The sequence below is a fragment of the Chiloscyllium plagiosum genome, unplaced genomic scaffold (assembly GCF_037043375.1).
Source record: "Chiloscyllium plagiosum isolate Xiang-an unplaced genomic scaffold, Cpla_swu_hap1 HiC_scaffold_19, whole genome shotgun sequence".
Taxonomy (NCBI): domain Eukaryota; kingdom Metazoa; phylum Chordata; class Chondrichthyes; order Orectolobiformes; family Hemiscylliidae; genus Chiloscyllium; species Chiloscyllium plagiosum.
In genome coordinates this window covers 8,761,723-8,833,811 of record NW_028270157.1, presented here as the reverse complement: position 1 = coordinate 8,833,811, position 72,089 = coordinate 8,761,723, and the positions used below count along the sequence as shown (strand labels likewise).

The 72,089-nt window shown below is 44.4% G+C and overlaps 1 long non-coding RNA gene across 1 annotated transcript; it reads left to right on the top strand.

The window, feature by feature from the left end:
- Window positions 1-15,538: 15,538 nt before the first annotated feature.
- LOC148146712 (uncharacterized) lies at window positions 15,539-42,863 on the top strand. Its single transcript, XR_015760508.1, has 3 exons — window positions 15,539-15,874; window positions 17,481-17,814; window positions 42,139-42,863. It is a non-coding gene; the product is annotated as an uncharacterized LOC148146712 (long non-coding RNA).
- The last annotated feature ends 29,226 nt before the right edge of the window (window positions 42,864-72,089 follow it).

Here is a 72,089-nt window from a genome sequence, read left to right as displayed (position 1 = left end):
GTTTGTTCCCACAACACGGGCAAAAGCCCTTCAACAGGAACTCATCAGGTTCCTGATGAAGGGCTTTTGCCCAAAACATCGATTTTCCTGCTGCCTGACCTGCTGCGCTTTTCCAGCACCACTCTAATCTTGACTCTGATCTCCAGCATCTGCAGTCCTCACTTTTGCCTTAAGAATATGGTGGTGAATTGCCTTCAGGAACCATTACAGCCCATATCCAAGTTAATTTTCACATCAGATTTCCATTGCTAGCACAAATTTTCAGTTCAGGAATATTTAATCTCAGTAAAATTCAAACCTTTAGTTTCAAAGTGCAAAAATCTTAAATTTGACGATATTTAAGCCACAATTGTGTATTTTTGCTGGTGCTCCTGTGAGCATCAGTAAAACACACAAATGGAAATAGGCACTCACTCACTTCCTGCTGAAGAATGCAAACTTACACCCCCCTTGATTGCTCACTTCTTTTTACATATGGGCTAAGTTTCCAAGTGGACTATTCTTCAATGAATTCTAAATGCCCCATAGCTCAGCAAACAGAACACAGGGTGCTGCTTTAAGGGCAGTCAGTTTGCTCCTTTGATTGTTGGCATCTGACATTCCAATCACCTTATCCCATGGACTTCCCAGGACTTCATGCATTAGAAGCAACAATAGTGACTCCAATTTCAATTTATTTTTCATTTGAAAGCAAAGTGTGCCTCTTTTCCTGGGAGTTCAATGTATAAAACACTTTCAGGAGCGAAAGTAGGCCACTCAGCCCATCGAGCCTGCTTTGAAATTCAACCAGATCATGGCTGATCTTAATCTCAACTCTCTGTTCCTGTGTCTCTCAGTTAATCTTTCATCCTCGTGAATATCACAAATCTATCTACTTCTGCCTTAAAAATATTTACAGATTCTGCAACCACTCCTTTTTGAGGAAGGGAATTCCTAAGACTCACAACCCTCTGGCAGAAAACAGCATTGAATAATCTTAAAAGATCTGATTCTTTAAAGAAAACAGCCAGATTTTCATAGAGCCAGGAAGACAACCTTTATTTATCAAGTATAGCTATTTTACTGTTATGATAAAGTTTTATATACAATACAACCATTTGGAAATTTTCAGTTTAGCAGGAAACATTTTTGGTTTTACTTCTGTGAAGGTAACATTTTCTTAAGAGGTCAGAAAGTCATTTTTGAACAGTGTGGTGAGAATGTGATAGCTTCCAGCCACTAAAAAACCTCACAGCACTTCAATGAAGACCACAGACAACTTGCAGAAGTCATACAATCCACTTGCTCATCAATCTAATTTCCTACAAATTCTGAAGTAATGATTCAAGGATCGCTTTTAAAAATAGAACCATCGAAAATAGGATCAGGAGAAGGCCATTCAGCCCATCGAGCCTCCTCTGCTATTCAATAGGATCACAACTGATCATCCAACTCATTACCCAGTTCCTGCTTCACCACCCTAACCTTTGATCCCTTTAGCCCTGAGAACTATAACTAACTCCTTGTTGTGGTTCTGTTCGCCGAGCTGGAGACTTTTACTGCAAACGTTTCGTCCCCTGTCTAGGTGACCTCCTCAGTGCTTGGGAGCCTCCTGTGAAGCGCTTCTGTGGTGTTTCCTTCGGCATTTATAGTGGCCTGTCCCTGCCGCTTCCGGTTGTCAGTTTCAGCTGTCCGCTGTAGTGGCCTGTATATTGGGTCCAGGTCGATGTGTTTGTTGATGGAGTTTATGGATGAGTGCCATGCTTCTAGGAATTCCCTGGCTGTTCTTTGTTTGGCTTGCCCTATAATGGTAGTGTTGTCCCAGTCGAATTCATGTTGCTTGTCGTCTGCGTGTGTGGCTACTAAGGATAGCTGGTCGTGTCATTTCGTGGATAGTTGATGTTCATGGATGCAGATCATTAACTGTCTTCCTGTTTGTTCTATATAGTGTTTTGTGCAGTCCTTGCATGGGATTTTGTACACTACGTTAGTTTTGCTCATGCTGGGTATCGGGTCCTTCGTTCTGGTGAGTTGTTGTCTGAGAGTGGCTGTTGGTTTGTGTGCTGTTATAAGTCCTACTGGTCGCAGTAGTCTGGCTGTCAGTTCTGAAATGCTCCTGATGTATGGTAGTCTGGCTAGTCCTTTGGGTTGCGGCATGTCCTCGTTCCGTTGAGCATTTCAGAACTGACAGCCAGCGGACAGCTGAAACTGACAACCAGAAGCGGCAGGGATAGGCCACTATAAATGCCGAAGGAAACACCACAGAAGCGCTTCACAGGAGGCTCCCAAGCACTGAGGAGGTCACCTAGACAGGGGACGAAACGTTTGCAACAAAAATTCCCAGGTCGGCGAACAGAACCACAAAACAAGCACCCGGGCTACAAATCTTCTCACAAACTTTGAACTAACTCCTTCTTATATACATTCAATGTGTTGGCCTCTACCATTTGCTGTGGTAGAAAATTCCACAGATTCACTACTCTCTGAGTGAAGAAGAAATTCTCCTCATCTCAGTCCGAAATGAGTATTCCACATCCTTAGACTGGTGATCCCTGGTACTGGACTTCCTGTTCATCGGGAACATCCTTCCTATGTTTATTTGGTTTTGGTTACAAACTCTAGTATAACCTGGGGTGCTATGTTTGAAAGATAATACTTCACAATTTTGCACATTCTCCCCGTGTCTGCGTGGGTTTCCTCCAGGTGCTCCGGTTTTTTCTCCCACAATCCAAAGATGTGCAGGTTAGGTGAATTGGCCATGCTAAATTGCATGTAGTGTTAGGTGCATTAGTCAGGGGTGAATGTAGGGGAATGGATCTGCGTGGGTTGCTCTTCAGAGGGTCGGTGTGGACTTGTTGGGCCGAAGGGCCTGTTTCCACACTGTAGGGAATCTAATCTAATAAACCACAGGGGAGTGTTACAGGTGAAGAGTTGGCCTTGTGGTATTATTGCTAGGCTATTAATCCAGAGACCCCACTGATGTCATGGGGGATTGTGTTCACATCCCACCCATGGCAGATAATGAAGCTTGGATGCATGCACAATCATGGGTGCTGGGGAATAAACAAGCACTAAGTGTAAGGAAAAAAAAACAGGAATGTCAGAATTCCTGTTCACTCTGAAAAACGAAAAAAAATGAAGCTTGGATTCAAGTTTTTTTTAAATCTGGCATTAAGAGTCTAATAACAATCATGAAACCATTGTTGGGGAAAAAAACTCCCATCTGGTTCACCAGTGCCCTTGCGATAGGGAGTCTGCTGGTCTACATGTGACTCCAGGCCCACTGTAATGTAGTCGATTCTTAACTACCCTCTGGACAATTAGGATGGGCTATAAAGGCTAGCTTAGCAAGTGGCATGCATATCCTGTGAATGAATTTTTAAGAAAAGAGTTTTTTTCACATCCTTAAGGAGAAAAACATTACATTCTTACAGATATCAGTCATGTGCTGGACCTGTTTCTTTCTGTAGAGATTGTTTGTCCTTGGCAGATGCAAAGATGGTGCAGGAGACCCAAACATTGAGGAGAACAGTGAGAGAGGGAGCAGACCCTCGGTACACAGCTCACCCACTTAGTCTTTGCCATGGGACACAGGGCTTTTGCCCGAAACATCGATTTTCCTGCTCCTTGGATGTTGCTTGCCCTGGTGTGCTTTTCCAGCACCACTCTAATCTTGACAGTGAGCCACACCATCCAACTATAAGGCTAGTATTGCTTTGCAGAGCCCTGCTATGTCTTTGTGGACATCCAGGGGCCTGCAAGCCTCAGCTTGAGAAACATTGCGTTAAATGACCGAATGCTGGATGCTTGAAATGAGAAAGTCAATGTGGGCATGGATTTGGGAAAGGTTATGCAAGATTTAGATTGGGATTCAGAAGCAAGATTGTGCCTTCAAATGCTAGACGGATAGCACAATCCAGGCGAAAGTCTGGACTGCAAATGCTGCAGATTAGAGTCGAGTGTGTTCCTGGAAAAGCACAGCAGGTCAGGCAGCATCCAAGGAGCAGGAAAATTGATGTTTTGAGCGAAAGCCCTTCATCAGGTATAGGGCTTTTGCCCGAAACATCGATTTTCCTGCTCCTCGGTTGCTGCCTGACCTGCTGTGCTTTTCCAGCACCACTTTAATCTTGACAGATAGTGCAATCCATATTAGATCTAAACTTGGCTTCAGGTAAAACCTGAAACTGGGAGTAGGGTAATGCCAGCATTTGCATTGCTAGGATGCTGTTGTCACATGAAAATAAAATAACATTTCGTGACTCATGCAAAATAAAGATACGATGTAGAGGTCTGTGAATATGCACAGAGAGATCCATTCATGGAAGCTAATCTTTGCTGAGCATTGAGCTATAGGGAGAGGCTGAACAGCTGGGGCTGTTTTCCCTGAAGCGCCGGAGGCTGAGGGGTGACCTTATAGAGGTTTACAAAATTATGCGGGGCATGGATAGGGTAAAGAGGCAAAATCTTTTCCCTGGGGTAGGGAGTCCAGAACTAGAGGGCATAGGTTTAAGGTGAGAGGGGAAAGATATAAAAGAGACCTAAGGGGCAACTTTTTCACTCAGAGGGTGGTACGTGCATGGAATGAGCTGCCAGAGGATGTGGTGGAGGCTGGTACAATTACAGCACTTGAAAGGCATTTAGATGGGTATATGAATAGGAAGGGTTTGGAGGAATTTGGGCCGGGTGCTGGCAGGAGGGACTAGATTGGGTTGGGATATCTGGTCGGCATTGACGGGTTGGACCGAAGGGTCTGTTTCCATGCTGTACATCTCTATGACTCTATTAATCCATAAGCACCACATTCTCTCTTAAACAGTCACCATTTTTCTTCCTATTCCTTATCCAGTTTCTATCTATTTTCTTTTAATCTATCATTTCCCACATTTGCACTTGTGAAGTACCAAATAAATAGCAAATTGCTTTTCCTTCCTGAAAGACCTGTTGTTATTGTATTACAAATTCTCAATTTCCTGTACCTACTGCATTTTTGTTTGTTGTGCACAGGTCAATTGGAAAGTGCTTTTATTCTAAATACATTCCTCAATCTGTTGGGTTTGAGTGCTTGCATTTCTATTATCTTGGATAGGAATCTTCACTTAATGTACAACCATCTGTTACGGAAGAAAGCAAACAATTTGAAGCTGGTTTGCCAGGGTTTGCCTAACAATGTTAGTTGACATTAGAATTATTGGAGAAGCAAGAGACTGCAGTTTTGGAAATAAGAACAGAAAATGCTGCCAATACGCAGCTGTTCTGACAATCTGCCAGGAGATAGAAACAAAGTTATATTTCAAATTGATGGCCTTTTTGTCAGAACTGGGAAAAGTTGTAAGTGTATTTAACAAGTGAAAGGAAGAGCGAGAGATAGAGAGAGTTGGAAACGTAACAAAATGAAATGTGCAAAATCGGGTGGAAGGATTGATGGTGAAAGGTCAAAGAGAGTGATTGAGGTGTCAGTAGGAGAAAGAAACGATATAGCTGGAGGAGATGTGGATAGGAAAAGTATGAGAAACTGCTGCCTGCAAAACAAAACACGAAAAGAAGACTGAAAATTAAACCAGCAAAGAGAAAGGAAATACAAGATTTTTTCTTTATTCATTGTAAGGTTGAGGGTGTCACTGAATTTAATGTGGAAAAGTGTGAGGTAGTTCACTTCACAAGAAGTAACAGGAATACAGAGTACTGGGCTAATGGTAAAATTCTTGGCAGTGTAGATGAACAGAGAGATCTCAGTGTCCAGGTGCAGAAATCCCTGAAAGTTGCCACCCAGGTTGATAGAGTTGTTAAGAAAGCATATGGTGTATTGGCATTTATTGGTAGGGGGATTGAGTTTTACAGCCATGAGGTCATGCCTCAGCTGTACAAGACACTGGTAAGGCCGCACCTGGAGTATTGCATGCAGTTCTGGTCACCGCATTATAGGAAGGATGTGGAAGTTTTGGAAAGTGTTCCGACAAGATTTACTGGAATGTTGTCTGGTATGGAGGGAAGGTCTTACGAGGAAGGGCTGAAGGAACTGAGGCTGCTTTCGTTGGAGAGAGGAAGGTGAAGCAGTGGCTTAATTGAGACATATAAGATAATCAGAGGGTTAGATAGAGTGGACAGTGAGAGCCTTTTTCCTCAGATGGTGATGGCTAGCACGAGGGGGCATAGTTTCAAATTGAGGGGTGATAGATATAGGACAGATGTCAGGGGTAGTTTCTTTATTTGGAGAGTAGGAGGGGCATAGAATGCCCTGCCTGCAACAGTAGTAGACTCATCAATATTAAGGGCATTTAAATGGGCATTGGACATACAAATGAATAATAACGGAACAGTGTAGGCTAGATAGGCATCAGGTTAATTTCACAGGCCGAAGGGCCTGTGCTGCGCTGTAACGGTCTATGTTCTATGTTCTATGACAGGTGACCTGTAGCTCCAGCTATGCCTGAGGATGGACTGGAGTCTGTTCTGCAGTGCAGTCACTAATTCAGTGCTTAGTATCCAGCTGAAGAGGAGACACAGGATGAGCAGTGAATATGACAGACTAAAGAGGGAGAGGCAACCTACTTGGAAGGAGGGTGTGTGGCCTATGAAGGGATGAGGTAGAAGGGCAGGAACTGTATCTGCTGTGTTCACATGAATAGGTGTCATGGGGTGGAGACAGGGTTTTAGGCATGACAGGTTTCAGAGAGAGAACACTTCCTTCAGAATACTGAAAGAGGAGGGGGATGTGGTTGGTGATAATACACAGAACTGGGTGGAAATGACAGTGCATGACTCATTGAAAATCAAGGCTGGAGGGTTGTAAGGTGAGGTGCAGAGTGTGGTTCTAGGACAGGACATAGAACATTACAGCACAGTGCAGGCCCTTCGGCCCTCAATGTTGTGCCGACCTGTGAAACCAATCTGAAGCCCATCTAATCTACACTATTCCATTATCATCCATATGTTTATTCCATGACCATTTAAATGCCCTTAATGTTGACAAGTCCACTACTGGATTAGTGGTGCTGAAGAGCACAGCAGTTCAGACAGCATCCAAGGAGCAGCGAAATCGACATTTCGGGCAAAAGCCCTTCATCAGGAATAAAGGCAGTGAGCCTGAAGCGTGGAGAGATAAACTAGAGGAGGGTGGGGGGTGGGGAGAAAGTAGCATAGAGTACAATGGGTGAGTGGGGGAGGGGATGAAGGTGATAGGTCAGGGAGGAGAGGGTGGAGTGGATAGGTGGAAAAGGAGATAGGCAGGTCGGACAAGTCCGGACAAATCCGGACAAGTCATGAGGACAGTGCTGAGCTGGAAGTTTAGAACTAGGGTGAGATGGGGGAAGGGGAAATGAGGAAACTGTTGAAGTCCACATTGATGCCCTGGGGTTGAAGTGTTCCGAGGGGGAAGATGAGGCGTTCTTCCTCCAGGCGTCTGGTGGTGAGGGAGCGGCAGTGAAGGAGGCCCAGGACCTCCATGTCCTCGGCAGAGTGGGAGGGGGAGTTGAAATGTTGGGCCATGGGGCGGTGTGGTTGATTGGTGCGGGTGTCCCGGTGATGTTCCCTAAAGCGAAGTCCACTACTGTTGCAGGCAGGACATTCCATGCCCCCTACTAATCTCTGAGTAAAGAAACTACCTCTGACATCTGTTCCATGTCTATCATGCCTCAATTTAAAGCTATGTCCCCTCGTGCTAGTCACCACAATCTGAGGAAAAAGGCTCTCACTGTGCACCCTATCTAATCCTCTGATCACCTTGTATACCTCTATTAAGTCAACTCTTAACCTTCTTCTCTCTAAGGGATAGGGATAAAATAAGAAGTGTGAAAACTTGAAAGGACCAGGTTGAGGGCTGAGTCAGTCAGGAGGTTGAGAGAATCCCATGAGATTGAGATTTAAGGAAGACATAAGAAATGGAAGAATGCATCATCTGGTCAGATATGGAGAGGGAGAAGCTGGAATAGGTATCTGGGATCAATCAAAGTTGAGTGTGTGGAAGTGTATCAAATCTAGCAATGGGAGCCCTGACTTGTAACGGATATTGGTTCAGAACCTAGTCTCAAAATCAGAACAGCGAAGTCAAGGAAGGGAAGGGAAATGTTGGACATGTGCATTCATATCAAAATGCGGGAAGGATGGAAAGTGAAAGCAAAGTTGATGAAATTTTCCAGTTCAGGGTAAGAAGTGGAGGTGGTACTGATATAGTCAGATAGTCATAGAGACATAAAGCACTGAAATAAACCCTTTGGTCCAACCAATCCATGCCGAACATAATCCCAAACTAAACTAGTCCCACTTGAATGCTGCTGGCCCATAATCCTCCAAACCTTTCCTATTCATGTGTCCATCCAAATGTAATTGTACCTGCACCAAGCACTTCCTCAGGAAATTCATTCCACACTCAAACCACCATCTCTCATGTTTTCTTTAAATCTCTCTCCTTAAAAATGTGCCCCCTAATCTTGAAATCCCTCATCATAGTGAAATGACAACCACCATTCACTATATACACCATTCATTATTTTATAAATTTCTATCATGTCACCTCTCAAGCTTCTACACTTCAATAATAAAGGGCCCAGCCTTTATAACTCAAACCTTCCATACTCAGCAACATCCTGGTAAATCTCTTTTGGACCCTCTCCAGCTTGATAATATCCTTCATATAACTGGGTGACCAGAACTGGACACAGTGCTCCAGAAGAGGCCAATATAATGTCCCAACTCCTGTACTCAAAGGACTGAGCAATGAAGGCAAGTGTGCCAAATGCCTTTTTAACCACCCTGTCTATGTGTGTCACAAACTTCATCTTGGACATAGTTGGCATGACCACTGGAAATTGGACCATGAAAATTAGAACGCTTTCTTTCCTCTGTAGAATCATATCTTTTATTTAGCAAAAAGTGGATGGAAGAATTTTAAAGTCTAAAAACTGAAGGTAAATGTAGCCAAAGGCATGAGGAACAGAGACAGACTCAGCCGTAAAACCAGACCCAAGCTATTAGGGGGTGAGGTCAGGAAAATCTTCCTTGCAGAACGGATAGTGGGATTGTCTGCTCTGAGGAGCTGTTACCATTACATCCATTCAATATTTCGAAAGAAAATTTGAATGGATTTTTCTTTAGGTCAGAGTATTGGGAAATAAGGAACCAAAAGTGAGTTAATGTATAGAACTGTCTTGATCTAATTGTATCCCAGAGCAGTGTCAAGTAGATGAACCCTGGTTCTATTATTGAAATGGAGGAGGAACAAAGTCTGAATTAATTGTGGGGAAAATTGAGTGCATCTTTGATTCTGTTAGATGAGACAAAATGGAGAGGAATGGAGTGGTCACCTTTGCTGCTTTATTCTTGCTAATGTTCTCATTCCCAGGCAATTGTGCATCGTGACTGTTACTTGCCACCAACCCAAGTTGGAATGTTCTTTTCCTACATATGAACATGTACTGCTTCAGTATCTCAATAATCAGCAAGCATCCCCATTTTTAACCTCATGATGGAAGAAAGGTCATTGATGAGGACATTGAAGATGGTTGGGACATTGCCCTGAGGAACACCTGCAGTGTTGTTATTGGACTGAGGTTATTGACCTGAAAATGTGTTGCTGGAAAAGCGCAGCAGGTCAGGCAGCATCCAAGGAACAGGAGGATCGACGTTTCGGGCATAAGCCCTTCTTCGGGAACTTATGCCCGAAACGTCAATTCTCCTGTTCCTTGGATGCTGCTTGACCTGCTGCACTTTTCCAGCAACACATTTTCAGCTCTGATCTCTAGCATCTGCAGTCCTCACTTTCTCCTTGAGGTTATTGACCTCCAGTAACCACAACTGTTGTTAAGTTTTACAACGCTGAGCTTTTAAAGCTGAACTCGGCTGTGATTTCCATCCACTTTTCAGCACCAGCATTGTACAGACGTTTCAATAATTTCCCTCAATGTTTAACAAAGAACAGAAGCTGTTGGAAAAGCTCAGCAGGTCTGGCAGCATCTGTGGAGAGAAATCAGAGTTAACATTTCAGGTCAGGTCACCCGAACTGAAACGTTAACTCTGATTTCTCTCCATAGATGTTGCCAGACCTGCTGAGCTTTTCCAGCAATTCCTGTTTGTGTTTCTGATTTACAACATCCTCAGTTCTTGCAGTTTTTATTCCCTTAATGTTTATCCTTGTGCAGCCCCATTCATTTGGAAAGAAGCTCAGTTTGTTTCTTTTATTATTTGAAGACCTTGAGAAAATGGATCTGAGGCAAGATAGCAGATAGTCATTTTTTAATCATCTTTGCATCTCACATTAAACTTGCAATAATGATTTGTGTTGTGTTGTTTTCTGGTTAGTACTATTAACCCAATAGAACTGCAAGAAAATAAATGTTGGCTGACTGATAACACTTTGTCTCTTGCCTACTTTTAGGGGTGTTGATATAGTTAAAGATTTAAAACTTCTCTGAGGATTTCCAACACTGAAGGCAAAGGCGCTGGGTTCTGCCTTTCCTGCTAAAGTCTCCAGCTTGTCATGTTGTAATTGTGTGAACAATAAGCGTATGTGATGTGGAAAATTCTTTCTAACTGCTTTGAAACAATTTGATAAGTGTTCAATGACAAGTTAATTTGAATAGAAAAAGAAAACTGGCATAATTTGCACATACCATGAGTTCAGGTTTCCCCAAAGTATTTGTAAGCCAATGCAATTATTTAGCACACAGAGTGCTGGATAAACTCAGCAGGTCTGGCATCATCAATGGAGAGAAAAACAAAGTTAACATTTCAAGTCTGTATGACTCTTCATCAGAACTTAGTACCCAAACCTGAATTCTCGAGAAAAGTCACTGGACTCAAAACATTAATTCTGTTTCTCTCACCACAGATGCTGCCAGACCTGCTGAGTTTTGCCAGCACTTTCTGTGTTCATTTCAGATTTCCAGCATCCGTGGTATCTTGCGCTATTGAATTTTGAATTGTTGCTGTTGCTGTTTTGTAGGTATTCAGTTCACACACAACACCCTCACAAATGGCAGTGAAACGAATGAGACTCTGGGAATTCTTTCAAGATGCCAATGAGTTCACGGATGAACCCGAACAGCCATCACAGGGATCTGCAGAGGAGTGACCAAAGAAGGAGTCAACTTGGACCCCACTGGAGGGCCGCTGCGCTGAGCTTGACGTGGATGCCCAAACCATCAGGAAATATATAAATGCCAGATTCATCAGCTGTACCCACAATGTAGAGCAGAACATCACCCGATCACAACGCAACGCCATCCATGCTCTCAAAACTAATCACAACGTTGTCATCAAACCAGCAGATAAAGGAGGAGCCATCGTCATTCACAGTAGAACAGATTGCTGCAAGGAAGTGTACCGACAACTGAACAACCAGTAACCCTACAGGCAACTACCGGCCGATCCAATCAAACAGCACACCCGTGAATAAACACATTGATCAGGACTTTGGACCCAGTTCTTCAGAGTTCCCTATACGCACTCATCCCACATCTCGTGTAGGCAACTTCTACTGCCTTCCAATACACAAAGCTAATACACCATCGTATCAGGCAATGGGACCCTGTGTGAGAACCTCTCTGGCTGTGTCAAAGGCATCTTGAAACCCATTGTACAGGGAACCCCCAGCTTCTGTCGCGACACTACAGATTTCTTGTAGAAACTCAGCACCCATAGACCAGTCAAACCGATTCCTCATCACAATGGACGTTTCAGCACACCATACTAGCATCCCCCACAATTATGGCATCGCGGCAACAGCCTCAGTACTCAACACTAACAACTGCCAATCTCCAAACACCATCCTACAACTCATCCGCTTTATCTTTGATCACAATGTCTTCACCAATGACAAGCAGTTCTTCATCCAGACACATGGAACAGCCATGGGGACCAAATTTGCACCCCAATATGTCAACATTTTCATGCACAGGTTTGAACAAGACTTCCTCTCTATGCAGGATCTCCAACCAACATTATACACCAAGTACATTGACGACATTTTCTTCCTCTGGACCCATGGCGATGAGTCACTGATAAACTCAACAGTGATATCAACAAGCTTCATCCCACCATCAAACTCACCATGGACTACTCTCGACTATCTGTCTCATTCTTGGACACATGCATCTCCATCAAGGATGGGGACCTCAGAACCACGCTCTACCGCAAACCCACAGATAACCTCATGATGCTACTCCAGCTTCCACCTGAAACATATTAAAACAGCCATCCCCTATGGACAAGCCCTACGCATACACCGGATCTGCTCAGATGAGGAGGAACGTGACAGGCACTTGGAAGTACTCAAGGATGCCCTTTAAGAACGGGGTAAGATGCTCAACTCATCGACTGCCAGTTCCGATGTGTCACAGCGAGGAATTGTAATGACCTCCTCAGGAGACAGACACGTGCTGCAACCGACAGGGCACCCTTCGTTCTTCAGTACTTCTCAGGAGCCGAAAAATGATGTCATGTTCTTCGTGGCCTGCAATACATTATCAATGAGGATGAGCACCTCGCCAAGACCTTCCTCACACCTCCACTGCTCACCTTTAAACAACCATCAAACCTCAAACAGATCATTGTTCGTAGCAAGCTGCCCGGCTTTCAGACCAACTCCATACAACCTTGTCATGGTAGACACGACAAGACGCATCAGAGTGTGGACACGGATACCACCATTACACGTGGGGACACCTCCCACCATGTACGTGGCAGGTACTCATGTGACTCGGCCAACGCTGTCTATCTCATTCACTGCAGGCAAGGATGCCCTGAGGCATGGTACATTGGCGAGACCAAACAGAGATTATGGCAACAGATGAATGGACACTGCGGAACAATCAACAGACAGGAGTGTTCCCTCCCAGTTGGAGAACTCTTCAGCAATTTGAACTTGGACCTTTGGGTGACCGTCCTCCAAGGCAGACTTCAGGACAGACAACAACAAAAAGTTACCGAGCAGACGCTGATAGCCAAGTTTGGTACCCATACGCATATATGTTTGTGAGGTGAATTTGTATTTGCAAAATTATATTTTTCTCTGCTCAAAAACTGCATGAATCCATGTAAGATTCTGTAAATCCGTTTTTTAGATTAGAATCAGTCTGACCATTGTGGCACAGACAGCCTCAAAGGGAGTTAACACCTTCAATACCTTATCTGGGCCAACATGATACCAAGTGTTAAAGTGCACTTGAGAATATAACTTCTAAACAAAGTTTTGCGATTTACATATGGAAGAATTGAAACCAACATGGTCATTCTAAAAGATGAAAGACTTAACAAACAATCCGAGTCTTTTTCAATATATAATTTCAGTTACATCACACTGTAAACTTTTGCTATAAATTCTGTGTCTTACAATCTTAATCTCTATAACCATCTGATGAAGGAGCAGCGCTTCCAAATACACCTGTAGGACTATAACCTGGTGTTGTGTGATTTTTAACTTTGTACACCCCAGTCCAACACCGGCTTCTCCAAATGGTGTAATAATGAACAGCTATTCTGTTTCAGTGATATCGTTTGAGGAATAAATGTTGGCCAGCATACAGACAGCATCCTGTCTTCTCTTTTCAGTTGTGCTCAATGTCATTTTATCAATCAATCACTTATGGAATGTGGGCATTGCTGGCTGGCCAGTACTTCTCACCCATTCCTAGTTGCCTTTGAGAAGGTGGTGGTGAACTGCCTTCTTCAATCACTGCAGTCTACAGGTAGACCCACAACAGAGAAGGACTTCTAGGATTTTGACCCAGTGATAAGAAGGAACAGTGATATATTTCCAAGTCAGGATGGTGAATGGCTTCGGGGAGACTTCACAGGTAGTAGTGTTCCCACGTATCTGCTACTCATCTCGATGGTAGTGGTCATTTGTTTGGAAAGTGTTGTCTAAGGATCTTTTGGACAGTGGATTTTGTAGATACTGCACACTCCTGCTACTGAGTCAGTGATGAAGGGAAATGGGTGTTTTGTAGCTGTGGTAGAAAGTCAGGACTGCAGATGCTGGAGATCAGAGTCGAGAGTTTCGCACTGAAAAAATACAGCAGGTCAGTCAGCATCCGAGGAGCAGGAGAATCGATGTTTCAGGCATAATCCATTAATCAGGAATGAGGCATGTGGGCCAGGGGGGGCTGAAAGATAAATGGGAGAGGGTTGGGGTTGAGGTTGGAGGCAGGCATAGCTGGGTACCACGCGGGTGCCCATGGCTACCCCTTTGGCTTGGAAGAAGTGGGAGGATTGGAAGGCAAAATTGTTGAGAATGAGGACCAGTTCAGCCAGACAGATGAGGGTGTTGGTGGAAGGGTACTGGTTGGGACAGAGTGAGGGGAAGAAACAGAGAGCTTGGAGTCCTTCGGCATAGCGGATGGATGTGTACGGGGACTGGATGTCCATGGTGAAGTTGAGGCATTGGGAGCTGGGGAAATGAAAATCTTGGAGGAGGTGAAGGGTGTGGGTGGTATGTTGAATGTAGGTAGGGAATTCCTGGACTAAGAGGGACAGGATGGTGTTACGGTATGCAGAGATGAGTTCAGCTGGGCAGGAGCAGGCTGAGACAATGGGTTGACTGGGGAAGTCAGGTTTGTGAATCTTTGGTAGGAGGTAGAAACTGATGGTCCATGGTTCATGGACAATGAAGTTGGAGGCTGTGGATGGGAGATCCCCTGAGGTGATGAGGTTGTGGATGGTCTGGGAGATGATGGTTTTGGGTTGGGAGGTGAGGTCGTGGTCAAGGGGACAGTAGGAGGAGGTGTCTGTGAGTTGGTGCCTGGCTTCAGCGGTGTAGAGGTCAGTGTGCCAAACTACCACTGCACCCCCCCTTGCCTGCGGGTTTGATGGTGAGGTTGGGGTTGGAGTGGAGGGAGTGGAGGGCTGTGCATTGTGAGGGTGGGAGTTTGGAGTGTGTGAAGGGGGTGGACAGGCGGAGGCCATCAATATCACGGTGGCAGTTAGAAACGAAGAGGTCAAGGGCGGGTCACAGACCAGGAGAAAGTGAGGTCTGCAGATGCTGGAGATCAAAGTTGAAACTTTATTGCTGGAACAGCACAGCAGGTCAGGCAGCATCCAGGGAACAGGAGATTCGACGTTTCGGGCACAGGCCAGCATGGGGTGTCCAGGTGGATGGGGTGTGTTGGAGTTGAGAGAAGGAGTCCTCAGTGAGTGGGCGGGAGTCTTGGTTAAAAAGGTCAGCCCGGAGGCGGAGGTGGCAGAAGAAACATTCAAGGTCGCAACGCATGTCGAACTCATTAATCTGGGAGCATAAAGAGATGAAGGTGAGCCCTTTGCTGAGGACTGGATATTCATCCTCAGTGAGGGGGGGGTCTGAGGGAATAGTAAAGACATGGCAGGGCTGGGAACTAGGACCTGGGGTGGGGCTGGAGCTGGAGGTGGGGGCGGAGACAGTCACTTGATTATAGGGTCAGGAGTGACGTCACCAACGGAAGTGCCGCTCACAAAGGGGGCCTACAGCGGTGTCCATGGGGGCGGAAGTGATGTCACTTGTGACAGCGGCGGTGTTGCAGTCTGGTTCTCGGTGAGTGATGTCACTGGTGACATCGTTGATGGAGTCATCCATGTCCAGTGAATGGTGTCTTTAGGGGCGGAAGTGGCTGCAGTGGCAACAACTGTGGGGGGTGCAAGTGACACGCAGAGTATCGCGACTGTGCCAGAGTCGGTGAATCTGGCAGCAGTGGTGGATCCTGCGGTGGTAGGGGAGGCTATCGTCTTCCCGGCAATCGTGGAGCTGATTGCCTGGGTGGCGACGATGGAGGTGGTGTGGTCAGCAATGAGGTCTGTGTAGCAGCGGGGGAGGAAGTGACATCATTGTTCACCCCAGCAGTCATGAAAGGAGCGGCAGTGTGGTTAATGGCATCTGAGCAGTTCCAGAGACCAGGGGAAGAGTCTGGAATGGTTGAGGAAACCGTGTATTGAGGTAAGTACATGAAAGTTTGTTTAACTTACGTTCTTTCATGTCCAGTATAGTGGAGAAAATCTGCTTGTTGAGCATGTGCATTCTTCTGAGGACATAAAACAGCCTCCCCTCACTGCCGTCCAATGTCCCAAAGGATCCTGGCACATCCGACAGAAATTTACCTGTACCTCCACCAATGTCATCTGCTGTATCTGTTGCATCCCATGTGGTCTCCTCTACATCAGGGAGTCAGGACACCTACTTGCAGATCGTTTCAGAGAACATCTCTGGGACACCCACACCAACCATCCCCACCGCCCCATGGCTGAATACTTCAACTCCCTCTCCCACTCCATCAAGGACATATAGGTCCTGGGCCTCCTCCATCGCCATATCTGATGCCTGGAGGAAGAACGCCTCATATTCCACCTTAGGACTCTGCGACCACACGGGATCAATGTGGATTTCAACAGTTTCCTCATTTCTCCTACCCCACATTATCCCAGTCCCAAGCCTCCTACTCAGCACCGCCCTCCTGATTTCGCCATTGTCTTTCCCAACTATCCTCTCCACCCTCCTCTCTGACCTATCACCTTCTCCCCCTCCTTCATCTACCTATCACATTCTCAGCTACCTTGCCCCCCAACCCCACCGTCTCCCTCCCATTTACCTCACAGGTCCCCCAGCCCACAAGCCTCATTCCTGAAGAAGGGTTTATGCCCAAAACGTTTGTGAATGTGGTGCCAAGTTATGCCAGGCTGAGAGAGACAAGACTCCTGATTAATGTCTTGTCCAAAATGTGCTCAGAGCAGCACTGGATTTCATTTAAGGCACTAAACTGACTAAATCCCACAACCTTTTGACTCTAAATTACCACCAAACTACAAATGGCCTCAAGAATAAAAGCAAATGTTCTGAAGGTAATCCTGCTTGTCACAATTGGTACAACGATATTATTATCTGCACCCTTTCAGCTGAATCTGCTATCCGCTGCATCAGGTTTAATAATCTTTCCCTGAGGTATAACACTACGATGAAAGCTTCATTATCACAAAGTGAAGAATGCAAACTGCGCAGTGGCTAGTAATGTTTACAAAGCTCTATATGATTATATTGATAGGGTAGTGGCACTTAACAAATGAGAAAAAACATCTTTAATCAGTTTTACCATTGTATCTTTTAATTTTTTAATGGGGTTTCCTTCCATATTGAATCTCTTGCCCTATCCATACATTTTGCTGAATATTCAGAATAGGCTGACAATTATATCAACTTGCCAATAAGAGTATACATTTATATGCAAAATAACAAATCCATGCAGTGATTTACACTTTTAATATAACATGAACTCTCCATGGTCTTCTCATTTCGTTTCCTATTAAAGCTCCCTCCAAGATTTTGAGTTTCATATTTGAGACCTTAATAATAATATCGTTTTGCTTTTTATGCTTTCTTTGGGTCTGATTCATGATACTTCACTTTTCTCTGCTGTTGTAATTTTCCTGTGTGCTGGGAATTGCTGTATGATCATCAATTATCATTGTTGCTGAATGATCATTTGTCATTCTCTTTTCTTCAATGTTGCTACTGACATTTTACACATTTTTAATAATCATACATTATTTAGGAACCAACTCTGAGAGAATACTGGGTCGCGTTCAGATCTGGAGCAGCTACTTGGCATGGAGAACAAGTTATGAACTTTTCCGGCTTTCTCTCAGCCTGCCACTTCATTCTGAATTGGTCAGTCTTCTTGAGTGACATTGGTTAGCTCAGCTGGCGGGATGGCTGATTTGCGATGCAGCAGTGGGGGCAACAGTGTGGATTTAATTCCTGTTCTGGCTGAGGTGACCATGAACAATTCTCCTTCACTACCTCTCCCCATACCTGATGCATGATGACCCTCAGGTGAAACCATCACTAGTGGCCTCTCTCCAATGAGGGGACAGTCCTATTGTCTGGTAAGACTTTTTTATGTTACCTTCCTGTGTTCAAGCGGCTTATTCACTGCGCCAACATGTTTTGGAGAATTTGGAAATACCGTTTTTTGTCTCCCTGTTTTGTGCACGGACTGGAATTCCCAGATTTTTCGCATGACTTAGGCTAAATGAAGGAGGCTCCAAGTGGGAGATACAACTGCAGGGGAGATTGACACAAATTACTGAATTTGGCTGCAAGAATGTATTTTGCTCACAAAATGATCTTCCTCTGTGGGATCATTCCCCAGGCAAGAGGTTTGTACCTAGTGATTATCTAAACAAACCACAAGAGCTCAATAAAGCAATCCAATCCGAGAGAGTGCAGAAGAGATTCCCAAGAATGGTTTCAGGAATGAGAGACTTCAGTTGTGAGGATAGATTGAAGAGGTTGGGACTGTTCTCTTTGGAGAGAAGGCTGAGAGGAGGTTTGATAGAGGTTTTTAAAACTGTGAGCAGCATGGATTGGTAGGGTAGATAGGGAGAAACTGTTCCCCCTCAGAAAAGAAAAACAAAATGAGGACATAGCTTTAAAGTGATATGCAAATGAAGCAAGGGTGATGTGAGAAATAACTTTTTCACTCAGTGACTTAGAGTCTGGGATGCACTACCTGGAAATGTGGTGGAGGCAGCTTCATTGAGGCATTCAACATGGCAATTGATGGTTGTTTGGATAGTTTGGTGTGCAGGCGTATGGGCAAAAGGCAGGAGACTGTCTTGTAGTAATAAAAGTGCAAAATAGTGGCTCAGTGGTTAGTACTACTGCCTCACAGCACCAGGGACCTGGGTTCATTCCAACCCCGGCCGACTGTCTGTGTGTGTTTCCTCTGTGTGCTCTGGTCCAAAGATGTGCAGGTTAGGTGGATTGGCCATGGGAAATTGCCCATAGTGTCCAGCGATGTGTAGGTTAGTTGGATTAGCTATGGGAAAGGAAGGGTGATAGGGTAGGGGAAGGTGAGGACTGGAGATCAGGGTTGAGACCGTAGTGCTGGAAAAGCAGAGCAGGTCAGGCAGCATCTGAGGAGCAGGAGAATAGACGTTTCAGGTAAGAGGCCTTCATCAGGATTGAGGCTTTTGGGCTGAGGGGGAATGGGGGCAAGGTAGCTGAGAGTGTAAGGTAGGAGGTAGGAGGTAGGGGTAATGGCAGAGTGGATAAGGTGGGGGGGGGAGTGGAAATGAGGAAACTAGTAAAGTCCACATTGATGCCATGTGGTTGGAGGGTCCCAAAACAGGGTAGGGGGGTGAGTCAGTGTGGACTTGTTCGCCCAAGTGACCTGTTTGCACAATGTAGGGATTCTCTGAATCAGTACAGATACAATAGGCTGAATTGCCTCTGGTGCTTGTAACAATTCTGAAATTTGATGAAAGTTTCCTGATTTTCTTTGCTAGAAGCAACCATATTTAACCTCCACCATCCATTGGCCAGGCATTGTGTTTGAGTGAGTCGATGTCGAATCAAATGAAATGTCTGGGAATATACTTTCATCTCAAAAATGAAGGCGTGCAGAATCTAATCCCTAATCTGTTTGCACATGGATATTCATTATCAAGTCCTTTAGCTATTGGCATCTGAGATGGATGACTTAGTCAGGCTAAGTCCAGAGAATGTCCATTTGAAAAATACATCTGTCTGCTGTCCATTTTCCCATGCCAACAGCAAGGGTTCAATTCCCACACTGGCTGAGATTACCATGGAGGAGTCTCCCTCTCAACGTCTCCCCTTGTCTGAGACATGGTGACTGTCAGGTTATGCTACACCTGTTGTCTCTCTTTAATGACAGAGCAGCCCTATGGTCCAGTATCTTAGGTGTTCCTTGTCAGTCTATGCTGATCTATTGAGTGCAACAGGTTCCAAATGATTAATTGTATTGCCCATAAGTAATAGGGGTGAGAGCAGCAATGCTTCAGGCTGTTTGTCTGAGACCTGGACATTCCTGATGAAGGGTGTGAGGCTGAAACCTCGACTCCCCTGCTCCTTGAATGCTCCCTGACCTGCTGTGCTTTTCCAGTGCCACCTTCTTTGACTCTGTGAGGTAAAAACATTTTCTGGTACCAGTTTACCTGTCAGTTCTACATTCGAAGCCACACATAGAATACTGTGTGCAGTTTTGGTCTCCTTTTTGAGGAAGGATGCTCTTGCTCTCAAGAGACTGCAGTGAAGGTTTTTCAGGCTGATTCCGGGGATGGCAGGACTGATGTATGAGAAGAGATTGACTAAGTTAGGATTGTTTCTGCTGGAGTTCAGACGTGGGATGGGGGGATATCATAAAGACTTATAAAATTCTAACAGGACTAGACAGGATGGATGCAGGGAGGATGTTCCCATTGGTGAGTGCATCCAGAACCAGGGGTCACAGTCTGAGGATTCGGAGTGGACCATATAGCCACAGGAAGTAGCCATAGAGTTGAAGAGATGTACTGCACGGAAAGATCCTTCCATCCAACTTGTCCATGCCGACCAGATATCCTAAATTAACCTTGTCCTCTTTGCCAGCACTTGGCCCATATCCCTCTAAACTTTCCTATCCATATACCCATCCAGATACCTTTTAATAGTTGCAGGTGCACCAGCCTCCACCACTTCCTCTGGCAGCTCATTCCATACAAGTAACACCCTCTGCGTGAAAATGTTGGCCCTAAGGTGTCTTTGCAATCTTTCCCCTCTCACCCTAAGCCTCTGCCCTCTAGGTGTGGAATCCTCCACCCCTGGGGAAAAGACCTTGTCTATTTAGAATCTAGAGTGTGGTGTCAGAAAAGCACAGCAGCTCAGGCAGCATCCAAGGAGCAGGAAAATCAAGCCCTTCATCAGGAATTAGCCCTTCCTGATGAAGGACTTTTGCCCAAAACATTGATTCTCCTGCTCCTCAGATGCTGCCTGACTTGCTGTGCTTTTCCAGCACCACGCTCTCAAATCTGAACTCCAGCATCTGCAGTCCTCACTTTCTCCACCTTGTCTTTTTCCACCCTATCCATGCTCATCTTCAGCCTCTGACACCCCAGGGAAAACAGCACCAGCCTCTTCAGCCTCTCCCTGTGGCTCAAACCCTTCAACCCTGGTAACCCTATCCTTGTAAATCTTTTCTGAACCCTTTCAAGTTTCACAACATCCTTCTTATAGTTGATGCCAAAACATTGAATGTATTCAAGAGGCACAAAGATATAGCACTTGGGGTGAATGGGATCAATGGTTATGGGGAGAAAGCAGGGTTAGGCTATTGAGTGATGAATGGGGGAGCAGGCTCAAAGAGCCGAATGGCCTCCTCCTGCTCCTATCATCTGTGTTTCTGTGTGTTTTATGTCAATTGATAAGGTTGTTGCCTCCTGAGGGTGGAGGATCGAAATAGGAGAAAGTGAGGATTGTAGATGCTGGAAATCAGAGTCGAGAATGTGGTGCTGGAAAAGCACAGCAGGTCAGGCAGCATTCTTTGAGGCTGATGCCCTAGTGACCTGTTAAGGTAATGCCTCTGTTGAAGATCAACCTTTTCGATGTGACATGTAGCTGAGGCCCTGTCTCTCCCTTGAGTGAATGGAAGAGACCTCATCATCCTGTATTGAAGTGCATCTTCCCCAGTAATCTGAGCAATATTTATCCCTCATCCAAAACCTGAGACTACCTTCAAGTTCCCCTCCAAGCCATTCACCAGCCTGACTTGGAAATGTTTTGCCGGATCCTTCACTGTTGCTGGGTTAAAATCCTGGTATTCCCTCCCTTAGGGCATTGTGGGACTTCAATGGTTTAAGAGGGCAGCTCACCATCACCTTCTCAAGTGCAATTGGGGATGGGCAATAAATGTTGGCTCAGCCAAAGACACCCATGTCCCACAAGTGAATGAATTTTTAAAAATCCGAGATCATCACATTGTCTTTCCTGAGGCTTTGCTGGCTCATCTGGTCGCTGCTAAAGATATCAAGGAGGAGGCAGTGACTGGGAAACTGGCTGACACGCTGATGCCCAGTGTAAAGAAACTAGTAGCTTAAGAACCCAATCTGCTGTAATGGCAAGTGCACCCAATTTCTATGCCATCTTATTCTTGAAAAGAGCAGCAGCTGAAACAGCTATTGAGACCTTTGAAAAGCTAACAAGGCATTCAAACGTCTGTTTCTAGTCTTCCTCTTGAAATGGTCCTGAGCTGATTGGAGTTCAGTATGGAAGATCATCACAGTAGAGAGAAGATTTTCATTTTAACAAGTGCTAATCAACACTTGTTCAACCTTGCATTATTGACTGGGGAAAGTTTAAGCGAGATGTGCGAAGGCAGTTTTTAACGCAGAGAATGGTAGGAGTCTGGAACACCACAGCCGGGAGAGTTGGTGGAAGCAGGCACATTGGAGACATTTAAGAGGCATCTGGATGGTCACATGAATAGGGAGAGAATAGAGGGATATGGACCGAATAAGGCCAGAAGGGTTTTTTTAGTTTAGTAAGGGCATGATCATTGGTACAGACCTGGAGGGCCAAAGGGCCTGTTCCTGTGCTGTATTTCTCATTTGTTCCTTTGACAATGCCATACTGGTAATCATTGATGGTGGAATTATACCGAACCCCTACAGTGTGGAAGCAGGCCATTAGGCCCATTAGGCCCATACCATCCCTCCGAAGTGTATTCTGTCTAGACCCACGCTCTACCCTATCCCTACATTTCCCACGGCCAATCCACCTAACCTACACATCCCTGGACACTACGAGGAATTTAGCCTGGCCACTCCATCTAACCTGCATATCCTTGGACTGTGGGAGGAAACCCACGCAGACACGGCGAGAATGTGCAAACTCCACACAGACAGTTGTCGCGGCTGGAATCGAACCCAGGTCCCTGGTGCTGTAAGGCAGCAGTGCTAACCACTGAGCCACTCTGCTGCCCCCTTTATTGATGTTGAGGCCCATTCTGTGCCTTTGCCACAGAGCTGTGTGATTAGAATCAGGCTTTGAGATTAGGGCCAGGAACTATTTAGGTTTAAGATAACCCCAGGTTGTGCATGTTAGGTCCCATCGTGGCATTGAGTGGAACAGAATAGAATAGAATAGCCTTTATAATCATGTGCACTCAAATAAGGAAAGAATGAAATAAAAGGTCTAGCATTGGGAATAGTTTCCTGCATTTCACTTGCACTGGTCTACAGGAGTTAATCAGTTCCATGACACGTGACCTTGCAACTTAACCATTGAAGCCTTAATTTTGTTGATATCAAAATATTTAGTGAGTTCAAAGTGAAAATCCTCCCTCGGTAAATTAACCAACAATTTCTTTCTATGACAACCACTTATTTCAAGGGATTGTAGTTTTTCTGATAGCTGAATATTTATAGGTTCTGTAATGTTGGGAAGATTTACAACATGGCAGTAAGTGTAGGAGTGGAGAATGATTCTATTTCTCGCTGCTCTTGTTTAATGAGGAACACACAGTTCTTAAACACCTACGCGTTCCTTTCCAAAATGCAGAATCAGCATTTACTATAGTATCCATCAGTGTAAAATATGATAATTTTAATTCATTTTGTACCATGGCTATGCTTAGTCAAGTCAGTCTAAAACATCACAGCAAAGGAACTGGATCGTGTAACCACTCGAGGATTGGTTTTGGGCTCGAGACTTGGAATGAAATTCATGGACAGATGGCTATAAATTTTAACTGAAGATTGACTATTAATCCAGTTGCTCATCAATTCAAACACACAACAGAACAGTCTTCCTAATTTATCACAATTGCATCGAGTTTACCATGCAGAAAATTGACATCCAGCTCAAATAATCTGTGTGTTTGTCCTCTACCCTAAATCCAATTGAAGATTTCAAAATGCAGGTTGCATTGATGAGCAGTGCACATTTGGGTTCACCACTGAGATTAGTTTGAAGATAGTTAAAGTTGGGAATAACTTGAGATATCAGTTGGGGAAATGCTGTCCACAGTCCCCAGGAAGGCAAACAAAAGCAGAGATTGCTGGAGAAACTCAGCAGAACTGGCAGCATCTGTGGAGTGAAAACAGAGTTAATGTTTCACATTCCGTGACACTTCCTCTGGTACCGAAGAAAACGTTAACTCGATTTCTCTCTGTTTCTCCAGCGTTCTCTGTTTTTATTCTTTCAGATTTCCAGCATCCACAGTACCTCGTTTTGTTTTCTGAATAGAGACACATTAGGAAGACATGCAGTCGGCAAGTAGGATTGACCAGGCTAAACACTGGGGGGGATCTGGTGTTTGGAAACAATGGGAGAAGATATGGGTGTGACCTTTGGGAGGAGGGGGAAATGGGGTCCAAATGAATCAGTGAGAAATGGAATTGGGAATTAGGGTTCTCCTAAAAGGTGACACATATATGAATGTGTTCTCATTCTGGAGGAGATCAGCAAAAAATGTTTTGTTCTTTGGCCTTCAGTGGGTAGGATGTTGGGTCTATGGTTAGCACCTGGGTTTGATTCCAGCCTCAGGCGACTGTCTGTGTGGGGTCTGTACATTCTCTCCATGTCTCTGTGGGTTTCCACCCACAGTCCAAAGATGTTCGGGGATCTGTAGGCTGGATGGATGAGCCATGGGAAATGCAGGGCCACATGGATAGGGTAGAGTCGGTAGGTGGGTCTAGTTGGGATGCTCTTTGGAGAGTTAGTGTGGACGAGATGGGCTTCTCTGTTTCATGTAGGATAAAGGTAAGTTTATTTATAATTGCATGGTGGCTCAGTGGTTAGCACTGCTGCCTCACAGCACCAGGGACCCGGGTTTGATTCCAGCCTCGGACAACTGTCTGTGTGGAGTTTGCACATTTTCCTGTGTCTGCATGGGTTTCCTCCCATAGTCCAAAGATGTACAGGTCAGGTGAATTGGCCATACTAAATTGCCTATAGTGTTCAGAGATGTGTGGGCTATGTGCATTAGTCAGGGGAAATGTAGAGTAATAGGGTAGGGGAATGGGTCTTTGTGGGTTACTCTTCAGAGGGTCAGTGTGGACTTGTTGGGTCAAATGGCCTGTTTCCACACTTTTGGGATTCTATGATTGATTGTCCTTGTGTTGAGATCCAAATGTAGGTGACAGCTAGGTTATTCAGGCACACACCATTTAGTGCTGGGCGTCAGCAGAAAAGGAACAATTCCCTTCTGTAACAGTTCACCAACAACTGAGATAGGACAGATGGTATCTAGATCTGTCTCTTTTTATTGGAAAGGGGCTTCTTCTCTCCAATCTCTGGTGCAATTTGTTGTTTTGTTAAATTTGTACAATTATGTTTTGAGCTTTCTCCCTTTGTTCTTTATTTTACTTGCAGATCTTTGGTTAAGACCGATCAGGTCCCTGTGATTTGTCTATTCTCGTTAGGGGTAGGTCCTTTCAGTACTCTTTACTGCCACTTCCATACATGTGGTAAAAACAATGACTGCAGATGCTGGAAACCAGATTCTGGATTAGTGGTGCTGGAAGAGCACAGCAGTTCAGGCACCATCCGAGGAGCTTCCATACATGTCTCTGCCGATTCTACTGTTTTACTTCCCCTTTAAACATCTAAATGAATGTATCTGTTTAACATCTCTGCATCCTATCACTCTTGATTGCAAGCTTATTTCCTTTAACTCATTATAGTTTTACCTTGACACTAATCTTTTATAGAGACATAGAGTCATAGAGATGTACAGCATCGACACAGACCCTTCGGTCCAACCTGTCCATGCTGACCAGATATCCCAAACCAATCTAGTCCCACCTGCCAGCACCTGGCCCATATCCCTCCAAACCCTTCCTATTCATATATCCATCCAAATGCCTCTTAAATGTTGCAATTGTACCAGCCTCCACCACATCGTCTGGCAGCTCATTCCATACACGTACCACCCTCTACGTGAAAAAGTTGCCCCTTAGATCTCTTTTATATCTTTCCCTTCTCACCCTAAACCTATGCCCTCTAGTTCTGGACTCCCCGACCCCAGGGAAAAGACTTTGCCTATTTATCCTATCCATGCTCCTCATGATTTTGTAAACCTCTGTAAGGTTACCCCTCAGCCTCTGACGCTCCAGAGAAAACAGCCCCAACCTGTTCAGCCTTTTCCTGTAGCTCAGATCCTCCAACCCTGGCAACATCCTTGTGAATCTTTTCTGAACCCTTTCAAGTTTCACAACATCTTTCCGATAGGAAGGAGACCAGAATTGCACACAATATTCCAACAGTGGCCTAACCAATGTCCTGTACAGCCGCAACATGACCTCCCAACTCCTGTACTCAATATTCTGACCAATAAAGGAAAGCATACCAGACGCCTTCTTCACTATCCTATCTACCTGCAACTCCACTTTCAGGGAGCTATGAACCTGCACTCCAAGGTCTCTTTGTTCAGCAACACTCCCTAGGACCTTACCATTAAGTGTATAAGTCCTGCTAAGATTTGCTTTCCCAAAATGCAGCACCTCGCTTTTATCTGAATTAAATTCCATCTGCCACTTCTCAGCCCATTGACCCATCTGGTCCAAATCCTGTTGTAATATGAGATAACCCTCTTCGCTGTCCACTACACCTCCAAGTTTGGTGTCATCTGCAAACTTACTAACTGTACCTCTTATGCTCACATCCAAGTCATTTATGTAAATGACAAAAAGTAGAGGACCCAGCACCGATCCTTGTGGCACTCCACTGGTCACAGGCCTCCAGTCTGAAAAACAACCCTCCACCACGTTATGAGACATGATTTCCCATGCACAAAGCCATGTTGACTATCCTTAATCAGTCCTTGCCTTTCCAAATACATGTACATCCTGTCCCTCAGGATTCACTCCAACAACTTGCCCACCACCGAGGTCAGACTCACTGGTCTATAGTTCCCTGGCTTGTCTCTACCGCCCTTCTTAAACAGTGGCACCACGTTTGCCAACCTCCAGTTGTCCGCATTAAACTCCATTTGCCACCTCTCAGCACAGCTCTGCAGCTTATTTATGTCTCTCTGTAACCTACAACATCCTTCGTCACTATCCACAACTCCACCGACCTTAGTGTCGTCTGCAGATTTATTAACCCATCCTTCTACGCCCTCATCCAGGTCGTTTATAAAAATGACGAACAGCCGTGGACACAAAACCGACCCTTGCGGTACACCACTGGTAACTGGACTCCAGGATGAACATTTCCCATCAACCACCACCCTCTGTCTTCTTTCAGCAAGCCAATTACTGATCCAAACTGCTAAATCTCCCACAATCCCATTTCTCCGCATTTTGTACAATAGCCTACTGTGGGGAATTTATCGAACGCCTTGCTGAAATCCATATACACCACATCAACCGGTTTACTTTCATCTACCTGTTTGGTCACCTTCTCAAAGAACTCAATAAGGTTTGTGAGGCATGACCTACCCTTCACAAAACCATGCTGACTATCCTTAATCAAATTATTCTTTTCTAGATGATTATAAATCCTCTCTCTTATAACCTTTTCCATCACTTTACCAACAACTGAAGTAAGGCTCACTGGTCTATAATTACCAGGGTTGCCTCTGTTCCCCTTCTTGAACAGGGGAACCACATTTGCTATTGTCCAGTCTTCTGGCACTATTCCTGTCGACAATGACGATTTAAAGATCAATGCCAAAGGCTCGGCAATCTCCTCCCTGGCTTCCCAGAGGATCCTAGGATAAATACCATCCGGCCCAGGGGACTTATCTATTTTCACACTCAGACGGCAAGGTACTGTAGGGAATGGATGGTGGGCTCCAACAGACACAAGGTGGGGTCCAGAAAGGAGGCACACCCACAGACAGCCCCCCACACTCCCACACACACACCAACCCACACACTCACCCACATACACACATGCACACACAGCTGGCCCACACATCCGTACACACACCACACCCCCCCATATACACACACCCACACCAGCTCCCTCACACACCTACAAACACCCCCCACATACACACACAACCACACACAGCCCCCCACACACCCTCACACATACACCTATACACACAACCCCACATACACACATACTCATACACAGTCCCCCACACACCCACACACACACCCTCACACAGACCCTCACAGGCATAGCCCCCATATATCCACACACACACATCACAAACAGCTCCCTCCACACACACACCCACATGCACACCCACACACATACACCCACACGCAGCCCTCTGCACACCCACACACCCACTCTCACACACACACACACCCTCATGCACACCCACACACATACACCCACACGCAGCCGCCTGCACACCCACACACCCACTCTCTCACACACACACAGAATCCCATACACCCACACACACATCCCCACATACACACACCCTCCCACCCCCACAAAACCTCACATACACCCCCCCACATACACATCCACACACAGCCTCCCATACATCCACACACATACACCCTCACTCCCCCACAGATATTCCCCCATCCACACACACACGCGCAAACACACACATACAAACAGACCCATGCAGATATACACAAACACACATACGCAAACACACAAACACCCATAAATACATAGACACACCTTTCAGTATGCAGTAGACAAATGTATTTTAATGTTGACATGTTTCAGTCAAATTTTCTTTCTTATGCCTTTTATTTCACCTGGATCAAAAAGGTGCATATGTTTATTCGATAAGGAAACTATTCCAAATGCTGCACAAAAGACAACTTTTATTCCAAAAATACATTTTAATCATCAAATTTATAAAGGTACATGACATGACTGTTCGAAGTTGACCATGTGTAATGTCCAAGCTGCTCAGCAACCTTTCCGTCAAGAATGTGAAATTTCTGTTGGTAGTGTTTTGAGCCCTGGGTGAAAATGCATAAATATTTCAACACCATTTCTTTTAATCTTTCCAACAGTTAATTGTTTAAAGTTGAAGACTCTGTATTGTGTTAGAAATTCTAATTTGATTGTCGCTGCAGTGAATTTCTCTGTACCGCATTTGGGAAATGCCTTAGCAGTATATCTTTCACAATGAACTGGGCAAGGTCTATATTCAGTTTACAATGAGGAGGACAGGTATAAACTACTGCTGCAGAAGATTGTGTATTTTTCAGTGTGTATTCCAACATTTACTTCATTGGAGAAAGAACCATCACCCATATGTTCTGATTAGGAATCTTATTATTGTGTGGATTCAGAAAGAATTCCTCGACACACCAGAAGAGTGCTGTGGGCTATTGACGATCAAACTGTTCCCTGTGAGGGTGACATATTCCTGCTCCCCCAAGAACATTCTTGAGGCTGGAGACTGGTAGCTCGATTGTTTGGTTTTTACCCAGTTTGCTAACTGAGATCATAACCTTAAAAATCGCTGTTGGGACAAATGGTTAGCCAACACAATCTGGTGTCCACTTCTTTCAATCAAATACTTTCTGTCAAAGAATCTGCATGGTAATACAAACCTTTCTCTGTCTTCATCCATTTTTGAATAGGAATGCAGGTGGCTCAGTTCACTCACTGATCGTTTTGAAGGCGCTGATCAAAGTCAATTGTACAGAGCTTCTGAATAGCCATGTAACCTTTTGCAAGTGATTGTATCTGACTTTACTACACTAACGTGTGTCAAAGCCTGTTCCAATGAGACAATCTGGTAACCAAGCAACATATCTTGGGGAAATAACGTCAAATTTACATTTGCACTTGTTTTATTTGTGCTGTTTCCATCTCTGACCTGTTGTCAACTTGCATTGCTTCACAACTGATCTTGTCTAAATCAAAACCCGTTGAGCAAAAGTCTTGCAAAAACAGCAGTTGTGTATAAAAAGTAAAAGACTTAACTAAGAGGATCTTATAGTTTAGGCTCTATGGAATATTTGATCCCCATTCATGAATAGACTACTGTTCTACAACTTTCCAAAGCAGAACAATGTTCCTTGAAATTGTTTTCATTTCTAGTTGTGTGTGGATCAGTATTTCAGTGTAAAAGGAGAAGTGATGGCCTAATGATATTATCAATGCGCTATTACGTTAGCACCTTAAGTAAAGGTCGGAGGACCCGGGTTTGAATCCTGTTGCGACAAATGGTGGAATTTGAATCTACTGTAAAGAATAATTTGGAATTAGGAGTCTGATGGTGACTACTGTTGATTGTCAGACAAACCCTATTTGGTTCACCACAGCACTTCAGGGAAGGAAATTGATGTCCTTTCCAGTTCTGGCCTACACCCAACTCCAGACCCAAGACAATATGGTTGACTCTCAACAGCCCTCTAGGTGTTTGGGGATGGGCAATAAACGCTGGCCTGGCCAGTAACACCATAGTCCATGAATGAATAAACAAAAACCCTTATCATGACAGCTAAAGACATCAGCTTCCACCAGGAGTGATTCAGAGGAGATAGTTTATTAGAACATAGAACATAGAACATTACAGCACAGAACAGGGCCGTCTGCCCTCGATGTTGTGCCACCCTGTCATACTAATCTGAAGCCCATCTAACCTACACTATTCCATCCGTCCATATGCCTGTCCGATGACTATTTAAATGCACTTAAACTTGGCGAATCTACTACCATTGCAGGCAAAGCATTCCATACCCTTACTACTCTCTGAGTAAAGAAACTACCTCTGACATCTGTCTTATACCTATCTCCCCTCACTTTAAAGTTGTGTCCCCTCGTGTTTGCCATCCCCATACTTGGAAAAAGGCTCTCCCTGTCCACCCTATCTAACCCTCTGATTATCTTGTATGTCTCTATCAAGTCACCTCTCAACCTTCTTCTCTCTAACGAGAACAGCCTCAAGGCCCTCAGCCTTTCCTCGTTAAACATTGCCCCCCCATACCAGGCAACATCCTAGTAAATCTCCTCTGCACCCTTTCCAAAGCTTCCACATCCTTCTTATAATGCGGTGACCAGAACTGTACACAATACTCCAAGTGTGGCCGTACCAGAGCTTTGTACAGCTGCAGCATAACCTCCTGGTTCTGGAACTCAATCCGTCTATTAATAAAGGCCAAAACACTGTATGCCTTCTTAACAACCCTGTCAATCTGGGTGGCAACTTTCAGGGATCTGTGTACACGGACACCGAGATCTCTCTGCTCATCTGCACTCCCAAGAATCTTACCATTAGCCCAGTACTTTGCATTCCAATTCTCCATCCAAAATGTATCACCTCACACTTGTCCACATTAAACTCCATTTGCCACCTCCCAGCCCAGCTCTGCATCCTATCTATGTCTCTTTGCAACCTACTACATCCTCCGTCACTATCCACATCTCCACCGACCTGAGTGTCGTCCGTAAATATACTAACCCACCCTTCTAAGCCCTCATCCAGGTCATTTCTAAAAATGATGTACAGCAGTGGACCCAACACCGACCCTTGTGGTACGCCGCTAGTAACTGGACACCAAGATGAACATGTTCCATCAAATACAACCCTCTGTTTCCTTTCAGCAAGCCAATTACTGATCCAAACTGCTATGTCTCCCACAATCCCATTCCTCCACATTTTATATAATAGCCTACTGTGGGTAACCTTATCGAACGCCTTGCTAAAATCAATATACACCACATCAACCGGTTTACTCTCATCTACCTGTTTGGTCACTTTGTCAAAAAACTCAATAAGATTCGTTAGGCACGACCTCCCCTTCACAAAACCGTGCTGACTGTCCCTGATCAGATTATTCTTTACTAGAAGGTTATAAATCCTATCTCTTATAACCTTTTCCAACACTTTACCAACAATTGAAGTGAGACTCACTGGTCTGTAATTACCAGTTTTGAACAAGGGAACCACATTTGCTATCCTCCTGTCCTCAGGCACTATTCCTGTAGACAATGATGATTTGAAGATCAATGCCAAAGGCTCGGCAATCTCTTCCCTTGCTTCCCAGAGGATCCTAGGATAGATCCCATCTGGCTCAGGGGACTTATCTATTTTCACACTCTGCAGTATTTCTAATACCTCTTCCTTGTGAACCTCAATCTCTTCTAGTCTAGATGCAAGTATCTCTGTATCTTCCTCACCAACATTTTCTTTTTCTGTAGTGAACACTGTCAAAAAATATTTATTTAGTGCTTTCCCTATCTCCTCTGACTCCACACACAACTTCCCACTATTATCCTTGATTAGCCCTAATTTAACTCTCGTCATTCTTTTATTCCTGACATACCTATGGAAAGCCTTAGGGTTAACCCTGATCCTATCCGCCAACAGCTTCTCATGTCTCCTCCTGGCTCTTCTGAGATCTCTTTTTAGGTCTTTCCTGACTTCCTTGTAACCCTCAAGCGCCCTAACAGAGTTTTCACATTTTGTCCTAACATAAGCCTAACATAGACCACGGCTCATGTGTTCTATACCTTCCTCCCTACCTGACAGGTACATACTTATCTAGGACACACAGGAGCTTTTCCTTGAATAAGCTCCACATTTTTAATGTGCTCATCCCCTGCAGTTTCCTTCCCCATTCTACGCTTCCTAAATCTTTCCTAATTGCATCGTAATTTCCCTTCCCCCAGCTGTAACTCTTGCACGGTGGAGTACACCTATCCCTTTCCATCACTAAAGTAAACCTGACAGAACTGTGATCGCCGTCTCCAAAGTGCAACCGCGCAAATATAAACTGTTCTACTTACCCTTTCCAGAAGTCCTTTGCTCGCTCCTCCCTCGCTGGCCTGAAGGTAAGAAGTTTAAATATACCTACCGCCTTCCCGACAATCACCTCGCACCAACATCACCTCTTCCCGGCTCCCGCCTCTCGCTGCTCTGAAGTTCCATTTCCAATATTTCCCTCTATTATATCCTAAGGTTGATGCAGACTTTCTTTTGGTTTGCATTTATTTTGCTCACCAGTCCTCAGGCAAGGTTTTTCGTTGATTCTACACTAAAACATTTCACTTCCCAGACTAAACATTACACTTCTACATCCATCATAAAGTTAGATCATTGCAACAATATTGATACAATAAAATCTGTGCATTGTTTGAATGTTTACAGTTGTTTTCATTGTGTTTCTGTTGAAAGTGCAACATGGGAAGGCACATTTGTCAGGGTAATTCCTCTCTGGACCCCAATGGGTTTTGTAATGGCAGACCAACTGACTTTATCTTGGAAGGTTTTGTGGTCAATCAGCCATTGTCCCTTTGTGACGGCAATTTCTCCTCCTTGTGCTTGGGTACAAGGATCAAAGATGACACTAAATACAACCTGCAATACCTGCGGATGCTGGAAATCGGAAACAAAAACAGAATTTGTTGGGAAAACAAAAACAGAATTTGTTGGTCTGGCAACATCTGTGGAGAGCATTCAGAGTTAACGTTTCTGGTCCGGTGACCCTGATGGTAGTTAGGAAATGGTTGGGTTTTATGCAGAAGGTAATTTGGGCCAGGGGATAAGGAGTAAACAATAAATGGGGATCGTGGGCAGAGGATGATGAGAAACTGGGCAGCAGTGCAGCTCAGGGCCAGTGTGAAGTGAAGTTGTTGGAGATAGAGGTTGATCTCCACCTCTCATTTACTCCCCAGACTGACCTTTAATCACTCCTTTACCTGTCCAATTGTTTTTCTCTCCTTTTGGGCTCTATCTCCACATATCTTTTACTCTCCCCCCTTCCCCCAACTTATCTTTGATATAAATATCAACTTTTTCCTAACTAACATCATTTTGAGGTAGGGTTACTAGACCTGCAACATTAACTCTGATTTCTGTCCACAGATGCTGCTGGACCTGCTGAGCTTTTCTAGCAATTTCTGTTTTTGTTTCTGATTCCCAGCATCCATAGTTCTTTCATGCTTTTATTGTCTATCTCTCAGGAGAAGGTGTTGGTGGTGACTTGCCTTTTAAAACTGCTGCCGTCCATTTATTGTGGGTCGTCCCACAATACCATTCAGGAGAGATTTCCAAGATTTTGACCCAATGACAATGAAAGAACAGTGATACATTTGCAGAAATTCACCAACATTCATTAGACAGCACACATGACTACTACCATCTAGAAGGAAAGGGTAGCAATTACATGGGGATATGAGAAAGACTTGGCAGAATGGCTTAGGGAGAACACAAAGGCATTTTACACTTATGTGAGGAATAAGGGAATGGTCAAAGAAAGAGTAGGGCCGATCAGGGATAGCATAGGGAACTTGTGTGTGGAGTCTGAGGAGGTAGGGGAAGCCCTAAATGAGTTTTTTGCTTCTGTCTTTACGAAAGAAACAAACCTTGTAGTGAATGAAACCTTTGAAGAGCAGGTGTGCATGCTGGAATGGATAGAGATAGAAGAAGCTGATGTGCTGAAATTTTGTCAAACATTAAGATTGACAAGTCGCCAGGCCCGGACCAGATTTGTCCTCGGCTGCTTTGGGAAATGAGAAATGCAATTGCTTCACCACTTGCGAAGATCTTTTCATCCTCGCTCTCCACTAGAGTCGTACTTGAGGACTGGAGAGAGGCAAATGTAATTCCTCTCTTCAAGAAAGGAAATAGAGAAATCCCCAGCAATTACAGACCAGTAAGTCTCACGTCTGTCGTCTGCAAGGTGTTAGAAAGGATTCTGAGGGATAGGATTTATGACCATCGGGAAGAGCATGGCTTGATTAAATGCAGTCAATACGGCTTTGTGAGGGGCAGGTCATGCCTCACAAACCTTATCGAGTTCTTTGAGGATGTGACTAGAAAGGTTGATGAGGGTCGAGCTGTGGATGTGGTGTATACGGACTTCAGCAAGGCATTTGATAAGGTTCCCCATGGTAGGCTCATTCAGAAGGTCAGGAGGAATGGGATACAGGGGAACTTAGCTGTCTGGATACAGAATTGGCTGGCCAACAGAAGACAGCGAGTGGTAGTAGAAGGAAAATATTCTGCCTGGAAGTCTGTGGTGAGTGGTGTTCCACAGGGCTCTGTCCTTGGGCCTCTACTGTTTGTAATTTTTATTAATGACTTGGATGAGGGGATTAAAGGATGGGTCAGCAAGATTGCAGACGACATAAAGGTTGGAGGTGTCGTTAACAGTATAGAGGGCTGTTGTAGGCTGCAGCGGGACATTGACAGGATGCAGAGATGGGCTGAGAGGTGGCAGATGGAGTTCAACCTGGATAAATGCGAGATGATGCATTTTGGAAGGTCGAATTTGAAAGCTGAGTACAGGAATAAGGATAGAATTCTTGGCAGTGTGGAGGAACAGAGGGATCTTGGTGTGCAGGCACATAGATCCCTTAAAATGGCCACCCAAGTGGACAGGGTTGTTAAGAAAGCATATGGTGTTTTGGCTTTCATTAATAGGGGGATTGAGTTTAAGAGTCGTGAGATCTTGTTGCAGCTCTATAAAACTTTGGTTAGACCGCACTTGGAATACTGCGTCCAGTTCTGGTCGTCCTATTATAAGAAAGATGTGGATGCTTTGGAGGCGGTTCAGATGAGGTTTACCAGGATGCTGCCTGGAGTGGAGGGCTTATTTTATGAGGAGAGGTTGACTGAGCTCGGACTTTTTTCATTGGAGAAAAGGAGAAGAAGAGGGGACCTAATTGAGGTATACAAGATAATGAGAGGCATAGATAGAGTCGATAGCCAGAAACTATTTCCCAGGGCAGAAATGACTAACACGAGGGGTCATAGTTTTAAGCTGGTTGGAGGAAAGTATAGAGGGGATGTCAGAGGCGGGTTCTTTACATGGAGAGTTGTGAGAGCATGGAATGTGTTGCCAGCAGCAGTTGTGGGGGCAGGAACATTGGGGACATTTAAGAGACTCCTGGACATGCATATGGTCACAGAAATTTTAGGGTGCGTACATGAGAATCGATGGTCGGCACAACATCGTGGGCTGAAGGGCCTGTTCTGTGCTGTACTGTTCTATATTCTATATTCTACCACCACCTACAAGTTCCTTTCCAAGCCACTCACCATCCTAACGTGGAATTATATTGCTGTCATTTGGTATTTAAGAGCCAACTACATTGCTTTGGATTTAGAGTTACATGCAGTCCAGATCAGGTGATTTCATTCCTTCAGGCATATTAGCGAACCAGATAAGTTTTTATATCATGGTTTCATAGTCACCGTAAATGAAACTATCTCATTTGTTTTTAATTTCAGGTTTTGTTTAGGAAGAAAAAGCAGACATTTTGATGGGATTTGAATCAATGTTTCTACTGTGTCAGGTTGGGGTTCCAGGTTACTGACTTAGCAACATTACCACAGTGCCACATCCTATCACCCCTGTTAGTAGAAGAGCCACTGGGGGAGTAGCAGATGTTGAATAACCACCTGATGGCAGTAATGTTCCAGGGAATCCTGAATGACTAAGCTAACAGAGCTCTATGCCTTGGGTTGGAGAATTTAAGAGGCTTTTAAAAGTTAACAGCAAATAGGAAAATGGCATTCCCTCCCGTTAGGGAATCGAGTGAAAATCGAGGAGATCCAGGTGGGAAAGTAATTAAAAGCAATCGAGGCAGAATTTCTGACTTCAAAGATCAAAGTTTGAAATGTGGGAACATAGAGGTCTATTGTGAAGAACTTGGGACGCTGTTAAGTTGTGTAAGCAAAGATTTGAAATATTATTTCAGTTCTGGTGTCCCCGATATAAGAAGGAAGTTGTGAGGCTTGAAAGGGTTCTGAAAAGATTTATAAGGATGTTGTTGGGGTTGGAGGGTTTATAGGGAAAGGCTGAATAGGCTGGGCCTAATTTCCCTGGAGTGTTGGAGGCTGAGGGGTGACCTTATAGAGGTTTATAAAATCATGAGGGGCAAAGTCTTTTCCCCAGGGTGGGGAATCCAAAACTAGAGGGTATAGGTTTCCAGTGAGAGGGGAAAGATTGAAAAGGGACCTAAGGGGCAACATTTTCATGCAGAGGATGGTGCAGAGGAAGTGGTGGAGGCTAGTACAATTATAACATTTAAAAGGTGTTTGGATGGGTATATGAATAGGAAGGGTATAGGGGGATATGCGCCAAGTGTTGGAAATGGCATGAGATTAATTTAGGATATCTGGTCAACATGGACTGAAGGGTCTGTTTCCATGCGGTACATCTCTGTGACTCTGTAAATAATCCTATTATGCTAAATAAATTATCTATAGCCTTCCAGAATGGCACGCAGAACTGCAATCCTCAATGCTGCTGGACTGCTCTAGTCAGTCTTGTATAATAATTCTATTCTTAGGTAAGAAGAATGCTTTCAAAGGGTAAACAATCAAATTATATATTTCTTAACAGATGCTGGCTTGACCATTGTTTATTACCGAGAGTGGGGTACTGGAAAAGCACAGTAGGTCAGGCAGCATCCAAGGAGCAGAATTCTCCTGCCCCTCGGATGCTGCCTCACCTACTGTGCTTTTCCAGTAACCCACTCACAACTCTGATCTCCAACATCTGCACTCCTCACTTTCTCCATCAGTTATTACCCATCTATAATTGCCCCAGATAATAGTGAAGAATTGATCATATTTCTGTTGGTCCGTAATCACATTGTAAGGAAAGCAGTAAAGGATATTTGTGAACTAGATGGCATTCCTCCACCCTCCTCCCTCCCTCAACTCACCCTGTTCCCCTCAATTGTTTGACTGTTAACAGTTGGTTGTTAATTCTACATTTTAATCATCTGCTGCAGTGGGATATAAACCGAGGTTCCTGGACATTACTTGGGTCTGGATTAATACTTTCGTGACAATACCATGAGGTCACTGCCTCCCCTCCATCATGATGTGCTGGTCAATAAAAGATGTCTAATTCAGAAGGTTTTGAAGTGGAATGGAATTTTACAGCACTCGTAACTTTTGCATTACAAATTAGTGAAGGTAATATCTCATTTAACATAAACTAGATAGCTCCCTCAGTTAATTAGCTGAGTTTGGAATGCAGACAAATTGTTCAGTTGCATCCTGTGATTTCTCGACATCAGTAAGAAAGAACGATTTGCATTTATATAGCCCCTTTTACACCCTCAGGATTTCCTAACTCATTTTACAGTCAATTAGTTACTTTTGAGATGCAGTCATTGTTATAATGTAGAAAACACATCAGCCAAAATACCCTTTGCAGCCACAACAATGCAATAACGATCTGTAGTCTGTTTTTCTGATGTCGACTGCAGGGTAAGCATCGCCTGGGCGAACTCCTCTGCTCTTCATGTCACGGAGATTTTTTTGCATCCAGCTGAGAAAGCAGACAGGCCTTGTCTCACGCATAACACATCGCCTTCCTTGTACTATTTTTGTTCTCAAGTCTCTGTAGTGGGACTCAGGCACACACACACTTCAGACTCAAAGGCCCACATACCAGCCCTGCAAGACTTGATCACACCTGTTTTGATGTTGAAGCCTGCAAACAACAAAGACTTCCTTTTCTGGCTGAGTACCTTGCAATAACTATAAGTACACTCTTGAGAGTCACACTTTGTGATTATATTGCAATCTAAACATTTGAAATTTTGCATTAAGTTCTTGAGAGTCACTGGATTTAGTTGAAGTGTGTGCCTTACCTGGTTTTCATATAATTATATTTTTGGGCATTCAAAAATGCAAATTATATCAGGGTAAAGAAGTGAGATTCAGACTATAGAATGACCTATATCGTTTAAAAGATATTACATGAATAAGAAGTGTTTGGAGAGATATGAGCCAAGCGCAGGCAGATGGGATTATTTAGGTTTGTGATTATGTTCAGTTGGACAGAAGAATCTGTTTCCATGCCGTGTGACTATTGACTCTATATTTTTAATCACAAGGTCATAGAATTGCTATAGCTCAGAAGGAGGTACTGAAGCCATTGTGCTTGCAATAGATCTTCAAATCATCATCATTACCTCAACCAGTAACATCAACTAGGACTGTTAGTCTTTGACATTGTCCTAGTCCATTGTCCCAAATCATTCTTTTCATTAAGAATCCAGATTTATTAATAAATAATCTTTAATGAGCAGGAAGGGTGATGACAATGTTATAAATCAAAGGGATTTGATTCATAGCTTTGTTTTCAAGACTTGAACATGCATTTGATTAACAAAGAGTCTACGAGAGCTATAGTTTCTGATGGTATCATTTCGGAATGATAATATTTTGGTTTCATGGTTAATTTTGGTACACCATGTAAACTAATCCCAAACCCAAAACATAATATGCCATATCATTAAATGAATTACTTGACTGTAAAGGTTCTATACATTGAAAGAAAAATTCAGTAACAGTAAGCATAACATTTAGACTTGTAGAGAATGATGTTAAAATAGCATCTCCCAGCTGTGCTGTTTGCTAGTTCATGCAAAACCTGACAGTGCTGCTGTCTTGACTTGCCCACAGACTGAAATAATTTACTCTCTGGGAATGGTGTGATAGAGACACGGTGAGACAACAAAAACTACAATTTGACATGAAATACAGCAGCAGTGAGCTGTTTAGTAAAACATGAGGAAATCCTGGGGATCCGACAGGAATGTCTGAGAGGGAAACAGTAACAATTGTGATGAGTCATCTCCATTTTACAAGCTATGGATGCTTTGATCGATTTGTGAAATTGGTCTTTTTATTCCTTATGAACCAGTTTGACTGGAAACATTACGGCAGTGTACTTAGCAATTATTGTGCCAATCTTACATTTTATTGGCTCAAACAGAAGGATGATAGCACAGTGATATTGGGCTCAGTTTTTGAGGACCTTTACAAACGGCAAGTCAGAGTTAATTCTGGCAGTTTAAAGATATGCAGGCTAGGTGGATTGGTCAAGGTAAATTGCCCATAGTGTCCATGGATGTGTAGGCTAGTGTGTTAGCCATAGGAAATGCAGAGTTACAGGGATAGGGTCAGGGATGGGTCTGGGTTGGATGCTCTGTGGGTTCGATGGGCCAAATGGCCTGTTTCCACACTGTGGATACCAATTCCCAATTTCCTGATGCTGCCAGTGGTCTCTAGCACAGGAATAGAGTGTGATTAGTGAACCTGCACTCCTTACCCGGCCAGCTTCATTACAGGGAGAGGCACCTCCAATACCTCCACCATTTGTGAAGACATTTGCAAGCTCCCCCAGGGCTCATGGACCCTTAGAGTTGAGGTCTGTTTATACAGAGTGAACATTCTGAAAGGGCTAACTTTGGAGACTGAATCAAGCTCCACCCAATCTGATGACATCATGCAGATTTGGCTGAGGAAAAGGCAGAACAGTTTTGGCCTATATAAAGTAATGCATCTGGAGGGATTAACTTTCATGACACATTGGCTCCATCAACTCTCCTAACGCAGTCACACAGTCTGTGGGAGGAGACAAGGAATTTCTGCTCTAGCTTTTAGAGGGAGCAGATACATTTGTAGCAACTCCCTAAGAGCCGAGATATTCTGCCTAGTCAAAGGTCCTCTTAATTATTTTGATCATACAATCAATCTTGTTGTCTGAGTTAAAAATCACACAACACCAGGTTATAGTCCACCAGGTTTAATTGGAAGCACTAGCTTTTGGAGCGCTGCTTTTGGAACAGTGTCTCTTCTGTAGATACTTGTCTACCACCAATCACTTTAGGCCCAAATAAAAGCCAAGACAATGCAGGATTGGTAGTAGTGATCTCCAACTTACTCTGCCATTCACTAATATCCAATTATTCCACCATCCCACCTCACCCTGATAAATTTTCACCCCACTTCCTTATACTTTTGATAGTGACCTTGTAAATCTCCTCAGGATCTTATATGTTTTCATTACATCACCTCTGACTTTTCTAAGCTCCAGAGAATACAGGCCCAGCTGTTCCTCATGAGGCAATCCACTCATTCCAGGGTCAGTAGATTGAAGCTGGAAGTGCACAGCAGGTCAGACAGTATCTGAGGAGCAGGAAAGGTTTGGGCCCAAAACGTTGACTTACTTGCTCCTCGGATGCTGTCTGACCTGCTGTGCACTTCCAGCTTCACATATATTAACCCAGACTTCCAGCATCTGAAGTCCTTACTGTCTCCTCCCACTCATTCCAGGGATTAGTCACGTAAACCTTCTCTGAACTGCATCCTTCTGCCAATATGGTGACCAGTACTGTACACAGGACTACAGGTCTCAGCAGTGTGCTGTGTGACTGAAGCATAGCCTCCTTACTTTTCCATTCAACTCCCCTTGCAACAAAACAAACCATTCCGTTAGTTTTCTCGATTGCTTGCTGTACCTAGATACCAACCTTCTGCAACTCATGCCTGGCGACACCCAGATCTCTCTGTGACTGATGTTATCAAGATGGTGGAGTAGGGCTCCCCAGCCAGTCTTGCCTGCTCCAATCACTTTTCTTTTCTTGTTGTTTTCACTTACCTCTCGTTGTGAAATCAGAAGGCATCAGCAGCAGCGAGGAACCCTAGAGCAGACATGAGTGGGCCTAGCCTGGTCTTCATGGCAATGGCCAGTGAGCTCTTACTTACTTTACACAGGACCTGACGCTGGGCTCAGTGGCTGCTACATCAATGTAGGGGAGGTAGGCCCAACAGTGAAAGAATGTGCCTGTGGATCACCTGCATTATGATTGTGCGGCACGGTGACGCATTAGTTAGCACTGCTGCCTCACAGCGCTAGGAATCCAGGTTCAATTCCATCCTCAGATGACTGTCTGTGTGGAGTTTGCACATTGTCTGCATGGGTTTCCTCTGGGTGCTCCAGTTTCCTCCCATAGTACAAAGATATGCAGGCCAGGTCAATTGGCTGTGCTAAATTGCCCATAGTGTTCAGGGATGTGTAGGTTAGGGTCATCAGTCAGGGCTAAGTGTAGGGTAATAGTCAAGGGGAATGGGTCTAGATGGGATACTCTTTGGAGGGTCAGTTTAGACTTGGGCTGACGGCCTGTCCCTGCACTGTAGGGAATCTATAAATCTTAAAGTGGGTCAGGCGATGGTGAAGGAGAATTGACCCAGCAGTGAAAGATGGTGCCCGAAGAGTGGCGACTTCATTGTTGGTTAGGTCTGGTGTAGACAGTGGAGCAGGGATGGCAGCACAAGCATCATTGACGATGAGCTGGCTCAGGACTGATGGACTTTTATTAAACTATAACTATCCACATTCAGTTCTTCTATAATGGAATGGGCATGTCCTTGTACAACCCGCTTGGGATATAAATCGTGCCTTAGAAACTGCACTTAAAGTGTTGGTACTGCCAATGCACATTCGTGCTTTAGAAACAGTGTCCCCAATTCATCAATCGCGTTACAGCAAATTCACGTTAAGGAAATGTGCGTTATAGCAGAACGATCTGTAGTTCTTTTCTTATTCTCAAAACTGCTCAAAATGGTGTAGCATCGTGATGACTATGGCAAATATTTTGATTCTTTCTCACTGTTTTTCTCACTGTTAAGTACACATGACAATAAAATCACTTTTAAAAAAATCAATCAAAAAACTGAACTCAGTAACTTCTCACCATTTAGATAATATGCATCCTTCTTATTCTTTCAGTGTGATGTGACTGCTTGACAGAGCTCACCAGGTGAACCTGAAGTCAAAGAAGAAACAAAAATTACAAGATGCCCAAAGCCAAGCATATAGGCCGTGAATTGACAGAAAAACAGTTTTCAAAATGCAAGGTGCTGCATTTTGGGAAGGCGAATCTTAGCAGGACTTATACACTTAATGTTAAGGTCCGAGGGAATGTTGCTGAACAATGAGACCTTGCAGTGCCTGACCTGCTGTGCTTTTCCAGCAACACACTCTCAACATCCTGTAAGCAGACAATTCAAGCTCCCCATCAATAAAGTCCATGTGTTGAACACACTGTTGTGTTGCACTTTCAAAACAGTCCCACCTCCAGGGACTAGGGATCTGAACTGCTTTGATTCCCACATTTGCTTCTGTGTCGTTGAAATATTTTGACTTGAAATGCTTTGCTGTGTTGATTTGACTCAATAGTGCAAAGACATGTTTTGACATGGCTGACCATGATATGATGTTTTTGTGCTTTACTGAATGTGACATTATTCAGCAGGCTGCCTGCAGCTCTTAGTAAATTGCTCCTCCATGCATTGTTGCTGCTGATTAAGTGTTGCCAGGAATTTGGAGTGTTTAGTGCACTTTAATGCGTTGTAATTTGGTCTGTTAAAGCAATTGTACTATTTAATAATTGAAACAAAATTGGAAAATGCTGTCATGAAACTTTAATTTTTAATTTCTTTTTTTCACGGGATATCATGGCAATCTATTGTTGCCCATCACTAATTGCCCAGTGAGCAGTTAAGAGTCAGCCACTTTGTTGGGGTCTAGAGTTACATGAAGGCCAGACCAGGTAAAGATGGCTGATTTCCTTCCCTGAAGGACATTAGTGAAGCAGATGGGCTTTTTTTCCCAACAATTAACAATGATGAGAGTAGGGTCATTCAGCCTCCTTTGGATTTTCTCCAGTCCGGGGTTTAAAGATGTTTCCTCCACTTGGTACGCTGTCCATGGCAGTGATGGGTTGAAGGGAACACTCTTGGTTAGACTTTAGCATCTTTGCCACTGAAATTGGCAGTCTGTACAGGTATCCTACCCTTTTCACCCACAGTGAAAAGGGATGGCTCTTTGCTGATTTCTTAACAGCAGGTGGGCATCATTGGCTAGCCTAGAGGGCAATTAAGAGTCAACTGCAATACTGCGGGTGTGGAGCAGAGTCATAGAGTTATAGAGATGTACAGCATGGAAACAGACTCTTTGGTCCAATTTCTCCACGCCAACCAGATATCCTAATCTAATCTAGTCCTATTTGCCACCACTTGGCCCATATTCCCCTAAATGCTTCCTATTCATATGCCCATCCAGATGGTCAGAATAGATCAGATAAGGATGCCAGATTCCCTTCCCTAAAGGAGCGTTGGAGAACCAGGTGATTTTTTTTTACAACAATCACATGGTCACTATAGGTGAGCTTTTACTTCCAGGTTTTATCTTGGTTTAAGTTACCATCTACCATGGTGGGTTTTGAATTCATACCTCCAGAACATTAGCTCAGGGTTCTGGATTGGCAGTCCTGTTGGAGACAGCTACATAAGCTTCAAGAACAGTGGCTGGGTAAAGACCAGCATGATTTCCTCCTACTCAAACATTTGTCTGGGTCCTGCACAGGCTGATAGACCTTCAGTACATGGAGCAAGATCAAAGTGCAATCCGTCAACCTCAATGTCCTGCTTCTATTGGTCGCCATATGTTTGTGTTAAGGACACTGAGACATGTCTTTGACAAGTGGAACTCCAACACTACAGGTATTCTCAACTCCCTCATTTCACTGAGTATTAATTGAGCCATGTGCTACTCAAAGCCTCAGACTGAAAACCTTTGGGATTGGGGATGATAGGGAGAGCTTGATATAGACGTGCTAACTGATGCCCTGTGAAGTAGAGACCAATGTGCGCTCACATTACTCAGCAACTTCGTCACAGAACAAGTAGGAAGCAACAGTTGATAACTCCTCTCTTGTATCAGTTAGGCACAATGCTTTCATCTTGCCAATGTTCATGTTTCAGGGCATGACCATTTTGCTCTACCCATTGAGACACAGTGGTAATGTCCCTGTCCCTGCACTGGAGACACATGAGAGACCTGCTCCAGAGGTATATAATACATCTTTGAATAGGTTAATTAGAAAAATACGTGAAATTAAAAAAAAAGATAAGCTGTGGTACTCATTCAAACATGAGGAATTCTTAAATATCCTCACAGGGTTAAGTGCTATAGGGCAGAATGATAGCATTGATGCCTCATACCACCAGGGACCCAGGTTCAGTCACAGCCTCGGGTGACTGTCTGTGTGGAGTTTGCACTTTTGCTCTGTGTAGGTGTGGGTTTCCCCTGGGAACTCTGGTTTCCTCCCACAGTCAAAAGTTGGAGTGGATTCGCCATGCTAAATTGACCCATAGTGTCCAGGGGTGTGCTACTAGAGCAGGTTTGGACTCCCTCATGAATATTTTCAGTTCCAACTCCAGCATCATCCACTCCATCTCAACCTGATGCCTTTTCACCCTTATCCCTCAGGGTTTGATGCCTGTGCTGTACAAATCCTGCTGACTATTCCAGAAATATCAAATAGGATGAAAACACACTGATTGCCCAAAGATCATGAAGCAGGGTTTCTTTATTCTTTATTCCACAGGCACAAAGGGTAGTTAATGTTAAAAGATGAAGATCAAATACTTACATGGAACTCACAGAATCACAGAATTGTTATAGTGCAGGAGGAGGTCATTCAGCCCATTTTTCAAATGAGTATCATCACCGAGTGCTTGTCTCCTCCTTTTGCTGATAACCCTTGCACACAATTTCCATTCAAGTAGACCCCCCCCCTTGAATGCCTCACTTGAACCTGCCTCCATCACATTGCCAGGAAATACTCCCCACATCCTAACAACTCACTGAGTGAAAACATTTTTTCTCACACTTTTCTCTCTCCTTTTGGTGGTATAGTATTGATGGGCCAAAGAGCCTCTTCTGTATGATTCCTTGATTCTGTAATCACCTTTGCTTCTTTGGTACCTCACTTTATAAATAAACCTGTAGTTCTCACTTTGATGAGGCAGTCTGATGAGGATCCCAAGGAAGAGTCTTACTGGGCTCGAAACGTACTCTGTTTCTCTGTCCACCGATGCTGCCAGACCTGTTGGGTCTGTCCAACATTCTCTGTATTTGTTTCAAATTTCAAGCATCCACAGTGATTTGTTTTTATAAAGACCACTTTAATTTTTGACCTCGGGCTATAGAAAAAAGATACTGCTTTAAACCAAGGCAACTGTGAAAGAATAGATCATAGAATCCTGACTGTGTGGAAACAGGCCATTTGGCCCAACAAGTCCACACTGACCCTCTGAAGAGTATCCCACCCAGATCCACTCCCCTATTACTCTAAATTTCCCCTAACTAATCCACCTAGCCTATACATTCCTGAACACTATGGGCAATCTAGCATGGTCAATCCAGTTTACCTGCACATCTTTGGACTGTGAGAGGAAACTGGAGTTTCCAGAGGAAACCAACGCAGACACAGGGAAAATGTAGAAGAAAGTGAGGGCTGCAGATGCTGGAGAGTCAGAGTTGAGAGTGTGGTGCTGGAAAAACACAGCAGGTCAGGCAGCATCCGAGGAGCAGGACAATCGACATTTCAGGTGTAAGCCCTTCATCAGGAATAAAGAGTTTATGCCCGATATATCAAATCTCCTGCTCCTCGGATGCTGCACTTTTCTAACACCACACTCTCGATATGTGGAGAATGTGCAAACTCCATACAGACAGTTTCCTGAGGCTGGAATCAAACCCAGATCCCTGGCGCTGTGAGGCAGCAGTGCTAACCATTGAGCCACCGTGCCGCCCATAATGTTTGCAGTTTTAAAAACACGCAGCTGAAGCACATAGTGAGTTATATATACAATAATTTTCAAATATTAGTGTGTGTCTGCCTGTGTGTCTGAGTATTCAGGGCAATGCTACTCAGAGATAGTTGTTGAAATGTGTGGGGCTGGAAAAGCACAGCCAGTCAGACAGCATCCGAGGAGCAGGAAAGCCGACGTTTTGGGCATAAGCTCTTCATCAGGAATGAGGATGGGGCCCAATTGGGCGGAGAGATGAATGGGAGGGGGGGTGGGACTGCTGGGAAGGTAGCTGGCAATGTGATAGGTAGATGAAGGTTGGGGTGAAGGTGATAGGTCAGAAAGGAGGGTGGAGTGGATAGGTGGGAAGGAAGATGGACTGGTGAGACAGTTCTATAGGGCATGCTGAGTTGGAGGATTGGCTCTACGATAAGGTGGGGGAAGCCTCCACTGCCAAAATCTAGCCACCTGATGCCTGGAGGAAGAACGCCTCCCCTTCTGCCTTGGGACCCTTCAAACACACGGCATCAATTTGGATTTCACCAGTTTTCCCACCTCCCCCAGCTTTATCCCAGATCCACCCTCCAACTTGGCACTGCCATCTTGAACTGTCCTACCTGTCCATCTCCCTTCCCACTTGTCCACTCCACCCTCCTCTCCAACCTATCACCTTCACCCTCACCTTCATCTACCTATCACATTCCCAGCTACCTTCCCCCAGCCCCAACCCTTCTCATCTCTCAGCCCCCTTAGGCCATCCCCTCATTCCTGATGAAGAACATATGCTCAAAACATCGACTCTCCTGCTCCTCAGATGCTGCCTGACCAACTCTGTCGACTCTGGTCTCCAGCATCTGCAGTCCTCACTTTCTCCTGCTCAGAAATAGTTGTTTGACTGGTTTTTCAATCAATCAGTGTATGGATGCAGAAAGCTCAGCTGTTTGTGAACAATGCAGGCAAAACTTCTGACCTGCAAAGAGAAAGCACCTAAATCAGACTCTGTCCTCCTGTGTGGAGAAATAACAGAAAATCTCCTGGCAGCTGTTCTCAGTCACCAATCCCCTTATTGAAAGACAAAGTAAAGGAGAAACTACCTTCAGAGGCACTGAGAGGGCAAATCTGCAACCAGTGAATGAAAACCTGAACATCGGTGCAATATATCCATAATCTTGCATCGTTAGCAAGGAGTCAGAAGGCATTGAAAGAAAACAACTGATCAATGACTATGATCCAGACTGGTGCCAGGACCGTGTACATCTAACATTTTCTTTTTCCTTCACCAGCAATAATATTTTGCCTCCATGCATATCTGCTTGTATGTTGTGACAAGACTGTGCCTTTAAGAGATGTGTTTCTCTTGCTGAGTGGTATGTGTTGACATTTGTCTCTTCACAGGGCATCAGTTAGCATGTCCCCATTGAGCTCTCCTTATCGGTTCTAAATACTCTTCAGGCAAGCCGAGTATGTGGCTTTGTTTTTATTTACAAATTATATAAAAGAGGCCTGAGAGGGCAGGGTCAGACTCACACAAAACAAGGGACTTTGGGTTTTGCTTTCAGTTTGATCTTGAGTTCCCTGGCTGCTGGAGTTAATAGGTAAAACGTCGATTTTACTGCTCCTCTGATGCTGCCTGAACTGCTGTGCTCTTCCAGAACCACTAATCCAGGAACTGGAGTTAATAGGTAGAGAGATCTCTCTCTTTCTCCCTCTGTTGTTAGTGAAAACTTTGGAAGAAAGTTTTTCCTCTTAGAAATAAAAGAGGCAGATTGTTTTTTTTTTTCAGTATTTCTTTTGGCTGGGCTGAAAAAACACAGCATGTGAGAGTAAACCTGTTTTACCAAATTGCCTGACCAAAGGGGTATTTATGAGATGCAAGACATTTTTTTTTAATATCTCCTCCCCATACAGCTGCCAAAACGCAGTACTGCTTATTTCTCGCCAGCACTCATGTCCTGTGTGTCTAGGTACCGGATGCAGTGAAGAAACATCGAGTGCAGAAAACGTTATTCGTATGAATCTGCCTATATTGGAACAGTTGATAATTAGTGATTAAATCTTAAATTAAATTAAGTATTTCAATACAGTTAAAATTCTGCCAGTTCTTCTGTTCATTTGTATTTTAACTGTGCTGTGAGAATAACGTTTGTTTTGCTGAAAGCCTAATGGTGGACGAATTGAATTTGATCTGAAACACAGCGTCTTAAATATGCCTGTAAATAAATGTAGAAATTAGGGTCTAGGGTAAGTCCTTACTATATTTTGGTGGGGGTGCTGTGTGTTGGGGGGAGGGGAGGTTTGGGAGTGTTGGTGGTAAGGAGGAGGGAGGTCTGGTTTGGTCCATAACAACGTGTATGGGAATTTTTAAAATGGGATAGAGTTTAAGTTATATAGTTGTAGGTTAGCAAGTCATAGAATCATAGAGACGTACAGCATGGAAACAGACCTTTTGGCCCACTCCGTCCAAGCCGACCAGATATCCCAACCCAATCTAGTCCCAACTGCCAGCACCTGGCCTATTTTCCTCCAAACCTTTCCTATTCATATACTCATCCAAATGCCTCTTAAATGTTGCAATTGTACCAGCCTCCACCACATCCTCTGGCAGCTCATTCCATACCCGTACCACCCTCTGTGTGAAAAGGTTGCCTCTGAGGTCTCTTTTATATCTTTCCCCTCCCACCCTAAACCTATGCCCTGTAGTTCTGGACTCCCTGACCCCAGAGAAAAGACTTTGCCTATTTATCCTATCCATGCCCCTCATCATTTTGTAAACCTCTATAAGGTCACCCCTCAGCCTCCAATGCTCCAGGGAAAACAGCCCCAGCCTGTTCAGCCTCTTCCTGTAGCTCAAATCCTCCAACCCTGGCAACATCCTTGTAAATCTTTTCTGAACCCTTTCAAGTTTCACAATATCTTTCCGGTAGGAAGGAGACCAGAATTGCACACAATATTCCAACAGTGGCCTAACCAATGTCCTGTACAGCCACAACATGACCTCCCAACTCCTGTACTCAATACTCTGACCAATAAAGGAAAGCATACCAGACGCCTTCTTCACTATCCTATTGCCACTGATTAAAAGCAGCTTAACTACAATAAACAGTAATGTTCTTATTTATGAGAAAAGAACTTGGTGTGCACATTCTTTAAAGTGAATTAGACAATAAAATAAAATTGTGAAATTTGGTGGTTTAATCAAATTTATGACAACACTAGGAATAGTGGGACATACTTATTAGAGGAGTATTTCAGTGAGACATGAAACTTGTATTTTGGGGAAATCCTTTGCCTATCTTTCCCTCTCTTCAAGATGTCTATTATAGACAGAGACATTGATTACTCCAAAGAAGTTAACTTGCCTGCTGGATCTCCCATGTTTGTTACCGTCACTCAGCATCATCACCTGCTGCTGAAGGCCCCATTACACAGTGACAGGTGTCGATGGGGAAAGTCAGGAGGGACTCAATCAAAGCCTAATATACATAGAATCCATACATTGTTAGATCACATAATCCCTGGAAGTAGGTCATGTATGTGGCAGGTATTCGGCCAACGTTATCTATCACACACACTGCAGGCAAGGATCCTCTGAGGCATGGTACATTGACAAGACCAGCAGGCGCTATGACAACAGATGAATGGACACCACACAACAATCACTAGACAGGGGTGTTCCCTCCCAGTCGGGGATCACTTCAGCGGTCATGGACATTCAGCCTTGGATTTTCAGGTGACCATCCTCCAAGGTGGACTTTTGGATATGCAACAACGCAAAGTGGTCAAGCAGAGGCTGATAGCCAAGTTCGGTACGCATGGGGATGGCCTCAACTGGAGACTTTGGGTTCATGTCACACTACAGGTGACTCCACTACACTATACACTCTCTCTCACACACACACACACACACAAACACAGACCCTCTCTCATATACACACAAACATACATCCCCCACACTCACACCCACGAACACACCCTGTCATAGGCCTATACTCCATTATACCCACACACACACTTTACCAAGCTTTCACACATGCAAAACACCTGATGAAGTAGCAGTGCTCTGAAAGATAGTGCTTCCAAATACATGCATTGGACTATAACCTGGTGTGGTGTGATTTTTAACTTTGAACACTCAAAGGCTTGACACCATCCAGGACAAAGCAGCCCACTTGACAGGCATCACATCCACAAATATCTACTCCTTCCACCACTGATCCTCAGTAGCAGCCATGTGTACTATCTGGAAGATACAATGGCCAGGAATCCACATGACATTGAATAAAATGTAAATTATACTTTGTTTAAAAAAAAGAAAGTAAAGAATTTTTCAACTGAGTTTACTTCATTTGAAATTCACCAAAGATACTTAGACAGCACTTTCCAAACCCACGACCACTTCCATCGAGAAGGACAAGGACAGCAGCTACATGAGAACACCATGAAGCTGTTTTTCATGGAGCGTTGGAGGCTGAGGGTTGACCTTATTAAGATTCATAAAATCATGAGGGGCACGGATAGGGTGAATAGACAAGGTATTTTCCCTGGGGTGGGGGAGTCCAGAACTAAAGGATTTAAGGTGGGAGGAGAAAGAATTAAAAGGGACCTAAGGGGCAACTTTTTCACACAAAGGGTGGTACGTATATGGATTGAGTTGCCAGAGGAAGTGGTGGAGGCTGGTACAATTACAACACTTAAAAAGTATCTTTTTGTGTATATGAATAGGAAGGATTCGGAGGGATATGGGCCAGGTGCTGGCAGGTGGGACTAGATTAGGTTGGGTTATCTGGTCAGCATGGACGGGTTGGACTGAAAGGTCTTTTTCAGTGCTGTACATCTCAATGAATCTATGACCTGCAAGTTCCCCCTCCAAACCACTCACCGTCCTGACTTGGAAATGTATCGCTGTTCCTTCAATGTTACTGGGTAAAACCCTGCCTAAGGGCATTGTGGGATACCCTCCAGCAAATAATCTGCAGCAGTTCAAGAAGGCAGCTCACCACCACCTTCTCAAGGGCAAGTACAGATGGAGAAGAAATGCTGGATCAGATAGCGGTGCCTGGATCTCACTAGGAGATGGAAATAACACTAGTGTATCATTCAATGTGAAGCTTTTGCAACTTTTGAGTGTACCAAATGAGAAATTCACAGATTTCTAAGTTCAATTTCTATCCGCAAAAATCACACTCAGTTGTAGCAAACAATCTGTCCTGTGTTATAACCACTATCTGACCATGTTTACAATCTTGGCATTCACTTAAATAATCACATGGCCAAACGTACAGGGAGTAAGGAAAATGGGATCCACCATGGCCCGTTCTGCTCTGGCAGGAGTAACTTGGAAGTCATTTTGGCAACTTACCTCTTGGGACAGAGTAAACTGAAATATTTTGGTGCCCAGAAGGAACAAAAGATGATCTTGGGCATGCAAGGACTGAACATCAGTTATAAACTGGGTAAATAAAACTTCTGTGGTTAAACAGAAGCAAAAATACCAGGTTATGTCTGGGGAGGAAAGAAAGGGAATTGGAATAAGAAAGCATAAAACTGAAAACAGCCTGTAAGGAATCAAAACCCAACCTGATTGAGTATTTGAACTCAGGGTTTTAAATTCCAAGATAATCCATGATTAGCCAACGTTGAACAGTTGTGACTCAGTGGTCAGCTATCCTGGCTCCAGGTCTAATAGCTCTGAGTTCAAATTGAATTCTAGAAGTTCCTAGCTACAAAATTCAGCCTGCACTGATGCTGGTCCAGTGTGGGGAGGCTTTACAGCTGTCCATCTTCCTGTCTGCAAGGTGGTTGTTATGTCGGTGTATGTCCAGCTTTTGTGGAGGCCTTGTGTAACACAAAGAAGCTTTGTGATTTTTTTGGGGGGTAAGTGCTTTCTATAAACCCTAGTGTGGAAAATACCACAGCAACAGGCTAAAAGAGCACCAAAACTCCTTTATGTTCTCTAATATACATCTGGTTTTGTGTCGATGGTGCCCTCACTGATTCACTGATGACAAATGTCTTGAGATGTAGAAAGTGATGAGGGGCAAGGGTAAGGTGAGCAGGAAGAAACTTTTCCTCTGATGGAGGGTTAAATGACTAAGAGGGACATAGATTTAACGTAAGAGTCAAAAAGTTTAGAAGTGATGTGAGGAAAATCCTTTTTTACCCAAACGGTGGTCGGAATCTGGAGCTCACTTCATACAATTCCTACAGTGTGGAAACAGGCCATTTAACGCAACAAGTCCACATTGACCCACCAAAGAATATCCCACCCAGACCCACTCCTCTACTGTATTACTCTACATTTACCCCTGACTAATGCATCTAACCTACACATCCCTGAACACTATGGGCAATTTAGCATGTCCAATTCACCCTAACCTGGATATCTTTGGACTATGGGAGGAAACCGGAGCAAACCCACACAGACACAGGGAGAATGTACAAACTTCACACAGGCAGTCGGCCGAGGCTGGAATCAAACTCTGGTACTGTGAGGCAGCAGTGCTAACCACTGAGCCACCGTGCCGCCCACTTCCTGTAAGGGTGGGAGAGGCAGAAACCCTCATCACACCTCAGAAGTATTGGACATGCACTTGCAATGTCAAGGCATGCAAGACTACAGGTCAAGTATTGGAAAATGAGTTGTAGATCTCTGTGATTTTATATCACAGGACGAGAGCAGATCTGAAGGTTTGGTTAGAGGTGCTCATGCGATAAGCCGCTGATTTCACATCGAGAGCAGCAGCATCATATTTCAAATACATTACATTCCTTTTTCTTCCTCATTTTATAATGGCCAGGGAATCCAGGTGATGTCGAACAATATGTAAATTATATTTTGTCAAAAAATAAGAAAAGAAAGAACATGTGAACTGATTTTACTTCGTTTGAATTCTAGTTATGACCAGTTTTCATGCCAGATAATTAGACAGAAGCTCATCAAGTTTCTTGGTGAATAATTCTGCTTATTTGCGACTCTCAGCTCGACCTTTGGAAGTGGAATGGGCATTCTGCACACACGCACATCATTAGAACAACCCAATACATTCCGCATACAGCTAACTGTGTTCCCTGGGCTGCTGTTCAAGTTCTGAAGTATGCCTCTGAGTTTCTGGAAGTTGTTATTGGCTGTGATGGTATAATGTGCTGGTGTGTGTAATTATAAGCACAATCTGGGTGGTCAATTAGCTCAGTTGGCTCGGCAGTGGGTTTAGGATGCTGAGGGACACCGTATATATCAGTTCAATTTCTGTAGTAGCTGAGGGTACTATACAAAACGTTCGATTTGTATGTCTCTGTGGTGACCCTCAGGCTAAACCACAACCAGTCGCCTTTCTCTCTCTGTCTAATGAGATAGTGGGAGTCATCATTGTCTTACCAGACCATTACAGAGAGATAACTGGTGGTGATTTAACCTGAGGTCCACCACACCTCAAATGAGGGGAGAGGTTGAAAAGGTGAGTCCTTCATGGTAAACACTGCCAGTGATGGGAATTGAACAGCCCAACTGTCTAGACATCTGAGCTAAGGTGAGACAATAGTGTGTTTACCTTTAATCAGATTGCATAATTTAAGTCACACTTAAACTCATTAAATTCTCTCACATTTGTACTTAATGCTTAAAGATGACAATATCAAGTTAAAATTAACAAGTAGAAATTAACTGCAATTTACCAATGGCCTAGAAATCAAGGCAGACTTATTCTCAGGGTTCAATATGGTGGGAAGGCATGTGGGTACTCATTATGTGTATGAAAATCATGCCAACCACTCTAATGGTAAAGTCTGTTTTGTTGGTATCAGGGGAAGCGTCAAACACAGACACTTGGGTCTTTTGCATGTGCAAATATAGGGACTTATACCTGTCCAATCAGGTTTCCTCCAAAAATTAAATTGACCATTGAATTATTTTCAAGGAGTTAAGTATAGTTCTTTGGGCTAAAGGAATGAAAGGACATGTAGACTGTTGGGGAGGAATTTTAAAGAGAAATCTTGAGTCCTGTGTTCAGCAACACAGCACAGGTAGACTCACAAAATCCCTACACTGTGGAAGCAGGCCATTTAGTCCATTCAGTCCACACTGACTCTCTGAACAGCATCCCAACCAGTTCACCCCCACCCCCAACATATCCCTGTAAAACTATAGTTTAGGATGGCTAATCCACCTAACCTGCGCATCTTTGGACTGTGGGAGGAAAGAGCTGAAAATGTGTTGCTGGAAAAGCGCAGCAGGTCAGGCAGCATCCAAGGAGCAGGAGAATCGACGTTTCGGGCATGAGCCCTTCTTCAGGAATGTGGGAGGAAACCAGAACACCCAGAGGAAACCCATGCAGATACAAGGAGGATGTGCAAACTCTACACAGATGCCAGAGGCTGGATTGGAACCTGGGTCCCATGCACTGTGAGGCAGCAGTGCTAACCACTGAGTCAAATCAATCTTTAGTCAGAACTTCTTTCCAAGCAGTGTGGGAGAGGACATTCTGACTCTCTCATTTAGGTACAGGATATTTACACATTCCATGTTACAATGTTTACATGAAACATTGACATCAGGCTTAGCCACATCACCTCTAACCAACATTCCTAATCCTGCAAATACACAATCAATGATGGACAACTCCATGGACAGCCCTAGGTCTTCGCATGATCTCATAATGTTTGTCAGACTTCCTTATCGCCTGTTGTTGGGCTGTCACAATACATCTCTACACAGCTACATTCCAGTACAGAGGTTTACATCTATTATTCATTCTGGGCAGATGTGGGTACTGCAGATGCTGGAGATTAGAGTCAAGATTAGAGTGGTTCTGGAAAAGCACAGCAGGTCAGGCAGCATCCGAGAAGCAAGAAAATCGACGTTTTGGGCCTGATGAAGGGCTTTTTCCTGAAATGTCAATTTTCCCACTTCTCAGATGCTGCCTGACTTGCTGTGCTTTTCAAGCACCACTCTAATCTTGACTATTGTTCATTCTGTCAGGCCTCCTACTATTAGGAACATTCCAAAGCTGGCAAATTCAATTCTCTCTGCTGGTAGGATAGAGGTTTCTCCCTGCAGCCTGAAGTTGCTTGTCCATTGGGACTTAGTTAAACTTTCTGATATTCATCAGTTACATCTGTAACCCTGATGAACCCTAATAGGTTTACTTATATCCTTTGTTCATTCATGGAATGAGGATGTTGCTGGCTTGGCATTATTTATTGCCCATCACTTTTTGCCCAGAGAAGTGTTAAGAGCAAACCACATTGCTGTGGGTCTGGAGTCACATGTAGGCCAGACCATGTAAGGATGGCAGTTTCATTCCCAAAAGGGTCATTAGTGAACCAGACGGGTTTATCCAACAATTGATGTGAATTCGTGGTCATCATTAGACTCTTCATTCCAAACTGTTTTTTAAAATTGAATTCAAATTCCACCACCTGCCATGGCAGGATTTGAACCTGGGTCCCCAGAACATTATCTAGGTCTCTGGATGAGCAGTCCAGCAACAAAACAAATGGGCCATCTCCCCCTGTGCCTGCCTTTCACACCCACTGTTGGTTAGATATATATTTATAATAGCACTCACGTAAAATGCCTTAGTTATTGTCGGATCAGACTTTTCCTTCTGATCTTTACTAAACAACAAAGTTTGGATTAGGCGTATCTAATCAGAGTCTTTCAAGCGTTATCCTTGTCAAAACTGCCTCTGGCCCTAAGCTGACTGTCAACAGGAATCTAATTAAATTCTCAATTTTTAATACACTCAAACTACTGCAAATTAAAACTACTACCATTATCATACCAACATCTATATATGTAAGTAATTTTAATTGCCGAGCAGGTCTTAACTAATGTACGGCAAGTGTTTTCTGCTCCTATCCTTACCAAATAACAAACTTCAGATAGGCTTCCTAAAAGGTTTCCATTTTAGCTTCCCTTATCGAGAACGTCTCATTCTCACAAGATGTTTCACTAGCTTATCTGGTTAATGTATGCGTGAAGGCCACGATTCTAACTGAGGAAACTGCTGTCAACTATCAATTCTCTTCAGCTATTTTATGTCAGATGAAAACCACAGGTGTCTATTATATATTACAGGAGAAAGTGAGGTCTGCAGATGCTGGAGATCAGAGCTGGAAATGTGTTGCTGGAAAAGCACAGCAGGTCAGGCAGCATCCAGGGAACAGGAGAATCGACGTTTCGGGCATAAGCCCTTCTTCAGGAATGAGGAAAGTTTGTCCAGCAGGCTAAGATAAAAGGTAGGGAGGAGGGACTTGGGGGAGGGGCGTCGGAAATGTGATAGGTGGAAAGAGGTCAAGGTGAGGGTGATAGGTCAGACTGGGGTGGGGGCGGAGAGGTCGGGAAGAAGATCTCAGGTTAGGAAGGCGGTGCTGAATTTGATGGATTTGACTGAGACAGGGTGGGGGGAGGGGAAATGAGGAAACTGGTGAAATCCGAGTTCATCCCTTGTGGTTGGAGGGTTCCTAGCCGGAAGATGAGGCGTTCTTCCTCCAACCGTCGTTTTGTTGTGGTCTGACGATGGAGGAGTCCAAAGACCTGCATATCCTTGGTGGAGTGGGAGGGGGAATTGAAATGTTGAGCTACAGGGTGGTTGGGTTGGTTGGTCCGGGTGTCCCAGAGGTGTTCTCTGAAACGCTCCGCAAGTAACTGAGTCCGCTACTTGCGGAGCGTTTCGGAGAACACCTCTGGGACACCCGGACCAACCAACCCAACCACCCTGTAGCTCAACATTTCAATTCCCCCTCCCACTCCACCAAGGATATGCAGGTCCTTGGACTCCTCCATCGTCAGACCACAACAAAACGACGGTTGGAGGAAGAACGCCTCATCTTCCGGCTAGGAACCCTCCAACCACAAGGGATGAACTCGGATTTCACCAGTTTCCTCATTTCCCCTCCCCCCACCCTGTCTCAGTCAAATCCATCAAATTCAGCACCGCCTTCCTAACCTGAGATCTTCTTCCCGACCTCTCCGCCCCCACCCCAGTCTGACCTATCACCCTCACCTTGACCTCTTTCCACCTATCACATTTCCGACGCCCCTCCCCCAAGTCCCTCCTCCCTACCTTTTATCTTAGCCTGCTGGACAAACTTTCCCCATTCCTGAAGAAGGGCTTATGCCCGAAACGTCGATTCTCCTGTTCCCTGGATGCTGCCTGACCTGCTGCGCTTTTCCAGCAACACATTTCCAGCTATTATATATTACATTCAGCCATAGGCAGCTCCAACATGGACAAAGCAAGAACAGGCTATTGAGTTAGCCTTAAAGTAAAAGATAGATTTTTTAGAACAGTAATAGGGAGAAACTTCTTCAGCCAAAGAGTGGTGAATCTATGGAATTCACTGCCACAGAAGGCTGTGGAGGCCAGTTCATTCAGTATATTTAAAACTGCGATAGATAAGTTCTTGAGTATCAAGGTGCTCAAGGGTTATAGGGAGAAAGTGGGAGAATGGGTTGAGAAACTTATCAGCCATGATTGGATGGCGAAACAAACTCAATGGGCTGAATGGCCTAACTTCTGCACCTATTTTGGATGGTTTTGTGATCAAGTCCTTTGGAGGCTCCATTTATTATCCCCCAATTGATGGTGAAACTGGCAATGCCCAGAGAGATCACTGAAGACTGCCACTAAGTTTGAATTGAGGGAAGGGTGGATCAAGACGGAGGGAGCAGGAAGGCCAGGAGATTGCAAATGGGGAAGTTAGACAATGATCAGGTAGGGGCTTGGCAGGGCCGGCAGTGACCATTGGGATTACAGTGATGAGAACACTGCTGCCCATTGTGATGGGAAACTATCAGTTTTTGTGTTGGCTCTGCTTTGACTGCCCAAAGAATAGTGACTGTGTGAAATGGAAGAAAAGGGAAGCCAGAATTGTTAAAGCATAATAACAGCAACATTTAGCATGGTGACTCAGTTACTAGCACTGCTACCTTACAGCACCAGGAGCCCAGGTTCAATTCCAGCCTCAGGTGACTGTCTGGGTGGAGTTTGCACAATCTCCCTGTGTCTGTGTAGGTTTGCTCTCGTTTCCTCCCACAGTCCAATGATTTGGTGATGCCAGTGTTGGACTGGGGTATACAAAGTTAGAAGTCACACAACACCAGGTTATAGAACATAGAACATAGAACATAGAACATAGAACATAGAAGAATACAGCGCAGTACAGGCCCTTCGGCCCTCGATGTTGCGCCGATCCAAGCCCACCTAACCTACACTAGCCCACTATCCTCCATATGCCTATCCAATGCCCGCTTAAATGCCTATAATGAGGGAGAGTCCACCACTGCTACTGGCAGGGCATTCCATGAACTTACGACTCGCTGAGTAAAGAACCTACCCCTAACATCTGTCCTATACCTACCCCCCCTTAATTTAAAGCTATGCCCCCTTGTAATAGCTGACTCCATACGTGGAAAACGATTCTCACTGTCGACCCTATCTAAACCCCTAATCATCTTATACACCTCTATCAAGTCACCCCTAAACCTTCTTTTCTCCAATGAAAACAACCCCAAGTGCCTCAACCTTTCCTCATATGATCTTTCTACCATACCAGGCAACATCCTGGTAAACCTCCTCTGCACCCTTTCCAGTGCCTCCACATCCTTCCTATAGTATGGCGACCAAAACTGCACACAATACTCCAGATGTGGTCGCACCAGAGTCTTATACAACTGCAACATGACCTCAGTACTCCGGAACTCAATTCCTCTACCAATAAAAGCCAGTACGCCATATGCCTTCTTCACTTCACTATTTACCTGGGTGGCAACTTTCAAAGATTTGTGTACATGGACACCAAGATCCCTCTGCTCATCCACACTACCAAGTATCCGACCGTTAGCCCAGTACCCCATCTTTTGATTACACTTACCAAAGTGAATCACCTCACACTTAGCTACATTGAACTCCATTTGCCACCTTTCTGCCCAGTTCTGCAGCTTATCTATATCCCGCTGTAACCTGCCACATCCTTCCTCACTGTCTACAACTCCTCCGACTTTCGTATCATCCGCAAACTTACTCACCCAACCTTCTAACCCCTCCTCCAGGTCATTTATAAAAATGACAAACAGCAATGATCCCAAAACAGATCCTTGTGGAACACCGCTAGTTACGGCACTCCAAGATGAACATTTGCCATCAACTACTACCCTCTGTCTTCTTCCAGCCAGCCAACTCCTAATCCAAACCTCCAACTCACCCTCAATGCCATACCTCCGTATTTTTTGCAGTAGTCTACCATGGGGAACCTTATCAAACGCCTTACTAAAATCCATATACACCACATCTACTGCTTTGCCCTCGTCCACCTCCTTAGTCACCTTCTCAAAGAATTCAATAAGGTTTGTGAGGCACGACCTGCCCTTCACAAAACCATGCTGACTATCCTTGATCACATTATTCCTATCCAGATGTTCATAAATCCTATCCCTTACAATTCTCTCTAAGATTTTGCCCACAACAGAAGTGAGACTCACCGGCCTATAGTTACTAGGGTTATCCCTACTCCCCTTCTTGAACAAGGGAACCACATTTGCTAGCCTCCAATCTTCTGGCACTACTCCTGTAGACAACGAGGACATAAAAATCAAGGCCAATGGCTCTGCAATCTCTTCCCTTGCTTCCCAGAGAATCCTAGGATAAATGCCATCAGGCCCAGGGGACGTATCTATTTTCACCCTTTCCAGAATTACCAACACCTCTTCTCTACATACCTCAAAGCCATCCATTCTACTTAATTGTGACTCAGTACTCACATTGACAACAATGTCCTGTTCCTGATTGAATACTGACGAAAAGTATTCATTCAGTGTCTCCCCAATCTCTTCAGCCTCCACACGCAACTTCCCACTACTATCCTTGACTGGACCTATTCCTACCCTAGTCATTCTTTTATTCCTGACATACCTATAGAAAGCCTTAGGGTTTTCCCTAATCCTACCAACTAAGGACCTTTCATGTCCCCTCCTTGCTGCTCTTAGCTCTCTCTTCAGGTCCTTCCTGGCTACCTTATAACTCTCAATCGCCCCAATTGAACCTTCACGCCTCATCTTTACATAGGCCGCCCTCTTCCATTTAACAAGGGATTCCAATTCCTTATTAAACCAAGGCTCCCTCACACGACCCTTTCCTCCCTGCCTGACGGGTACATACTTATCAAGGACACTCAATAGTTGCTCCTTGAACAAGCTCCACATATCAATTACACCCTTGCCTTGAAGCTTACTTTTCCAGGCCACACATCCTAAGTCATGCCTCACAGCATCATAATTTCCCTGCCCCCATCTATAACTCTTGCCCTGTAATGCACACTTATCCCTCTCCATCACTAGAGTAAAGGTCACCGAATTGTGGTCACTGTCCCCAAAGTGCTCACCTACCTCTAATTCTAACACCTGGCCTGGTTCATTACCCAGAACCAAATCCAGTATGGCCTCACCTCTTGTTGGCCTATCTACCCTCCTGCACACATTGGACAAACACTGACCCATCTAACGAACTTAAGCTATAGCTTTCCCAATTAATATCAGGAAAGTTAAAGTCCCCCATAAAAACCACCCTATTACTTTCACTCTTCTCTTGAATCATCCTCGCAATCCTTTCTTCTACGTTTATAGGACTATTAGGAGGCCTGTAAAAAACTCCTAACAGGGTGAGCTCACCTTTCCTATTCCTAACCTCAGCCCAAACTACCTCAGATGGCGAGTCTTCATCCATCGTCCTTTCCACAGCTGTAATACTATCTTTGACAAGCAATGCCACACCTCCCCCTCTTTTACCCCCACCTCTGACCCTACTAAAACATTTAAACCCTGGAACCTGCAACAGCCAATCCTGTCCCTGTTCTACCCATGTCTCCGTAATAGCCACAACATCGAAGTCCCAGGTACCAACCCACGCTGCAAGTTCACCTACCTTATTTCGTATACTTCTTGCATTGAAGTATACACACTTCAAACCACTTTCCTGTTTACAGGCACCCTCCTTTGAAATTGATGCCATGTTCCTAACCTCCCTACATTCCAGGTCCTGCACCCTAAAGCTACAGTCTGGGTTCCCATGCCCCTGCAGAGTTAGTTTAAACCCCCCCCAAGAGCACTAGCAAACCTCCCACCAAGGATACTGGTGCCCCTCAGGTTCAGGTGTAGACCATCCTGTTTATAGAGGTCCCACCTTCCCCAGAAAGAACCCCAGTTATCCAAATACCGGAATCCCTCCCTCCTGCACCATCCCTGTAGCCACGCATTTAACTGTTCTCTCTCCCTATTCCTCGACTTTCTATCACGTGGCACGGGTAACAAACCAGAGACAACAACTCTGTTCGTTCTAACTCTGAGCTTCCAACCTAGCTCCCTGAAAGCCTGCCTAACATCCTCAGCGCTCCTCCTACTTATGTCATTGGTGCCAATTTGGACCACGACTTCGGGCTGCTCCCCCTCCCCCTTAAGGACCCGGAAAACACGATCAGAGACATCACGTACCCTTGCACCTGGGAGGCAACATACCAAACGTGAGTCTCTCTCGTTCCCACAAAACCTCCTATCTGTGCCCCGAACTATCGAGTCCCCAATTACTATTGCTCTGCTCTTCTCCACCCTTCCCTTCTGAGTAATGGGGACAGGCTCCATGCCAGAGGCCTGAGCCCCGTTACTTACCCCTGGTAAGTCGTCCCCCCCACAAGTATCCAAAACGGTATACTTGTTCTTGAGGGGAATGGCCGCAGGGGATCCCTGCACTGGCTGCTTCCTCCCAGTCCCCCTCACTGTCACCCATCTATCTGCCATCTTTGGAGTGACTACTTCCCTAAAGCTCCGATCTATGACCCCCTCTGCCTCCCGAATGATCCTAAGTTCATCCAACTCCAGCTCCAGTTCCCTAACACGGTCTTGGAGGAGCTGGAGATGGGTGCACTTCCTGCAAGTGTTATCAGCAGGGACGTCCATGGCATCCCTCACCTCAAACATGTTGCAAGAGGAAGGTTATAGTCCAACAGGTTCATTTGGAAGCGCTAGCTTTTGGAGTGCTGCTCCTTCATCAGGTGGTTGTGGAGTATAAAACACAACATTTATAGCAAAAGTTTCTAGTGTGATGTAACTGAAACTATATATTGAAACCTGATGAAGGAGCAGCGCTCCAAAAGCTAGTGCTTCCAAATGAACCTGTTGGACTATAACCTGGTGTTGTGTGATTTTTAACCTTATATTGAAAAAGACCTGGATTGTTTGTTAAGTCTCTCATCTTTCAGAATGATCATGTTGGTTTCAGTTCTTTCATATGTAAATCGCAAAACCTTTTTAAAATTTACATTCTCAAGTGAATTTTAAGAATTGGTGTCATGTCGGCCCAGATAATGCATTTAAGGTGTGAGGTACCCTGTGTGAGACTGTCTGTGCCACAATGGTCAGGCTGATTCTAATCTAAAAAGCAGATTTACAGAATCTTACATGGATTCATCCAAATAAATCTGTTGGACTATAACCTGGTGTTGTGTGATTTTTGACTTTGTACAGTTCAAAGATGTACAGGTTAGGTAGTTGGGCCATACTAAATTGCCCATGGTGTTCAGGGATGTGTGGGTTGGCCATGGGAAATGCAGGATTACAGGGATAAGGTAGGGGGTATTGGCCTGGGTGGGATACTCTTTGGAGGGTCGGTGCAGACTCGATGGGCCGAATGACAATAGACAATAGGTGCAGGAGTAGGCGTTTGGCCCTTTGAGCCATCACCACCATTCAGTATGGTCCTGTTCCTGCCTTATCCCCATAACCCTTGATTCCACTATCTCTAAGAGCTCTATCCATCTCTTTCTTGAAAGTATCCAGAGACTTGGCCTCCACAGCCTCCTGGGGCAGAGCTTTCCATATATCCACCACTCTCTGGAGGAAGACATTTCTCCTCAAATCTGTTCTAAATACCCCTTAATTTTAAACTGTGTCCTCTGGTTCTGGACTCACCCATCAGCAGAAACATACTTCCTGCCTCCAGAGTGTCCAAACCTTTAGTAATCTTGTACGTCTGAATCAGATTCCCTCTCATCCTTCTAAATTCAAGTGCATACAAGCCCAGTCGCTCCAATCTTTCAACATACGATGGTCCCGCCATTCCGGGAATTGACCTCATGAACCTATGCTGCACTCCCTCAATAGCCAGAATGTCCTTCCTCAAATTTGGAGACCAAAACTGCACACAATACTCCAGGTGTGGTCTCATCAGGGCCCTATAAAGCTGCAGAAGGACCTCTTTGCTCCTATACGCAATTTCTCTTGTTATGAAGGCTAGCTTTCTTCACTGCCTGCTGTACCTGCATGCTTCCTTTCATTGACTGATGTACAAGAACACCTAGATCTCGTTGTGCTTCCCCTTTACCTAATTTTACTCCATTTAGATAGTAATCTGCCTTCCTGTCCTTGCCACCAAAGTGGATAACCACACACTTATCCACATTAAACTGCATCTGCCATGCATCTGTCTACTCACCTAGCCTGTCCAAGTCACCCTGTATTCTCATAACATCCTCCTCACATTTCACCCTGCAACCCAGCTTTGTGTCATCAGCAAATTTGTGAATATTACTTTTAATACCTTCATCCATATCATTGATGTATATTGTAAGCAGCTACGGTTCCAGCACAGAACCTTGTGGTACCCACTGGTCATTGCCTGCCATTCCGAAAGGGAGACGTTTATCACTACTCTTTGCTTCCTGTCAGCTAGCCAATTTTCAATCCATGTCAGTATTTTGCCCCCAGTACCATGTGCCCTAATTTTGCTCACTAATCTCCTATGTGGGACTTTATCAAAGGCTTTCTGAAAATCCAGGTACACTACATCTACTGGCTCTCCCTTGTCCATCTTCATAATTGCATCATCAAAAAATTCCAGAAAATTGGTCAAGCATGAGTTCCCCTTCATAAATCCATGCTGACTCTGACCAATCCTGTTACTGTTATCCAAATGAGTCATAATTTCATCTTTTATAATTGATTCCAGCATCTTTCCCACCACTGAAGTCAGGCTAACCGGTTTATAATTCCCTGTTTTCTCTCTCCCTACTTTCTTTAAAAGTGGGACAATATTACCCACCCTCCAATCCGCAGGAACTGACCCTGAATCTGTAGAATATTGGAAAATGATCACCAATGCGTCCACAATCTCTAGAGCCACCTCCTGAAGTACCCTGGGATGCAGACCATCAGGTCCTGGGGACCTGTCAGCCTTCAGACCTAACAGTTTCTCCAACACCATTTCCTGCCTAATATAAATTCCTTTCAGTTCATCCATTACCCTAGATCCTTCAGTCACTATTACATCTGGGAGATTGCTTGTGTCTTCCCCAGTGCAGACAGATCCAAAGTACTTATTCAAATCTACTGCCATTTCCTTGTTCCCCATAATAAATTCACCTGTTTCTATCTTCAAGGGCCCAATTTTAGTCTTAACCATTTTTTAAATTTTCACATACCAAAAAAAAAGCTTTTACTATCCTCCTTTATATTTTTGGCCGGTTTGCCTTCGTACCTCATTTTCTCTCCGCGTATTGCCTTTTTAGTTATCCTCTGTTGTTCTTTAAAAGTTTCCCAGTCCTCCGGCTTCCTGCCCATCTTTGCTATGTTATACTTCTTCTCGTTTATCTTTATACAGTCCTTAACTTCCCTCGTCAGCCATGGCCGCCCCTGCCTCCCCTTAGGATCTTTCTTCCTCCTTGGAATGAACTGATCCCGCACCTTCTGCATTGTATCCAGAAATACCTGCCATTGTTGCTCCACTGCCGTCCTTGCTAGGGTATTGCACCATTGAACTTTGGCCAGCTCCTCCCTCATAGCTCCATAGTTCCCTTTGTCAAATGCAATACTGACACTTCCGATTCTCCCTTCTCCCTCTCAAATTGCAGATTAAAACTTATCATATTATGGTCACTACCTCCTAACAGCTCCTTTACTTCGAGGTCCCTGATTAAATTCGGTTCGTTGCACAACACCAGATCCAGAATTGCCTTCTCCCTGGTAGGCTCCAGCACCAGCTGTTCTAAGAATCCATTTCGGAGGCACTCCACAAACTCCCTTTCTTGGGGTCCAGTACCATCCTGATTCTCCCAGTCTACCTGCATGTTGAAATCCCCCATAACAACTGTAGTAATACCTTTGCAACAGGTTAATTTCAGCTCCTTATTCAACTTACACTCTACATCCAGACTACTGTTTGGGGGCCTGTAGATAACACCCTTAGAATTTCTCAGCTCAATCCATACTGACTCTACATCTCCTGATTCTATGTCCCCCTCTCAAGGGACTGAATATCGTTCCTCACTAACAGGGCCACCCCACCCCCTCTGCCCTTCAGTCTCTCCTTCTGACAGCACGTATAGCCTTGAACATTAATTTCCCAGGCCCTGTCCACTTGAAGCCACCTCTCAGTTATCCCCACAACATGGTACCTGCCAATTTCCAACTGAGCCTCAAATTCATCCACCTTATTTCTTATGCTTTGTGCATTCATATATAATATTTTAAATTTGTTACTCCCCTCACCCTTCCTATCAATCCCTATTTCACTTGACCATACTGTATGATCCCTTCTTGAGTTTTCTGCTCCGTTGATTCTGTTGTCTTTCTTAACTTCACTTATTCTCACTTTCCCTTTAACTTCCTTCTTGAATTTCCAGTTTGTCCCTCCCCCCCCCCACCTCCTCCCCCTCACTAAGTTTAAACACCCCTATGTTGCAGTGGCAAACCTGCCTGCCAGAATGCTGGTCCCCCACCTATTAAGGTGCAACCCGTCCCTCTTGTATAATGTATCCTTACTGTAGAACAAAGCTCAGTGCTCCAAGAATTTAAATCCTTGCTTCCTGCACCAGTTCCTCAGCTACAAATTCAAGTCAAGATCACACCTCCTTACCTTAAATAGCACTCACTAACCTTTCCAACACCCTCTGTGCTCCGACCTCACTTCCGCCCAGCTCCCGCCGCTCTCTGCTGCCTGCTTCCACAGTGTAAGGATTCTATGGAAAGATGGACCTGTGACTATTGTTGCTGTACATAACCTTGAAGTAAGCACTGGAGGCCTGATATGGACAATATACTCTTTTCTGGGACCAATCACGCTAATAAGGCCCAACTTCCACAATTCATCAACAAGAAAAGAGTAAAGCCACAAATACTGAGTTCTTCTTTTGGCATCCGTGAATTATTTCATGGAGATCCACAGTTGCCCCATCCAATTGATTCAGGGGATTATTTACTTTTGACGCTTTCAGTCCTATCAGGCAAGACTTAGTTTATATTCCCAAAGATTTTGAGCTAAATCTGTTGAAATGGTGTTTTGGAGTTGTGGGGACATGCGGAGAGTTTGAAGAGAATCCTCTCGTAGAAGGGGAGTGTGAAGACGTGATGCAGACATTGAAAGTGCATTGTTAACAGCTTGGCATGGCCTAAATAAAGCCTTGAAGAAGGCAGCTGTGATGTGTGATCAGCACACGCACGCAGCTTGGCATCCAAATAGCCTGGGTTTCAGCTCCCACGCCTGTTTAATATTCATTTTGTGTGCTCAAGGGCACAATTTTCTGCAACTCATGATTTCCAACTTGTCTGCTTATACCATTGTGACTGATGCAAACAAGATACATAAATGCTAGCAGTGAAATTGCTCTTCAGTGACAGGGCAAAGAGTGCAACAGTGAATCAACAACTCAATACTTCTTTTTTATTAACTTCACGGGATTATAAATTCATGTGGGGTCTAAATTCATGTGAGTGCCATTTTATTGTTACTTGCTTTGTTTTATCACTGAGACCAGTTTCACTCTCCATGGAAAGACAAAATTTGAACTTTACCGTTCACTCACTAATTCACATAAATTATTTTACCAATTTGTAAAATCAAATTATGTTTGGTACTCGACAAAACCAGAAATTGCTGGAGGAACTCTGTGTTTTTACAGCAGAGTTCTGAAGCAGGGACCATAATGGACTCAAAATATTAACTCTGTTTCTCTCTCCATGGACTGAAGGATCTGTTTCCGTGCAGTTCATCTCTATGACTCTACGCTGCCTGAGCTGGTGGGTTTCTCCATCATTTTCTGTGTTCCTGAGTGCATGACATCTATCAGAATTGCACTGATATAAGGTAAAGTCTCTTTAGACTCAGTGGTCTATAAGGCTGCACAGAGTGAAGGTAGACCATTGATCACAGTTACACCTAGGTCATAGTGGAGTAGGCTATAGATTCCTGAAGATGATATTTGAGCTTTGAGGTAGAACTCAGATACAGTGACCTGTATCATTGTGGTGTATTTATAAGGTGAGATAGAGTCATAGATTCATAGAGCTGTACAGCATGGAAACCCTTCAGTCCATGCCGACCAGATATCCGAAATTAATTTTGTCCCATTTGCCAACACGTGTCTCAGATTCCTCTAAACACTTCCTATTCATGTATCCATCCAGATGCCTTTTAAATGTTGTAATTGTACTTTCTCTGGCAGCTCATTCCATACATACACCATCCTCTGTTTGAAAAAGACAAAAGGGGGAAATATCCTGAATGTGGATTATACTGGAGAGTGAGACCCATCCTTTGAGGAAGGAGATGAGAACCAGAAGATGAACCAGAAGGGCAATCCACATGAAGAGGACAGAGCACTGCTTGGGAAACTCCCAAGAGGCAAGCAGCAATCTTATTGCCACAGTTTCCAGGGTGACTGTGCTGGGTTCAGACCTCATGGGATTTTCAAACAAATCTTCATGGAATGTGGGCATCACTGGCAAGACCAGCATTTGGTGCCCATCCCAAGACCCAGTGGTTTACCAGGTCATTTCAGAGAGCTGATCAGAGTCAACCACATTACTGTCGATTTGGCAATGCATGTAGGTGAGACCAGATTACCTTTCCTAAAAGGTCATTAGTGGTCCAGTGGTTTATTTGTAATGAACATGATCGCCACTAGACTGGGTTCTTGAATTCCAGATGCTTTTGAATTCAAATTTCACCATCAGCATTGGTGGGATTTGAACCCAGGCCCCTAGATCATTACCTAGGCCTATGGGTCACCAGCCAAATGATGTCACCACTATACCACCACCTCCCTTATATTGCCTGCCTGGCAGGCAGCTCCCCTAATAAGGACATGGAGAGCTTGTTGCCTTGCTAGATCAGATGTTCCATGATCCATGGTAATGTGTGAGTGATATCTTCAGTTAAAGTAGCTCTGCATAATCTGCTTTGCATCAGCTTTTGGGAAAAAGTGCAGTGAGACTGAACACTCATATCGCATGGTGCTAATGTTATGTAGCTCTGAAATCATCCATGAGGAAGTGACATCTGAGTCATGAGCAATGTAATCCCTCTTGAGAGTCACCACATTGACACAAATCCAGAGGCTACTCCTTCTGACCATTCACTCATCCATATCCCGTCAATGCTTCAGAGTTGTAAATGTCGGTGTGATATGCTTGAACTGCCTCTCTGACAGCGTTTAACCTCTGAGAGGCAATGCTTCATACAGCTTTGCTTCACAGATCACTAAGCCTGAGGCTAATTGGAGAAATGAGCTGTCTATTGAATGGTTCCCAGCCTTGAAAAAGCACTGCAGTCCATTGAACAGTTCATAGATTTTCCAAAAGAGCTATGTGGAATTGTCCCTTTATTTATTCATTTACAGGTTGTGGGTATGACTGGTCAGGTTAACATTTATTGCCCAGACAGATGGCAGATGAGAGTCAACTACATTGTTGTGGATCTGGAGTCACATGTAGTCCAGACCTGGTAAAGCTGACATGAGTGAGCCAGATGGGTTTTTCCCAAAGATTGGCAACAGTTTCATGCTCATCATTAGACTCTTAATCCCAGATGCTTTGTTGAATTTAAATTCCACCACCTGGAATGGCTTTGAACCTGGGTCTCTAGAACATTAGCTGACTCTCTTGATCAATAGTTTAGCAATAATACCACTAGATCGTTGCCTCTCTGTTTCTGTACTCCTACCATGAGCCTGGAAGGTTCTGTGCTGGTCAGGCCTTGGCACCTTCCCCAGACATTGCCTTTAGCCTTATTGGCTGCAGTCCTCAAAGTGAAGTTGAAGGATCTTTGATACTGAGGCTGACCGGAGTCAAAGATGCTGTTATTTGTGAGAGATGAGCAATGTCTTCCATCTGTGAGACACAGGAAGAGTTTCCTCATCTCTCACATGTGCGTAACCAGATCCAGTTTGAAAATAACATTACAGCAGACATTCGCAATGGCTCATTTACAATGATCAAATATCTGTATTCCCTCAGTATATTTTCCTCCTCCTCTCGCTCCCAATGCAGGCCTGACCTCCACAGCTGGGTTGGAGAACTCTGTCCTGGTAATGGCTTATTGACTCAGAAACATCAAAAATAGGAATAGGCCACTCAGCCCTTTGAGTTGATCTTCCAATCCCGGTCATGTTTTCTTCCTATAAACATTGATTCCTTTAGCCCTCAGAACTATATCACGAAAGCGTTCAGCACTCTTGTAAAAGATAATTCCACAGGTGGAGTTCCACTCTCTGGGTGAAAACATTTCTTCTCATCTCAGACCTAAATGGCCTACCTCGTAGCCTTAGGCTGTGACGTCCCCCCGGTTCTGAAGGACTTGAAAGACCTGGTCCTCCCCACCCCGTGCTTTTTGTCCCAGGCTTCCAGGCCTGCTGAGTGCCTGTAGAATCAGGCTCACCTTCCCTCCCCAACTTATACAGCTGCAGCTTTGGGGATCACAGGCAGGGGGCAGCCTTGGCTGGAGTGATCTGAGAAGAAGCTTCCAGGATGAGAAGTGGCTATTGTTGTTCGAGGCAGCCCTCGAGCTGCTATCTCTGCCCTGGCTGTCTCAGTCTGGTAGAGCGGTCAATCATCATGAGCAGAGGACTCACTTTCTCTCTATCTCTCTTTGCAGGAGTGCCTCAACAACTTTTTCCATGATTCGAGTAGTGCTGGAAAGGCACAGCAGGTCAGGCAGCATCCGAGGAGCAGGAAAATCAACGTTTTGGGCCTGATGAAAGACTTTTGCCTGAAATGTCCTGCTCCTCAGATGCTGCCTGACCTGCTGTGCTTTTCTAGCACCACTCTAATCTTGACTCTAATCTCCTGCGTCTGCAGTACCCACTATCGCCTACCTTTCTCCATGATGCTAGCAGCAGGCTGAGTTTTCTTCTGTGCCATCTAGTCAGGGTTTAGAGGTGAACTGCAGAGGGTGAGGGGTAGGTCCTGACTTGCAGTGCCTGAGGTGGTGTCCAGCTGGGTTTTAAATATGGCATCAGAGATTTGGAAACTGGAAGCTCCCAACAATGGTGAACACTTACACTCATTCACTACGTGTTTCACTGAGTAATGGTCAAATATCTTGAGTGCATAAGTAATGAGGTGCAAAGTACGTGACTCCGTGAGATAACTTGGAACATTGTGTTCAGTTCTGGTCACCTCATTGTAGGAAGAATGTGGAAGCTTTAGAAAGGGTGCAGAGGAGATTTACCAGGATGCTGCCTGGACTGGAGGGCATGACTTATGAAGAAAGGTTGAGGGAGCAAAGACTTTTCTTGTTGTGGTTCTGTTCGGACGTTAGGGGCAAGGAAGCGTAAGGCACACCCACAAATGGCGGAGTGATACTAATGCAGTGAGTCACTCAAATCTCATATCATGTTCGATCCTTTACTTCACACTGTGCATTAAACTCCTTGTGATAGCTGACACTTGATTATGATTTATTAGAGTTCAGGATATCATCATGGGATACTTGGAAGCAGCCACTTCCGAGTGCAGAGAACCACTCAGCTAAACTGTTATAGAGTCATCGAGATGTACAGCACAGAAACAGACTCTTCGGTCCAACTCATTCACGCCGACCAGATTTCCCAAATTAATCTAGTCCCATTTGCCAGCACTTGGCCCCTCTAAACCCTTCCAATTCATATACCCATCTGGATGTCTTTTAAGTGTTGCAATTGTACTAGCCTCCATCACTTCCTCTGGCAGCTCATTCCATGGAGATGAGTTTATGAAGGCAGTTTGCAGTTGAGAAAAGCACAGGTTAAATTGGCATTCCATGGTAACCCTTGAATTTTGTCAGATTTGACCCAATTGTTCTTCATCTGTTCCAGATAGATCTAGTAGTGGATAACTAAACCATTTGTGTGTCATATCCATTCAAGTCTGTGTCTTTTAGAATTCAGGATGGGAGATACCTTGAATGGAGACTAGAACATAAAAGGGGTGAAGGTGTGCTTGAACGTATTGGTAGCTGCATAAATGCAATGGTGAATGGATGCCCAAAGGATTAGGTTATGAAGAGCCATTAAGTGAATTGGGGCAATAGTTTTCCCAGGAATGGAGTCAAAGTAAAGGATCATTGAGAGCAGGATGTGGGTGGAGAGCAGTAATGGAGATGATCAAAGATAGTCTTATTGTGAGTCACATGGTATAAGCTGCAAAACCACATGAGATGTTAACATCAAAGGGATGGCTTGAATATGGAGCAGGGTGTGTACATAGAACTGCTCCCTGTCCTTAGCAATCTCCCAGCCTGATACACATTGCATTCACAACCGTGTTTGCAAATTCTTCCAGGGCTCAAGCCTTCAGTCTGCTTGATCTTACTTCTCCGACTCTACCCTCATTGGCAGATTTTCAGCTTTAGCTCTGCACAGTCTTCCTGCTCCCTTCTGCTTCATTGCACCTTTCTTCACTTCCATGACCTGCTCAGAACCTGTCTCTTTGAACTTACCTAAGTCTTCTCCTGTTGCTGCTTGGCATCCAGTCTTCCTGCACAAATGCACATAGAGGGTGAGACTGACACTTCACTGGCAGCACGAAACAGGTGAGAATCAGTGACTCATTGCACATTCAGACCGAATTTCAGAACATCAAGGGAACTGTAACCAGTCACTAATTCATGATCACCCCTTCCACTGGTAAAGGTGCATTCCCGTTTCAATAACAAATTTGAAATGAATCTGAAAGACTCTGTGATCTTTGCAAATTTCACACATTTGAAGAGGTTGATTGTAATCTTCATTGTACTGGTGATTACTATTCAGAAGCATTACTACTGTAAAGGTCACATCAGATTT